Here is a 72,089-nt window from a genome sequence, read left to right as displayed (position 1 = left end):
TGGAAAAGCGCTGGATCAACTACTCATCTAGGTGGACCTATCATTTCATATTAGCCCTTTACACAGTGTATCTGGCAAGCTGAAGATCCAGGTGTTTAGTGATTTCCTAAACACCGATTCAGAGGTGATTTGGTGAAGGGGCAGGGGCAGTTTGTTCCAAGCCTTTGGACCCAAGACCGCCAGAGCCTTCCCTCCCCTAGTTTTTAATCTGAAGGTAGGGGTGGTCAGCAGGTTAGCGTTTGAGGATCTCCGATTACGTGAGGGTAGGTATCGCTTAAACATCCTCTGAAGGTATTTGGGCCCTCGTGAGTAATAGGCCCTAAAAGTGATCAGTAGGACTTTGAACAATACCCTCTAGTGGATCGGTAGCCAGTGGAGGGCGTCCATCGCCGCTGTGGCCGAAGTTCTCCTACGCCATCTCAGCACCAATCTGGCTGCGGCATGCTGAACCATCTGCAGCTTGTGCACAGCCACTTTATTGGTCGCTGCATATAGATTGTTACAATAGTCAAGCCAGGATGTTATAAGTGACACCGCCCCCATTTTTCGAGCTGAGAGTGGTAATAGATCGAAATATTTTCTCAGGCCTTTTATGATGCTAAAACAGGTCCCCGTCACGGCCAGGGCCTGTTGTTTAAAAGACAAAGTGGCATAAAACTTGATCCCTAGATTCCTGACTGCATTAATAGTATTTGGGGGGACGGTGGCATCTTCAGGCCACCACTGCTTGGGACTGAAGAGATTGTCTTTGCCAAAAGGCAGAATTTCAGTTTTCCCTGAATTACACCTCAGGTGATTATTGCTCATCCAGATGTTGTGCAGATGAATTAGGGACAGGCAATCGTGAGGCTGACATAACAGGTATCAAGGTGGATGCATTTACCTTCGTCTCTGGCAGATCGAACTGTGTTAATTAAAACGTTTGTCTTTCCTAAATTCCTATATCTGTTCACGAATATCCCTATAGTGTTGTCCAAAGTGTTTTTCAAGTCACTTCAGACATGCTTGACAATGCTGGTATGGGCAGGGAAAAATGCACGATGTAGTACGATTTAGTATATTGCAAAAAACTGTTGGATATCTATGCTGAATAACTACCGATTGCATCCAGGCCAGAAAATATTTGGAGCCCTGTTACAAACTATCTTCTGGGGAACCCTGAATTATTCTAACATGATAAAACCTGGGGATGAAGTTGCTACTTGGGAGTGGATTGTGACCTATGAGCATAGATGATAAGACTGCTGACTCCATGGGGATGGTTAGGAGATGTATCATATGTTGATTAAATTGAAGGACATGCACCAATATGTACTGCAAGTTGGTATTCAAGTTTTTCTTGTTGTGAGATGGAATTGTACTGAACTTGTATGTATGATTCTAGGATGTATTGACATAAATACAAAATAAACAAAAACTTTTATAAAAAATATCAGAGTTTTACTTCAGGAGGGTCCATTCTACTCTATGTTAGGGTGCGTCTGCTTTAAAGGTGAATAATGCCACTTCTGGGCCTTTCATTTTCATTTTGACAATCATTGAGATCACACCATGGAGAATGTGTATCACAAAATGTCTGGGCGCGGAGCTGTACCAAATTTGGCAGCACCGCGTTTTCACATTTCCAAAATGCAGGGATGTGCCTGCCTAAAAGGGTACCATATTTAACGCTACTTTGTAAATATGGAGCGGGGCATTGCGCCACTGAAACGTCATTAAAAGTGACGTTCCTGCAGCGCAATGCCCTTGTAAAGATGCCCCTCTGTGTGTACTTGCCTGACAAAAACATGTGCTGCCAGGGAGAAATAAGATAACCTGTAAACTTTGATAGTTAGTGAAAATGTAAACTTAAATATTAATGTGTGCATCTAGAGAGGAAATTAGTCGATGTAAAACTTCTAGCTGATTTCACCTACTTTGCATAAAGAACGGACATTTTTTTTCTCTTTCAGTCTAAACAGCAAACATTTTGGAACATTCTACCAGCTAAGTTCTACTGCATAGAATAATATTTAGAGTGTAATTACAAATCCTGCGATAATTATCACACTCAATTTTCGCTTAATAAATTCCCGCAGGTCAAACCTGCTGAAATTTCTTGGAAGAAAAGTCCATAAAACAAATCTGAATTTTGTAGCTAAATTCCAGTTCTGCATGTTATGCCTCATTTGAAAGTTTAAAACTCTGAGGTAATGGTATTTAACATGTGAAAATTACCTCGCCTTACTCTTCATAAGTAGAAATGAGGGCCATAAAATTCAGGGAAAAGGTAAAAACCTAGTTGTTCACAAGACAACCACTACCTTATATCCAACCCCAATGCCCTAGACTATTATAATCCAGTAGGTGTTAGTCACAGGTGGGTAGAGCTTTCAGCCAACCCTCTTTCAAAATTAAATGGCAACCTCAGACCCCTATACCTCTTCAAGTCTGTTTGTCTGTTAGACATCCAGGATGGTATAGCTGTTTGTAAAGAAGATAGGCTAAAGTATAAACCCCCATCCATTCGAATACAGATAAATATACTTGAGATGAAATTCCCTAATAAAGGCTCAATGAGCCAGTATCCTACCTCAGTCTTCTGCAACTAAACACCTTACAGTACCTGGACAAGTTGACTAAAAAGAAGGCATACTTCAGAAAGATTTCCCAAATAGTATTGGTCAATGGTTGACTCTAACTTAGACCAAACCACTGGGTCCTTTTAGCAACGTACTCTGATCTTCACGCATCACCCTACTTTGCTGATCACATTAGAAGATTACATCACAGTCCTTCATGGCAGATTTGACACACTCTTCCTTCCACTCAATACCCAGCCCAGTCCCACATTATAGTGCAGTCAACATAAAGCCAATAAATATATGAGGCTGAAATCTCTTTTATACTAAAAAAATTTGACTAAGAAATACTACCTAATGGTGCCTACATATCTCAAAATGTAAGTTGCAACACTATCCATCACACTTCATTCAATCACCATACTACTTTGAGTTGCATTTCATAAAATGAACACTGCACCTCAGTGGCTATTAGGCATAACATGGAAAAATGTAGCACATGAGATCAATACAGCACCTGTCATTATTCTTTGTGATGTAGTAATCGGCAGACACAAGGGCAGGACTGGTTTAGAAACTTCCTTATCTGGAATAGCAGAGACTGCATTCCCACCCTTTACCCCTACCCTGTACTACATGGCAGTACTCAGGAAGAACTTATCATCAGCCCTTTGCTAACAACAACAGGTGCTCTTTCCTGCCCCTGGTACAGAGGTTGTTTACCAGCTGATTTATCTTCTTTAATGTACAGATAATGGGTTTTGTAAAATATTTATATTGTAAGACTATGGTGATACTTACCCAAAAATGACAGCATACGTTATATTTAAAACCCTGCCAAAAACATGATGGCTAGGTACTCTGGGGCAATTGATCACTTCTTCGATCATCAAGGTTGAGGAGCCCGACTAGATTTCTTTAGGTAAATTCTATCTTCACAAACACACTATTTTCCTAAGTACAGAGAGGATGGAACACCCTAATGCCTTCTTTGGTAGAATTCCAACAACCCATGTGTAACATCTAGGTAATGGCATCCCTATGATAGCAGTGGTGGAATGTAGAACTTGGTGGTGTAAGAATCCTAATGTCAGTTGATCTGAGAGGTTGGCTGAGGTTATTATCCTCTACCCATTTTATATTGAAATAAGTCTCCTCTTAGAATCAAACCTACGAGTGTCACCTACTTCACACCAATTCTTAAGCATTATTGTTTGACATAGATTAATGTGTTGATAGGGTATACTTGGTATGTAACTAACCCATATATCTAATATGTTTTTCTGTAAACATCGTTGAGCTGGCAATCACTTTAACTTATAGCACCAATTACAGAATAAAAGACTATGGAACATATTTACAAGGAGCTACCGCCACCGCAGCATTATTTTATTTGACCCAGATGAGGCACAATCAGTGCTCCACACTAATCCATATTTACAAACTGATGCTTTGGGTCCAGTGCTTCAGTTTGTGGAGGCCTGCGTTACATTCTACGCACACCAGGTATAATGTATGCAGGGTAGGCATTCCCACATTGAAAGCCACATAGAACTGACGCAGTGAAATCCACTGCGTCACTCTACGACTTAACTGCCTTCTCAAACCAGGTGTAAGGATTGACGCAGGGCTTTTAACATGGGACTCACTTCTGTGTTCTGACGCATTGCTGGAGTTGCATCAGTCTTACGACCAACTTCAGCAATGTAACACTTTAGTGACAAAAGATGCGTCAGAATTTCTGATGGATCCATGAATCCTTGTACCATGGAGCACTGTATTGTAAATACAGCTTGTCCATGGTATGGTTAGGGCTTTGCAGCAGTCTCAAGAAATCTGATGCATCGGTGCTGATGAGTCAGTTCTTGTAAATATGCCCCTATAAGAATATTTTTCATTTCAATGCCAGCTGTTGTGAAAAATGGCAGAACATGTTTGCTATTACACCCTAAAATGACCATATTTTCCACTTCATCTAAGCTAATAAGTTATTGCTTGTGATAACGTTATTATGTTATGACTTTGTAATGTGTAATCTTTTCCAAGCAGAGTGGTGAGAAAATTGTTTGTTGCCATGTGGCAAGGATCCTAATAGGCCCATATTTCTGTGCTGGTTTCAGGAGATGAGACAAATCTGGTATTTTTAACAATGATGGGCCAGCTAGAGAGATAGCATTTCTTCAATTAGGCTTTGTTTTAGGCTTATGTTGGAAAATCTTTTTTTTATTTTTTTTATTCCTCATACACCAATATGGGCATTCTGGATAAAAAGTCCCAACTTCTCTCCTCTACTCGAGGTGTTCCGGCTCCGTTGTTTGCGGTACGAGGAGAGAAAGAAAGGGAAAGTCCCTCCAGTAGCTACTGTTTTCTCAATCCTCTCCATTTTCCTCTATCTGGATGACCATGTGGTAGTTTGGAGGCATAGAACCAACAGTGCCCAGGTGAAATCATTGGAATACCCTCATCTGTTCCACCATGCCACAAGGGCTGCCCAGATCTTATCATAGCTTGTACTATCACAGGCCATGTCAGACTCGCTTGTGTAGATGATGTATTTCAGACACTCTAAGAAAGTGGGGGCATTCTCATCCTTCCAGGCCCTACATATTTCTCGCCTTGCCAGTATGATAACATAAAAAATAAATTTGAACGCCATGTCATTAAGGTGGTAGTCTATGGCTAACCCAAACAGAATCAACCCCGGGGTAACCACAAGTTGTATACCTAGTACATCATCCAGAAAATCCTTTATTTTGGACCAGTAATTTTTTAACATTGGCAATTCTACAAACATATGGAGATCGTCCGCAGCCAACAGTTTACATCTTGGGCAATAATGTTCTAGACTCGTGATTTTAACAAATTTTTGGGTGATATATACACTCTCTGCATTTCTAAAAAGATGATTTCTTTTAAGGGGGGCTGGCTTGACCACTGCATTTAGCATAGTGAAGGAGTCCACCCAAGGGTCTTTCAACTTATTAAGGCTTAGACCCATAACGCTGCCCCACAATCTTTGGAGTTCGGGTTCAGTCACTCCCTCTGCCTCAATCAAGGCCCAGTACCAAAAGGATATCTCTTTTTTCCATCCGCCCTTTCTGCTTACTAGATCAAACTTTGGATTGGATGCGTTGAAATCCCATGACGTAGTTGCCCACCAACCTGACAGCTGATAGTACTTGAACCTAGTAAGAGTCCCGCTGTGAGTCCAGATAGAGATTCCCAATCCAAAAGCAATGAATCCTTTTGCAAGTCACGCCAGAGTGTTATTCCTGCTAATTTAAGAGGGCGTGATAGCTGATCATTGAGACAATCTGGCATCCCTGGAGAATCCCATATCGGGGCCTGAGGCGCATAGTAGGGAATTCCCAGCCTTTTCCTAATAAATATCCAATTTTTCAGGGCCGTACCCAGGATCTTCAACCTCACCTTCTTATAAAACCTTGGATCGCCATACTTAAACAAAAAGTATTCATGCCCTTGTGGGATACCATGGAGTAGTGCCTGGAACAGTAGACCTAAGGAGGATGCATCAGCTTTATTTGCCAAAAGTCTAATGTTCTTGAAGTGAAAAGAGTGACAATAGATAAGTAGGTCCGGCAATGCTAACCCTCAAGTTTTTAGATTTCTCCTCAATTTTTTCCAAGAAATTCTTGGTGTCTTCGTGTTCCATATGAAAGAACCAATTTTTCCCTGTACTTTGGTTATATCAGAGGGACTAAACATTAGTGGTATTGAATTAAAAATAAAGGTGATTTTGGGTAGAATGATCATTTTAATTAGATTCACTCTTCCAAAGATGCTCAGCCGAAGGCCTGACCAGCGTTGCAGAAGGCCGCAGACATCCTTATATACTCTATTTAGATTTATTTTCGATATCTCTGAGATATCCTGAGCCAGATGTATTCCAAGATATCTCATACTCGACTTTACACCGGGGCCACCACCTCCTGGTTCCATTGCATAGTCTCAGTTTTTTCTTTATTTATTTTGTAGCCCGCAATTTCCCCAAAGAACTCCGCCTGATCAAATAACCTGGGGATAGCCACTTCCGGGTTAGAGGTAAACATTAAAATATCGTCTGCGTATAGGGCAAATTTTAAAGCCAGATCTTCGATGTTAAAAGATTTAATTAAAGGGTCTGATCTTAGCTGACAGACAAAGGGTTCAATGTACAAGTTGAATAAAAGCGGAGAAAGGGGGCACCCCTGCCTGGTTCCACGCGATATACGGATCCTGTCTGTAAGGAATCCATTTATAAGAATTTTTGCCCTAGGGCTGGAATAGAGTGATCTAATTGATGTTATAAAATTCTCCGAAATTCCAAAGCCAGATAGTGCTGACAATAAATATGGCCAATTTACTTGATCGAAAGCCTTAGCGGCGTCGATAGCTACCATAGTCAAGGGGAGTTTTTTATCAGTAGCAAAATCTATGGCCGCAATAACTTGGTATGTTTATTCGTTCAGCTGTCTGCCCGGAATAAAGCCTCTCTGATCTTTATAAACTATGGATTTAATAACTTTAGCCAATCTTGCTGCCAAAATCCCCGCAAATATCTTGTAGTCGGTGTTTAGCAACAAGATTGGCCTATAGGACTCAATAGTTAGGGGGTCCTTATTAGGTTTTAAGATCAGAGTGACTGTAGCTTCTGTCGAGTATTGTGGAATTCCCTCACCTGACATATGTATCTTATTGAACAAGATCGTAAGGGCAGGGACGACTTTCTCGGAGCCTATTTTATAGATCTCTACCGGAAGCCCATCCGGCCCGGCTGCCTATCCCTTGGCCATTTTTTGTATTTGATTATGAACTTCACCCTCCTTGATGTTTGAACTCAGAAATGCTCTATCTGCCTCTGTTAACTGTGGTAGTTCGAGCTGATATAGCCAGTCTTCTGCTCTTTGAACTGGAGGGCCATTCTCTTCTGTATAGAGATTTTGCATGAACAGTTTAATCTCCTCAGAGATCACAACATTGTCATGGGAGATGACCCCAGTGCTACGCACGATCAGACCCTTAATCTGGTTTCTGACCCTGTCAGACCTTGCCTTCCAGGCAAGAAATCGCCCACATTTTTCCCCGTAGGAGCAATTTTGCAATTTATTTGCATCCCAGCTATCTTTAATTATTTTATCGAGATTGGCCTGATATACGGCCCATAGAGAATCTAGCTCACTCTGTATATCAGATAGATTAGTCTGCTGGTCTAACGAGGCCCTCTGCAACTGCTGTTATTTTTGTTTTATTTTAAAGAGAGAATCTTCTTTCGCTTTTTTCTGGATCTATTTCTCCTGATCATTAGAGTAGTTAAGAAACCTCTCATACAGGCCTTAAAGGCCTCCCATACAGTTTGATCAGCTGCGGTACCGCAGTTTATCCTAAAGTACTCGGCTACCTGTACCTCTAGATCAACTTTCACCTCCTCTTCCAAAAGTATTGATCTATCAACAGTCCATCTTCTGGGTTGATCTCCTTGCTTGAGCTTGATCGTTAATTCCACCTTAGAATGGTCCGATAAGAGGGCTGGAGTGTATGATACGGTGTCGACAGCAGGCAGTAGTGCTTGATCTAGGAGAAAAAAGTAAATTCTCGAGTGATGCCTGTATCTGCGACCATAAAAGGAATAATCTCTTCCATTGCCATTTTTAACCCTCCAAATATCCAGTAAACTAAAGTCTGTCATGATATTTTTAAGCTCAATTTGTGACTTGCGTGGAAGGGTAAACTTGGCCCTAGAAGTGCGATCCAAAGTTGCATCGAAGATCAGGTTAAAATCTCCTCCCATAATAATGGGTATTTCCAAATCCAAGAGGCTGGTTTTTAGACTTAACAGAGCCCCTGGGGAATCGAGATTGGGCCCATAATAGACTGTGCATGCCAACTGTGAACTATCCACAACTAGGGATGTAGTCCGCCATCTGCCTGAACGATCCATCTCAAACTTCTCTACCCTAATCCTGCAATTTGCACGGATTATAATTGCCTCTCCTCTAGTGTTTCCTTATATGACCATATTTTCCACTTCATCTAAGCTAATAAGTTATTGCTTGTGATAACGTTATTATGTTATGACTTTGTAATGTGTAATCTTTTCCAAGCAGAGTGGTGGGAAAATTGTTTGTTGCCATGTGGCAAGGATCCTAATAGGCCCATATTTCTGTGCTGGTTTCAGGAGATGAGACAAATCTGGTATTTTTAACAATGATGGGCCAGCTAAAGAGATAGCATTTCTTCAATTAGGCTTTGTTTTAGGCTTATGTTGGAAAATCTAACTGACCGCCATTCGTGGTCTCTACATTCAGTCCAGAGTCATATTGGCTAGTCATGTCTTTTTTGTAAAAGAATGTTTATTGTGGCATGATGCAGTTAAGGACATGTACATGACCTAGTTGAATCGGCCATTTTCTGTTTTGTTTCAGGTACTTCTCTCACCGTGATTTGCACTAAACTTCCTCATCTGATGCTAAAGAACATTTGTTGGTACAAATCATACGGTAATGTTACTGAGAACTACCACATTTTTTGGGCAACAACTCCATATTGATTGCCAACACATAGTTCAATATTAAAATATTCATCCTTTAACTGAAGGCAGCTGAGTATTGAAATATGCTTCCTTTAACCGCAAGAGAGAAAAGGTCCAATTATTCCTATAAACCACCACCTTCCCTGGAGCTAGATACTTTGTCAGATCAGAGATCGGCAAGCCCTGTACTGACCAGTTGTTGCCTTTTTTTCTTCATCAACTCTTTTACATTTAGCATAAGTGTTCAGAATTGCCTTTCCATAAGGATATTATTTGTTTCTTGAATACATCCAGTACTGACTACATTATAGACTTCAGACTTCAGTTCTGTTTGTTGTGAACCCTCTATTTAACAAGTTGGGCAATAAAACTAAGAGGGGACTTGTGGAATGTTGGAGAACCTGAACAAATACAAGGAGGAGTCTGTACCAACTGGGACCTTTGTCCTTAAAGTATATTCACTGAAAAAACCATAGGTTTAACACCAGTTATAGTTAGGTGGAAATGTTACTCGCATAAAACCATTGAAATTCCCACGTTATAGTTAGTTGGACTCACTATAACTTGCGCGTGCAATGCACTGCTGATGACGTCACATATTACATCACTCATGACATGGTCAGTGACATCACTCATGACATCACTGATGACATCTCAAATGACATCACTGATGACAACATCCTTGTGACAAAGTGGCAGACCTCCTATCAGCATAAAATAACCTTTGACACACACATTCAAAAATAGAAACTAACATTTTCTTAAAAAAGGAGAAACCAATAGCAATTACAACAACTTATTAGGTAATTCCAACATCTACATACACATCCACTCATTCACCAACAGTTCTATATAGTCACTCATGCATGTACTTACTCATCATATGTACTCATAAACCTATACATCCTGTTACACACTAATACTCATCCATATAGTTACTCACACACAAATTCACACATGCAAATAAACTATCAAAAAAACATTTACTTGATTATACTGCTATATACACACAACTACACATACTTCTACAGAAACGGAAACATATTTACTCTCTTAAACAATCAATTATAAAAACACATACTCACTAACCCACCCATACACACAATCATCCACCCATATAGTCTTGCACACATGCTGTCTTCAAAATACATACAAATAGTGAGTCACTCATTCATGCATCTGTGCTCTAAGTAATATCCCCCACCGAACCATACAGACACTGATACTGATACTCAAAAAAACAACTAATAACCCATATACACACTCATGTAGCTACTCACCAACCCATGCAGCCACTTATACACAAAGTGAGACACAGATACAGATATTTAAATATTTAAACATTACTCGCTAATATATGTATTCACTAAGATACATTTAATAAGTCAGTTAACCAATCAATTTTACACAAAAAAACATCCATTTAGACATTTATTTACCCATTTATTCTTCCATCAACCTTTAGATATACATATATAAAAAATATTTATTTTTCAGAAAGATACACATTCACTGGATGATGTCATCAGTGATGTCATTTGAGATGTCATCAGTGATGTCATGAGTGATGTCACTGACCATGTCATGAGTGATGTAATGTGTGACGTCATCAGCAGTGCATTGCACGCGCAAGTTATAGTGAGTCCAACTAACTATAACGTGGGAATTTCAATGGTTTTATGCGAGTAACATTTCCACCTAACTATAACTGGTGTGAAAGCTATGGTTTTTTCAGTGAATTTAATAGGTTTTTTTAAATGCTAATTCCTAACTATAACTGGTGTGAAACCTATGATTTTTCAGTGAATATATATATATATATATATATATATATTCACTGAAAAAACCATAGGTTATAGACCATATATAGTTAGGAATTAGCATTTAAAAAACCTTATTTTACTCACACAAAACCATTGAAATTCCATATATAGTTAGTTGTACTAACTATATATCGCGCACCCGCAATCCACTGCTGATGATGTCACATATTACATCATTCATGACATGGTCAGTGACATCACTGATGACATCACTGATGACATCTCAAATGACATCACTGATGACATCACTGATGACGTCATCCAGTGACTGTATAATTCTGTAAAGTTAAAATATGTCTTACATATTTAAGAATTAGTGGATGTATAAATGTCTGGATGAAGGATTTATTAGGTGCATGACTGACTGTATGAGTGAGTGGTTAAATGTGTCTCACTGAGTGCATGGGTTAGTGACTAAACTGTCTCAATTTGTGCATCATTATCTTTGTTGTTCTATAAACTGCTGCATGTGTTGATCATTAGCTATATGATTAACTATATGCGTTATTGATTGGTTGCCTACGTATTTGTATGGGAGACTGAGAGTGTGTATGGGTGGCTGGGAGGTGTATGACTCTGTGCATAGATGTGTGAGCAGTTGATTCACTAGATGTATGGGTTCAAAAGTGCATGTGGAAACAGCTGTATGGGCGGTTGACTGTGTGCATGAGTGTATGGGTGAGTGAATGGATATCTCAGTGCTGCATGTAAAAGTAAGTACATATGTAAAACACAGTACATGTGAGAGTTGACATATATAAATAACTGTGCATAAGAACTAGTGAATGTGTGAGTGGCTGTATGGATCATTGTGAACTTGTATCAGGGATTGCATAAGAGAGTAAATATGTGTTAGTATATCTTTGAATAAGTAAGGTGTGTATAACTGTATAGTTGAGAAAATGGATGTGTGATTGATTCTTTCCATGACTGACTAGGTGTGTGTGTAACTCTATGGATGAGTGACAGTCTGTGAGTGTCTGTTTACACTTACTGTATCTAAGGTTATATTAGAGTCTGAAGAGCTTCATCGTATTATCACATGAATGATGTCATCAGTGATGTCATCAGTAATGTCAAATGAGATGTCATCAGTGATGTCATCAGCGATGTCATTTGAGATGTCATCAGTGATGTCATCAGTGATGTCATTTGAGATGTCATCAGTGATGTCATCAGTGATGTCATTTGAGATGTCATCAGTGATGTCATCAGTGATGTCATTTGAGATGTCATCAGTGATGTCATCAGTGATGTCACTGACCATGTCATGAATGATGTAATATGTGACATCATCAGCAGTGGATTGCGGGTGCGCGATATATAGTTAGTACAACTAACTATATATGGAATTTCAATGGTTTTGTGTGAGTAAAATAAGGTTTTTTAAATGCTAATTCCTAACTATATATGGTCTATAACCTATGGTTTTTTCAGTGAATTTTCAAGGTTTTGTAAATGCTAATTCCTAACTATATATGGTCTATAACCTATGGTTTTTTCAGTGAATGTCATTGGTTTTTTAAAAGCTAATATCTACAGAAGTAAAATGTATTATTCTTTAAATCCAAAAATATATTTTATATGTTTATTAATAATTTTTTTTAAAATATTTTTTTTGTTTCGCTCCCGGTCCGCTAACCGGGAAGCTTCCAGTTAGCTCAATTCGATTCCGCGATCCCGTCCGCGAACCGGTAACAAATCAACATAGTGACGGTATTGCGTTGCCGCGTAATGCGTCTTATGACGTACTGCGTTAGCGCACCCGGAAGTGCCCCGGGGCGCGGACCGAGGCGCGAAACGCAAATCCCCGGAAGCGATCCGCGGCGCGAAAGCGCGACGTATCGCGTTGCCGCGAAATGCGTCTTGTGACGTACTGCGTTAGCGCACCCGGAAGTGTCCCGGGGCGCGGACCGAGGCGCGAAGCGCAGCGAACCGGAAGCTAACCGGGGAGCGTTCCGCAGCGCGTAACATGAAAGTTAGAGGTCATGTGACTTGTTAATAAAGCTTTTCATTGGTTCATTTCACTTTTAGTTTCATAATTATGGAAGGCTAGGTCAGGTGACCTAAAAATAACACTTTTCATTGGTTGAGAAGTATTGTTTTTTCCAAATGATGAAAACCACTCCTTCTTTCCTCACTCTGACTTTCATTATTGTGAGAGGAAGACCTATTTTGCTTCTTGGAAGACCTATTTTGATTGTATGAAAATGGCTTCACTGATTGCTTCAGCTGGTGCACCCCCACCACCACCTCCACCTCCTCATGGGAAGAGAGGACCACCTCCCCAGGTGGTTATCAACACTGAGGAGGAAGATGAAGAGATGGATGAGGAGGGAGAACAACCACAATTTCTTGAAGAGTTGCCCCGGGTTTCAAGAAAGAAACCCAGTTTCATCTGGCAGTTTTTTTCCATCCCTCGTGGCCAAAAAAAGGTCAATGCCAGGTATGCAACATGCCTCATATGCAAGGAACAATTGTCCAGAGGGACGGACAAAAAATACAGCTACGGTAATCATACCATGCATAGGCATATGACGAGGAAACATCCCTTAAATTACAGCCGGGCGGAATTAAGGGATATGATGGACAATCCTCGACCAACTCCTGTGACGAGACCAGCAACATCGGTTTCTTTATCACCAGAGGAGGCACGGGAAACTGTGCCAAATATCCAGCCCAATTTTGGGAACATGATACACTTATGTATGCGCTGTCGTGGATTATTAGCTTGTGGCAACATGAGCATCAATGCACTGAACCTGGCGTATGAACACCATGATTGCCCTAACCGCCCCCAGTAATTTTTTTTTGCTCCTGTTGAGCCCTTTTCAACGCCTGTTTTTTGTTGTTTCCCCCCCCCCAAAAAACCAAAAAAAATATAAAATCGTTCAAAAAATACAAAAAAAACAAAAAATGTTCAAAAAATACAAAAAAAATATAAAACAACAAAAATATAAAAAAAAAAGTTCTTTTCAGAACTACCTTCCCTTTCCAAAAAAATTGCTAGAATGTTTAGCACTCTGGCAAGCTCTATTTCTTTTGGTTCGCTTCCGGTTTAGCTTCCCGGTACGCGTACCGGGAGCTAACCAAAAAAAATTTTTTTTTAAAAAAAAAGAGTAAGTATAAGGAAAGTAAACAGAGAGTGATGTTTCAAGAAAGACAGCTATAGGGAGTAAAGAAGAGATACTATTTAATAGATCTATTTACCAAAGAACAGACAGAAGAGGGTATAATTGTGAAAAACAAAATAGATAACGAAGTGAAAGAAAAACAAGCATTGGCATAGCCAATAGGTATCGACTTTGGGACCTTCTAAGTCTTTAGTTATGCAGCATAATATCCTTGGTGCAGCAACATCAACTGTTGCATGGCTAAACACGTATAAAGTCCCAAAGGCGAGACCTATTGTCTATGCCAATGCTTGTTTCTTAAGTAGAATTGCAATACGTATGGCTCTTCCATGTAAAAAAATCTTATCTTGTGCTCTAAAGATTGCTAAAGTCTCGACAGAGAACAGGCTAGATTGTAAGTAGGGTAAATTGCGCTTGGTGATCTGTTTGAGGGAGCGTCTGCTTTGCCTGGTGTCTTTGGAGAGCTATTTTGATTGTTATACTGGACAATATAGCCCTAATGTAAATAACATAGGGGCATATTATCAACATAGGCAATAAAAGTTTTGCAGCTTTTATCGGCAGAAATGTGTCGCTAAAGCTGCTTTTGCGGCAGAAAACTGCCGCTAAAGCCGCTTTTGCACCAGTTTTCTGCCAATAAAAAGAGCAATAATTTTATTGGCTGCATTCATAATATGCCCCTTAGTGTGCTTCAACTACACAGAGAAAGCATTATGAACAAATAGTGATACAGTGATCAGTCAAAGACACTAAGAGTAATAGAGACGGAGTGAGTGAACAAGAGTGAGGAACTATGAGAAGAGAGGGACTGAGAAAAAGAGTGGAAGGAGTTGAGTAAGTAGTTAATAGATAAAGGAATGAGGGAAGTAGCAAAGGCAGGAAACTGAGGATTAAAGAAATGAAGCAGTGGAACTAATAGTAGTTCAATGTGATAGAAATGTAACGAAAAGAGTACAAAATACTTACCTTATAATTGTCGTTAAATTCCTCACTTTTTATTTTTATACTTTCAATCTGTGAAAGAGAGAACAAACATTTGAAAAATATAAAAACATGTATTAAAAAATTACAAAAGACAAGGGCAAAGATTGAAGGACAAACAGTTTTTCAATAACTTTGACACTTACAGAAGCTACACAGTCCTAAAGATATACATTTTAAACTAACACTATCTTGATGCAGATGAAGTGAGGCCTATCTTAAAACATGGTGCATCTTTTGCATTGCTGTTGTCTCAGAAAAGTGTCGCAAGACACTAAAATTTAAAATAATTGCTTCAGGATGCCAATAAGATGTCTACTATCCAGAGTTTTGTTTCAGGTGAGGCCTACTCAGGGTTGCAGATGAAATTTCGAGTTGTTGAAGAGAATAGAAGACATAATACATGTGAAGGTCTACCAATGAAGTGAGTCATGTCCACTGCAATCTTCAACAAAGTCCAAACCTCCTATGTTTCCCTGGACAGACCTAAACTTGATCTGCACAATGTGATTCGTAATGATAGGAAACACAGGTGATGTAATTGAAATACATGCAATTTATTTTGCTCATTTCACAATCACATCACTTGTGTTTCCTTTGCTTAGGTATCTCATTGTGCAGATGTAGTCTAGCATATCAAAGAATACGCAGAAGTGCAGCACTGCATGCAACAACTTTGACACTTACAGAAGCCTCACCTTCTCCATGCCTTCTACACAGTTCTACATATACATCATAAATGCAAACAGTACAGAATTAATTATACATGTTAAATGGTTTATTTTTGCTGTTCTCAGAATGTATCAAAATTCACTAAAAACAGTGACTTGAAGGTATTCATCATGTAACAGCGGGGAAAAAAAACACAATCAAAATGATTGTGTTTAAAAAACCCATACAACATCAGAAAACAAAAATCAGAACTCCTTAAAGTTAACTTACTTTCCATGACGTCCAAGGATGTCCTATGAATAGCTTACACTCTTTTGTGCTGTTATTACTTTCAGCCCACCACTTTCTGAAAGAAAATCTCCATCGTTTTTAAAAACATGTTACATACAATAAATGACTTCTTGCTCTCTACCACAAGATTCCACAAGGCCAAATCTTGTCAGAGCCATGTATAACTCTTGGATTTCTTGTTAGCCAATCCCATCATTTGGCATTCCCGCAACTTTCAGAATTAAAATGTTGAAGATCATTTTCACAATCCTGGAATAGTAATATCTTCCCCTTCTTGCTCAGTCATGTTCTACATTTCCTATGACACTGATACTGCTTAATATGAAGCAGACTTACACTACCTCTATGACTACAACAATTATTTAATTCTCTACATCACTTTTAATCACAAAGCAATGTAAAACAGTAGACAGCATTGCAGACTTACATTCCCTCTACTCCATGTTTTGATTGGCTGCTTCAATTAGCTTATAAAAAGAAACAGTTTTTCTGAACTCATTAAAAGTGCACATATATCTCCATGATGTCCAGTCCTATGATTAGAAGTTATGTCTCTGAACTACACTTATCCTCAAGGCCAAATTGTGTAGGAGCCATTAGAACTTCTTGAAATTCCACAGAGCACAACCCGAGATTATTTCCCTAAAATTTTGGTTTTAAAAACACCAGGTAAGAGTTTTTAAGGTCATACGGCAATTTTTTTTTGAAAATTAAAACAGAATCATTGCAGAATATCCAGCCATTTCTAGACTTTAAATAAGCTGTGTAATGTCCTGATGATATTGAAGGGCCGTCATGATATATAATTGCTATAGTTACAAAAGTCCTTCCTGATATTGACAACTGCGAAGCTACAAAAATTTTTATTAAAGTTGTCAATTTTGTTCCATCAGGCCTACATCGTTGGAACATTAAAATGACGTACTGGCCATATGTTCGTATAAATAATGTGGACATCATTTCAGATTTACATTGGCTACACTCCATGTTGTGATTAGCAGCTTTTACTAGCTTATTAAAGGAGACTGATTTACTGTCTGGCAAAGTTAAATATATAAATCTTTCTGAGTCTACACTAGTAGTACTTGATATCATACAGTTCTCGCAGTCATGCTGCCATTGATAAGAAAGCCCAAACAGCTGATCTACATCTACACCTTCAGCATGTAATACATCAAGCATATACATTAAAAACTCCTGACAATCTTGCTGAATATTTTGAGAGAATTGTGTTTGGCCTGAACATCTGTCTAACAGATTTCGAATTTCAGACACACTTTCTATGTTTCTTCTATCAGTGGTACATTTCTCTAACACAGAATTTAACAAACCGCAAAATCTTTGATCAGAATTGACCACAATCTCTTCTTTTACATTTTTTAGAGAAAACAAAACATTAATTACTACATTAGCATAGCAGTTGACACCAGAACTGTTTTCAAACTGAAAACCAACAACATCTTCAACAGAATCCTCTTTGTTTCTGCTTGTAATTTTAGGTTCATTCACTTTTTGTCTTTTTGCTACAACCTCCCCAGTATTGTTCTCATTTCTTCGTTTCCGGCCTACCAGACGTTTCTCAAACAAAGGAAACTGAGGCAAATGTGGCGCATACTCTCTTCTTAATCTATTGTATTCCTTAACACAATCTAGATCTGCACAAATGTTTCTGACATCACACTCAATCAAGTACAATCCCGATAAAGTTCTAACTCGTGACAATGCCACATATGCCATACCCTCCTTGAACACAGAACTGCCAATATTCACCAATGCACTGTCTACACTTAAACCTTGCGATTTATGGATTGTCACCGCATATGCCAAGCAAACAGGGAACTGTTTACGGCGAACATATAAGTCTTTTACAAGCAAAAATCTAGCAGAACAACGAGCAATTAGCTGTACTTCCTCAATGCCATCAAATTTAATTTTAAAAAATTCAATTCCATCTCTATTTCTGTATTTCACAAAATCAACAACATTACCCATTGATCCATTTACCAGACCTCTTTCAACATGTAAATTCCTTCTTAAAATTATACGGCAGTTCAAGCACACATTCAGAGTCTTTTCAAAACCTGCAGTTTTAGATATACTCTTCTCTAATGAATCCAATTTTGTTTTCAGATTCTCAGACAAAATAATTGTTGATCCCATATGCTCTACTCTATCAATAGCTTCCAGTTTCACAATCTCTTGCTTTTCTAAATGCAACATTTTGTTGTTAAATTTGGCACATTCTGCAAGAGTTGGCATCAAACATATTCCAGATTTCTTTTCAGTAATTTTCTGAAAAATATTCTCAGGCACAACATCTTGTTCTGGATATAAATTTGACAGTAATCGTGCATTTAAAACTTCTTTCCCATGCTCAGTCACTTTTCCAATTCTAACATCTTGTAGAATAGTCTTGTAAACTTCATCCTTCGCCTGACGCATATTTTCATGCAGTTCAGCATAATTGAAGTTTAACCATATATTGACGTTGCCAATGCTGCCTAGGCACTTCCTGGTATCTTCATGCGTGAGCATTTTGAACACAGGTTGCCCTTTCACTGGTGTCAGCTGCAGAAGATCTCCGAAAACAATGATGTGTTTGCCACCAAATAACACATCATACTCTGTTTTGAGAACTTCTTGCATCCTCAAATGCACAAAGGCAAGCATGACATTGGAAACCATGCTTACTTCGTCAATGATAAGAAGTTTCATTTTCCTCAAGATTCTTGAAACTTCAAAACAAGCATCTCCAGATAGCTTGTGATATTCTAATTTGTTGTCATGCTCCACTGGCAGCATCAGTAAACGATGTAAAGTAATCCCTTTAATATTATGTGCTGCCAGTCCAGTTGGAGCAGTGACAACACAAGACAGCGATGACTCTGTCCTTTCCTGCAAATAGCATGAAATTGCTTTAATGAGGAAACTTTTTCCAGTTCCCGCTTCTCCACTCACGTACAGTCGGACAGGCTTCAACGACGTACATGAGCACTCTTTCTTATCATGAATTAATCCATGATCAATTTGCATGGTAACTTCGTCATATATTTTCCTCTGCTCAACGTTGAGTTGCCTTTCCAACTCTTCTAAGTTAACCGCATCCTCTTGAGCATGTGCCATGGCTCTTTCCACTTCATTCATAGCAGTGGCAGCTTCATTTTCAATAAGAGGTCCTCCTAGTGGATCCTGACTCAATGAAGCAGAACTCTGACTGTCCTGAGAACTGTCTCTGGCAATCTCAGCTGCAATCGTTGCTTCCTGCTCAATTTCCGCATTCAACATTTCTACATATTTGGGAAAAGCAGGACATTCTATGGTCTCCTTGGCGGCATTGAAAGAGTCTTCGTAACAGAGGAAATCTCCAAGCAGTTCCTCTTCTGCACGCCAAGGCTTGAAAAGTTGCAAAAGTGCTAAATAGAAAAACTCCTTTTTTTCAGGAGATTCGCCACTCAATTTTCGATGGTTTATCAAGTGGCATTTTCTTTGCTTGACCAGACATCCCTCACTTCCTATTACAGCATACACTCCTTTCTCAGTATCTTCTTTGATGTTCCTCTTGAATATGTAATTTTGCAGAACCTCATACAGACAAACATTCTCTAGGTGACTGCTTCGATTTGGATAATATGTATCCAACATGTTTGTCTTCAAAATGTCGGTACTGTTTGGCTCCTTTTCCGCCAAATACTCAATTTCCCGCACAGGTTTGAGAACTCGATTACGCGTTGCAGCAAGACCAAGACTCGCCCAAACGATACTCCTGGACTTGGCATAGAGACTTGCTGAAGACAACCGGTCAGAACATTCGTACGCTCCGATTTCTCGATGCGACAACATCTTCAGACTGAAACTGTACAACTTCTTGCTGAGGCTCTTTTCATGGGAAATGTCCTCCCACATATCCTTCAATTCTGTCTTCTCTTTTTTGGTGATGTAAGACGTCACATACCGAGCCACAGCCATACAGTTATCAGCCACAAACTGTATATCCATGTTAGCATTCCACATGGACAAAATCACCGGGTTGTAGTCGTTGATGTACTTGGACTCTTCATTCCTCTTCAAATTGTATGTGTTTTTAGGTGATTTCTTCATCACATTATGTCGCAGCGAAGACATCAAACTGTTTACTCTTCCTTTAGAAATCACCGGTCGTGGAAAGCCGAAACGACATTTGGTGTAGAACTTGTCCTTGTTTCGGAATTTACGACGGCAGTACTTTCCACATCGATGGCTTTGGAAACGCAGAACTTTTTCTCTTAGGCTTTTCTTCTCCTTTGCGTTTGGAACAGCACACGTAGAATACTGTTGGATGAAACTCATCACTGAGTCTTCTGGATCCGTTCCAAATTTAGGTGCATCCTTGATCCACAACAACATATGTATATGAGGAGCACCTCTTGCTTGGTACTCCTTTCTCCAGAAGAAATCCAACACCTCTCCAAGAGGTGGATTCTTCTTATTCATGATGAAAGACATCATAGCTTCAAATCTATGATTGAAGTACCTACATACATTGACTGGATCCAAAGAGCACAGTTCTCCGGGTGTCTTGAATTCAATGTTATCTACGTTAGCATTTGCCTCTCGTAGAAATTGAAGTAAGTCTTCCCAGCCATACTCGGCACAACTCAGAGTGAGGAACCATGTGGGAGTACCTAAGTTCCTCAGCATACATTTTAAATCACCATGACGACGGTACCAGTACTCATTAGTACCACGCTGACACGCCATGAGATTAATCAGGTGAGAATCCAAAATACTATCTTGGACATTCACTTTATCCATAAAATCACTTGCCGAGATGTTTTGCATGTGTATACCACTTTTCAAGATGTGGTTCACTGCATATGACAGTCCAGACAGATCGCTTTCAAACAGGAGATGAAACAAATAAGGAATGCATTGTCGAAACCTAGCATCTCCTGCATACAATCGCAAAGTCCGGTATTCAGAAGCAGGAATTTGATGAGGTCGCTCATCATATCTTCCTCCCTGACCTGTTGGAAAAAGCTGTGGGAAACACCGAGCTTCCAAACTTTCCTCCCAAACACTAATGGGACTCCCTTTGGCTTGTTTCATTTGAAACAACTCAATAGCATTCCCCATGACTTCCTTGGAATGCAAAGGATGAACACTATAATGTTCATATATTTCCTCACTAGTAGAGGGTTCTACTTTCTCAATTTGACCAGCACACAAATCGCTATCCTCTTCCTCACTTACTTCCTCTTCTGCAACATATACATTCTTATAGTATTTTTTTTTTTTTTTCAAATACAATGTTGCCTTTTTAACTTTCCTAACATCTACTAAATCTTGCCATATTTTCTTATTCTTTGTCGGAAACCCATTAACTAAGATAACCAGAGGTTCCTCTTCCACTTTTTCTACTCCAATTGTGTTAATGTTTTTCTTCAAATCTAGAGGCAAATAAACAACTCTTCCCTTTAATCCTCTCTGTAAATCTGATGGAGGCAATTTCCCTGTCTTTGGCTCCATTCTTACAATAGCCTGAAAGGGATGGATACTTTGAATCAAAATAGATTCATAAGTATTTAAGTCCTTCAATTCAGAAGGAATCTCAACCAATTCCAGATTATTATGAACTGCTCTAGCAGGCATCTGGTTTTGTTTTAATTTGTTACAACAATAAGTACACACACGTTGATCCAATCCCAAATCAAAACAATTTTCTACCATCAAGTATGTTGCAAAATCCTTCCATTCACTATTATTTTCCCTTTCACTTTTTGCATATAAATCCACTAACTTAGTCTGATTCTTATAATAAGTGCGTCTACAACACACACAAGTGAAATTAGGCCTCTCACTTGATTTCATGTCAAACGTCGCAATTTCCCTCTGGAAATTATCTGTACTGGAAACATGTACACTATCTTCCAAATGACCCTCTACTTCTTGCTCAATTTCAACATTCTCCTCTTTACTTCCAAAGTAACAAAACTCAATTTCTTCACATATATTCTTCACATCTATTTCAGAACCATGCAAAAGAGCAGCGCATAATTGTTTCAGCATAATTGCTGGACTCTTAGCATAATACAACATTCTAACTAATTTCCTCACTTTGTTATGATGCACTGCTAGCATCCTGAAATGATGAAAAACACTCTGGCATACTCTCCTGGAAAGACAAGCCAGTGAATGACCATGCAAACCTGTCACTTCTCTTACTCTGCAAGGATCTAATTCTTGCAACAACCTCATTTTCTGCTTCAAACTTTTTTTGTTAAATGACCGTACAAAATCACAAAGCAAATTGATGGAATCCTGTCGCACACTGCAAATACTACTACACTTCCAGGTGTACACAGGACCCTTAGCACGTCTTCCTAAAACCTCATTACCTAACAACTCTTCTGCCTCTGTTGTCACAAGTTTTTCTTTTTCAACTGGACAACCATCTTTCACTTCATAAGCACGACCACTGATGTCAACTGCATGCACCAAATCATTATCCTGGAAATAACTCTCTTCATTAAAAAATGCCTCACAGCTTGAACTATGCATCCATTCTCCAGAAAAAACTTCACAAAAATTACTACGATTAACTATTCTCTTCCATCTACTATTTCTTTTGAAATCAAAAATTGCCTTGTTTAGTTTCCTAATTCTATTGATTATCAAAATAAATAACTTACGTTTAATTTCAAATGCCTGATCAATAACTTTCTCAACTTTTTTTTTCTCTTATAAAAAACTAGTTTCTGTTGACCTTTCTTAATATTTTTTAACAAATTGCCAATTATCCTGTTGCGGAACATTCGTTTACGAATCTCCCTAAACTGTTGTTTCCTTCTACTATCATGCACAGATTTATCTCTTGCTCTAGCAGTAACATTTTCCATTGTCCTTTTCTTTCCATTTGATTTACTCCTCGTGTTATGGACTGAAACATTTTCTGTAGTAATATTTTTTTTATTACAAATATTTCTTATGAAATATTTAGAGCTCTTACCCGGTGCTTTCTTCGTGGCTTGAGAAATCTTTTTGTTAGAGGACTGCTGCATTTTTTTTTTCTCCTGCTGTCTTTGACGTTTTGCAGCCTTTATCTGTCTTTGTGTTGTAGGCATATTAAAATCTTGAAATGATCTGCAGTTGAATCTGAGGAAAAATATAATAAAAAATGTTAATAAACATTATTATCAAACAGTAAATCAGTAATAGTGATCAAAAACATAACACACTACTTGACATTTTAATTTGAAGATTTTTTAGTCATTGCCATTTTTACAATACAGAAATACCAGAAAAGAAATGACATTTATATTTATGTTACCTATGCTATTTTATATGTGAATCTGATCTAATTTTATGAGCATATTTTAATATTTTATTGAAGACACTACACATAACCTGTTTTTGAAGGTGTCTTTATTTTTAAATTAAACGGTTTACCTTTTTACTTTTTATTGATTATAAATTTTAAAAATAAATGTTTATAATTCCAAAGGCTCAAGCAGGTCAGCTTCCCATCCTATATCATATAATTCGGACAAATCTGCATCCTCATCACGCTCTTCTTCATCCTCAGGATTTAAATCATCCAAGGGATCAACATCCACTGATGTTTCAATTACGAGTTCAATGATGAGGTCAAAATCAACTGATTGCTGATTGTCGCTCATGTTGATGTTGTCTTTATCTTTAAAGAAAGATAACAACAATGAGATGTTGCAGAGTAAGAAACAAATCTCAGAGATTATAATAGTAAAATTGTTTAACAAGATTAACATTTTGCAGCTATTATTTAGCCATGTCCAGCAATGCTGAGCAGGTGAAGCCTATGTCTAATTTTTCACTGAACAGGACTCATCTCTTCTTAACCTTGGATAAGCCTCAACGACTCTGTGTCCCCTGCACATACTCAAATGTTAAAGTGCAGATTTATATTAAATGGCACATCCCCAGGCATGCACCAGTTAATGTGCACCACTGCTTTACCACCCATGGTGTGCCGCATTTACAATCAGATAGGAGAAAGCTGCGTCAAAACCCTGCGCCTGATTGAAGCTGGCATAGGTCTTGACGCAGCATTGTGGAGATGGGGCACCCCTGAGCCTTGCTGGAGCTGCATCGCACTTGCGATACAACTCCAGCAATGCACCACCTTTACGGCACAGATGCGTCACGCATCTGTGCCGTTTTTGCCCCATGCTGCGCCACATTGTAAATGCAGCACAACATGGGTGGCGGAACAGTGGCGCAGGATGACTGTCACATCCCTGGTGATGCGCCAGTCATCATAAATCTATCCCTAAGCTTCTTATCTTGTTACAGATGAACTGCCATATGTATCATCAAAATATTTTACATTTTCTAAATAGCGAATTTTAAGGAATAAATAGCGATTCTTTACCATTCCTAATTTGCGATGAGCAAATTGCTAATTGCAAGTTACCCATTCATTTCCATGGCCTAGGAGGCTAATATGAATGAAGGTTTAATTTGCGATTAGCAATTTGCTCATCACAAAGTAGGAATTTTTCCAAGGGTGCAGGGGTGTCTCAAGAACACCTGCTGCACCCCTGAAAAACAAATTTGGGGGCATATGGCACACATACATGCCCTAAGGGCATGTGTTGGCGTCATATGGCACCTTTTGTTTTTTTGAAAAAAAGCTTTTTGGAAAGAATTCACAAATTACCACTAATTTACCACAATAGTTTCCAAATCCTTAATGTCATTTTTTACATAGTTTTTGTTTGATACATTGCATTTAAGTAGTCACAAAATTTACAAATGCTTCAGTGCAATCGCAAAATAAGGAATAGCAAATTTTGCTACTCCTTATTTTGCATCAAAGTAGTTTGATACATACCATTTGTCTAATTAACATTCGCAAAGGCCGAAATTCATAGAATTTTGATCTTTGCAAATGCTAATTAGCTTGATACATATGGCCCCAAGTGAGGCCTGTCTTGCGACATGGTGCATCTTTTGCATTACTGCTGATTGGGTTTTATGTGGTACGTTTTTTTTTTACACCATGACATATCTGCCTAAATGCATCAATTTTTAATGTTGTCACCTCATAGCAAATATTTTGCACCACCGCTGCATCATAAAAGTGACGCACAGTGGCAGAAAAAAGGCATACACCTATCATAAATCTATCCCTAGCATTTTAAATGATTAATCCAGGATGACAATAAAGTGTGTCCTATCCAGAGGTTTGTTTAAGGTGAGGCCTACTCAGGATTGCAGATCAAAGTTACGCTTGATGAAGAATACAGAGGAGATAATACATATAAAGGACTACCAATGAAGTAAGTAATGTGCACTTTATTGCACCAGTCATCATAAATGTATCCTTAAGCTTCTTATCTTGTTACAGATGAACCACCATATGTACCATCAAACTATTTTCCATTTCCTAAATAGCAAATTTTAAGGAATAAATAGCAATTCTTTACTATTCCTAATTTGCAATGAGCAAATTGCTAATTGCAAATTACCCATTCATTTCCATGGGCTAGGAGGCTCATAGGAATTAAGGTTGCAATTTGTGATTAGCAATTAGCTCATCACAAAATAGGATTTTTTTCAAGCGTGCAGGGGTATCTCAAGAACACCCTGCTGCACCCCTGAAAAAGAAATTTGAGAGCACATGGCACACCTACATGCCCTAATGGCATGTATGGGCGTCATATGGGACCTTTTTTTTTTTTGAAAAAAATGCTTTTTGAAAAGAATTCGCAAATTACCACAAACTAGAAGTTGGTGGTAGTTTCCAAATCCTTAATATCATTTTTTACATATTTTTTTTTTGATACATTGCATTTAAGGAATCGCAAATTTTGAATTATTGACATTTTAAGTAATTTCCACATGTGCAGTGTTTTCAAAATATAATTTGAAAATCGTTTTTGGGGAAAAGTAATGGTTTGCAAATTTATGACAAGGACATAATGGTGTATGCTTCTCTATAAGGCATTTCAGTGTCTCTAATGTCATTTTTCCCATATTACATTATAAGACCTTTCCCCATGAAGCACATTCCTTGTAAATATGCTCCCACCTGTGCATTGCAAATTTAGATTTTGACTGTTTCAGTCACATAGCCATGTTGAAAGTGACCCAAAAAAATTGCAAACGTTTTAAAATAACACATTCATGTGTCTTAAGGACATTTTAAGTCATTTCCCCATGGACAATGTTTTCTAAGTGGCACAAAAGAGGTATACACCTATCATAAATCTGTCCCTAGCATTTTAAATGATTAATTCAGGATGACAATAGGATGTGGCCTATCCAGAGGTTTGTTTAAGATGAGGCCTACTCAGGATTGCAGATTAAAGTTACGCTTGATGAAGAATACAGAGGAGATAATTCATGTAAAGGCCTACCAATGAAGTAAGTGATTTCTACTTCATTGCGGCAGTCATCATAAATGTATCCCTAAGCTTCTTATCTTGTTAGACATCAACCGCCATATGTATCATATAACTATTTTGCATTTCCAAAAAAGCGAATTTTAAGGAATAAATAGCGATTCTTTACCATTCCAAATTTGCGATGAGAAAATTGCTAATTGCAAATTACCCATTCATTTCCATGAGCTAGGAGGCTCATATAAATGAAGGTGCAATTTGCGATTAACAATTTGCTCATCACAAATTAGGAATTTATTCCAAAGGTGCAGGGGTGTCTCAAGAACACCCTGCTGCAACCCTAAAAAAGAAATTTGGGGGCATATGGCGCACATAAATTTTAACAACATTCCTTTACCTCAACAACGATTTTCAAATCATAACTTCAAAACACTACACATGGGAAAATTACTTAAATTGTCCTTAAGACACATAAAAGCGTTTTTTGATTGGCTTTCCTGCATGGTAGGGTCACTTTTAACATGGCTATGTAACACAAACATTCAAAATTAAAACTTTCCATGCACAGGTGGGAGCATATTTACAAGCAATTTGCGCCACAGAGAAAGGTCTTACATTAAAATGGGAAAAATAACATCAGGGACAGTTAATTGCCTTATAAAGAACCATACACCATTATGTCCTTCTCATGAATTTAAAAACAATTCCTTTTTCCCAAAAACGATTTTCAAATCATAATTTCTAAACACTGCACATGAGAAAATGACTTGAAATGTCATTGAAACACATGAAAGCGTTTTTTGATTGGCTTTCCTGCATGGTTGGGTCACTTTTAACATGGCTATGTAACACAAACATTCAAAATTAAAACTTTCCATGCACATGTGAGAGCATATTTACACACAATTTGCGCCACAGAGAAAGGTCTTACACTAAAATGAGAAAAATAACATCAGGGACAGTCAATTGCCTTATAAAGAACCATACACCATTATGTCCTTGTCATGATTTTATAAACAATTCCTTTTCCCCAAAAACGATTTTCAAATCATAATTTCTAAACACTGCACATGGGAAAATGACTTAAAATGTCATTAAAACACATGAAACCGTTTTTTGATTGCCTTCCCAGCATGGTTGGGTCACTTTTAACATGGCTATTTAACACAAACATTCAAAATCTAAATTTTCCATGCACATGTGAGAGCATATTTACAAGCAATTTGCGCCACAGAGAAAGGTCTTACACTAAAATGAGAAAAATAACATCAGGGACAGTCAATTGCCTTATAAAGAACCATACACCATTATATCCTTGTCATGAATTTAAAAACAATTCCTTTTCCACAAAAACGATTTTCAAATCATAATTTCTAAACACTGCACATGAGAAAATGACTTAAAATGTCATTAAAACACATGAAATCATTTTTTGATTGACTTTCCAGCATGGTTGAGTCACTTTTAACATGGCTATATAACACTAACATTCAAAATCAAATTTTTCCATGCACATGTGAGAGCATATTTACAAGCAATTTGCGCCACATAAATCATAATTTTCTCCTTAAAGCACACTATTCTCTATCTAAAATAAATAAATATTTTCTCACCTTAGCAAATACTTTGAGTTTGAAAACAGTCTAAGAAACACACCAATTTGTCTTCAGCAGAGCAAAAGGTATGCACTCCAGAGTCTGCAGCTATCAAAAGCACAGAAATGCTGTAATTCTTGACACATATTTCTCATGTCACCCAATCAAAACTCTTCCCTCACTTTTTTTCAAATGAAAACCCTTCCCCCCTCTGCCATTTCTGGCTATTTTCCATAGCAACCACCTCTTGGAGAAACTCTGGTGTTTGCAAGTTCACACAACAATGTTGCAATTGAACTCTGAACTCTCAGTGCACCTGCATATCCAGTGCTTTCTTTCATTTAATGATTTTTTATTGACCACTCAAAATACATCTCTCAAACAACACATCTGTACACCCTAACTTTCTGTTTTCATCAATCAAAATCCACCAATCACTGTTACTGCTTCATGAACACAGAAACTCCATAGTTTTTTTCATTTCAAACTCTCATTTTTTCAACTGCCATTTCATTGCCACACTTCATCTGACTGCAGGAGAACCTTCTCTCACCATGTTTTCTGTCTGGATTGTTGGTCATAGTTATATTCACTGGGCTCAAAGGTACGTTGAAAGCAGGAATTTACCTAACCTCAATTTACAAGATGTGGAAATTAAGTGGTTTGGCCACAGAGGATTAAAATGTCACCAATTGATACCATTGGTGAAAACCTTTATGCATTTGCCCAAACCTGACCTGTTAATTGTGCACTGTGGAGGTAATGACTTGGGCACTTTGACTGGGGTAGGTCTGGAAATGCTTTTAAAGGACACCTTTGAGCAATTGATGGCACTTTTTCCTCAGACTGCCTTGGTATATTCAAATATATGCCAAAGACAGAAATGGAGGTGGTCCAACCAATTTTGTCCACAAATTGAGAAATCGAGGAAGCATGTAAACAAATCTGTTTCAGCTTACATGAGAGACCATGGAATGGGCTCCCTGTACAACAATAACTTGCGTTACTACATGCAAGATATCTACAGAGGAGATGGAGTTCACTTCTCAGATGAGGGCAACAGAATTTTCACTCTGAATTTAAGAATGTGCATTGGTACCTACTTATAAGTACCTAAATGTACCATAAACCCAAAAGCTCTTCTCAGAGCTACCCTACATCTGATCACTCACAATTATTATTTAACTCTAACATTTTTCACTAATTTTCAACAAAATACGCTACCGGGGCCGCTACCCGGACGCGAACCGGGAGCTAACCTCGCGAAAATTTTTTTGAATTTTTTTTTTTTCGCACATATAAGCCTCCTCAGCCACCCTCAGAAAACCTAGGGGGTCAAGATAACTCTACCGTGCCCCCTTCTACCCATTCTGAACATTATTTGCCCTCCATCTTGTATCTTAATTCGACCGAAACACAAAATGGTGGACTCCTGGAACGCTTAAGGTCCGCGAACCGGGGCGCTCAACGGTTCGCGTACCGGGTCGCTCCCTGGGAAGCGCACCATCAAAAAAGGTGGGAAAGTAGTTCACACAAAAGCCACTTGAGATAATTTCACCAAATATAGATTAGCTCATACTACATACCAATCCCTACCATTTTCACAAATTTGATTGGAATTCCATTTAGCCATTTAGCCTGTAGACCTCTCTAAATACCGTGAGGTAAATTACTTCACAAAACACATCTGAAGTGTTGGAATTCACAACCAATTAAAATGTTACTTTCATTTTTTACTTTTTTTACCTGACATTTGATTGGTTATGTACCCGAATATATATAAAGGAAGAGAAGGAAACACAGCCATTTTGACTACTACTTCCTGGTGTACATTTCAATAGGATTTTCATTAATAACTTCAACTTATTTTTAAAGGTAAGTTGTTATTTTTAAAACTGAAGTATATTGTGCACTTTAAGTTAATATGGCAAACTTTTTCTGTTAGTTATATACTATCCCTCTGTAGTACTTATACATTTAGATACAATCACTCTGATACTATACACTGCCCAAAGATAAATTCACTGTTAAAAACTGCCTATCTAAAATTAATCCCAACATTGCCCTACCTCTACTAATATATATTTTTTTTATGCAAATTTCAGGGAAAATGGAAAGCGAACAAAAAATTTCATTTGAAATTGTCCTTCCAGAGTCCAACACAGAAATCATTGATCCAAATGAGATTGAATTTATGGATGAAACTTGGGACCAAGAACTACTGCAATGTGTACAAGCAGTAGATAACCTCCTTGCAAATGAGGACATTTTACAACCTCAGAGACTACAATGTATATTCCATGATAATTTTGAAATTTCTGACAATGAAATGTTAGAAAGTTTAATAAAATATGAAACACAATAAAAAATGCTTAAAAAATAAAAAAAATAAAAAAAATAATCAACAAAAACAACAATCAATTAACATACAGCATTTGAAAAGTCTATCATTCATTTTTCATTGCAGTACGCTGCCCAGAACGCTTCCCGGTTCGCGTACCGGGCGCTACCCACGCAAAAAAACAAAAATTTTTTTTTTTTTTTTTTGCCCCGCGGGGCCCTTTTAAAGCCTCCACATTAAACCTAAGGGGTCAGGGAGGATCTACTATGCCCCCTTATGGTTATTTCCCCTTTTGTTTTGGCCTCCTCTTGTCTCTCAATCCTACCGAGAGACAAGATGGCGGCCGCTCCGGACTGTTTGGAATGTTTACAGACGCCGGAGAGCCAATCAGCTTCGCTACGCGAAGTTTTGGTACGCTCCCCGGTCCGCGAACCGGGAGCTGCCCAGTCCGCTGTTACAGATATATATCTTTTTTTAAATGTTAATTTCTCAAAATCCACTGGAGCACATATATTGAGACCTACAAAAGGCACATCGGGCTACCAGTCTCTACAATTTTGCCAAGTTTCGTGCAAATCCATTCAGCCGTTCGGGCTAAAAGTGCGACAGACCGCCCTATGGAAAACTCAATGTTAAAAACACGTTTTGGGACCCCCCTTTTTTCTCGGCCCCCCCTGGACGAACCCCCCCCAAATTTCCAGGGGCTGCTCAGAAACAAAATGTTCCATTTTCCAGAAAATTTCAGCCAATTCCGTCCACAAACGCCAAAGTTATTAGACATAGAATTTTCAAAAAACCCATAGGGAAAAAATCCTAACTATATATACCTACTGGCGACCGCTAGTAGGTATATATATATATATATATATATATATATATATATATATATATATATATATATATATATATATATATATATATATATCAAAATCCAGCACTCCCCAGCTCCGGAAGAAACACCACGGACACCTTGCAAGGATTGCAGGTAATTTATTCAAAATGTAGAACTGCACCGCAACGTGTTTCACCTTTCGGCTTGATCACGCTAAAGAAGCCTAGCAGTATACACATTTAAATATTAGTGATAGACATAAACAAAGGACTCAAAAACACCGTGAAATGAATGTCAGTGAACCACTTACTAACTAGTTCCGCCATTTTGACCTAGTCACAATTAATGGCCAATGTATGCAAGGAAACCCTATTTCCAGTTCATAAAGTGGATTTATGCACGCTGTCACAGTGATAATTAAACATAGTATAAAACAGTATTGGTCACACTGTTTGTAGTCAAAGATAACTGCCCAAGTGGGCCATCATTGTTCTAAAGTAAATACAACACTGCGCTGCCTGCAAATCAAATTGTCTACATGGACATAGAACGTGGAAAGTCTCGCCCTAGTGGGCATGAACAACAAAACAAGGGTATACTAAGCAGTCTGGCTGTGCTGGTCAAGATCCACTTGGCGTGTCCCACCATCACCAAAAATGTGCCATCACCTAAAAATAATGAAATATCATACAGTCAAAAAACATATATACAAATTTCTAAAAAACAGTTCAGAAAACGGCAGCAACTGAAAAGAGCACACTTCAATAATAAAAAGTGTAATACACATGTGTGGATAACCAATCTGAGGACAGATCAGTTATACCTGGAGTAGCACTAGCCAGTGATACTAATTGTTGACACTATATACATATATTACAATTAAGTCAGATCAAGGAGGGCACTGATCTGATACTGATTTTTGACACTATATACATATATTACGATTAAGTCAGATCAAGGAGGGCACTGGGAAGTTACTATATGTGCAGTTCTTAGTGCAAATGAATTGACAGTTCTTCACTCGAGTTCAAATCCTGTGGCATCATCGTTTCCATGTCAATGATGTATTTGGACTCCAGTTTACGAAGTGCCAGTCTACGGTTGCCACCACGAATGTTAGGTGGAATTTCGTCGATAACAACCATTCTCAGTAATTTTTCATTCTGAAAATGTTGTTCGAAGAAATGGCGTGCAACCGGGTACTGTCTGTTGTTGTGTCTTATAGCTCTCATGTGTTCAAGCACACGATGTTTAGCACATTTAATGGTACTTCCTATGTATGCTCTATTGCATGGACACAATAGTGCATACACACAATACATGGTGTTGCAATTCAGTTTCTTTCTGATCGTTAGCTTTCTCTCAGTGCCTGCAATGGATAGAATTTTACAATCAGCACTGTTACTGCAGGCCTTACACTTCCTGCACCTGGTGAAACCTATAGATACAGACCTGTATTTTCTGAGCTTGCCAGTTATCAGGTTAGGACTTAGCTCATCTCGTAGAGAATTGCTTTTTTGAAAAGTTATCTGAGGTTTGACACTTAGGTGTTTCTCCAAGTGTGTGTCAGTCAACAACACATGCCAATGCTTGTGCAATATTTTGCGAACTTGTGAGGCTCTACCCGAGTATTTGGTAATGAACCGTAGGGTGTTCTTCTCAGTGGCCTCAACTTCAGGATGAAGTAGTTTAGTTCTTTGCATGGTGTCAACCTTCGCACATGCTTCCTGGATATTTTTGGGACTGTATCCCCGTTCCAAAAACCGACCAATCATGGTCTGTTTTTCGGACTGGTAGTTTTCCTCAGAGCTACAGTTACGTCTTGCCCGTAACAATTCGCCATAGGGGATACTGTGTATTAGCTGTCTAGGATGTGAACTGGCAGCATTCAGGATACTGTTGCCCGCCGTGCTCTTGCGGAACAATTTTGTCTGCATAGTACTGTCAACGATTTCCACTAGCACATCCAGAAATTCAATTCTGGTTTTGCTCATGTGTTCAGTGAATTTAAGATTGTGATCGTTGTCATTCAGACGCTCCACAAAGGCACGTGCTGATTCCATATCCCCATCCCAAATTAAAAAAAATGTCATCTATGTACCTCAGCCACAGGACACAGCGATCATGATTTTCCAAGTGGGCGGCCACCCGCTCCTCCCACCAGCCCATCGCCAAGTTGGCGTAGCTGGGGGCAAAGCAGGTGCCCATCGCTGTGCCCTGTGACTGATGATACACAACCTCATCAAAAAGAAAAAAATTGTTTCGCAAGCAAAATTCCATCATGTGAAGAATCATTTTAGAGTGGGAGAGGAAAGCGATAGAGCGTCGCCTCAGATAGTATTCCACAGCTTTTAATCCAAAGTCATGTCTTATGGATTTGTACAAACTGCACACATCCAGCGTGACCATGATGTAATTGGGTTCCCAATGGATTCCTTCAATGATTGTAAGAAAGTGGGTGGTATCTTTAAGGTATGAGGGCAGGCTGACAACATAAGGTCTTAAATAATGATCAATGAATCTAGATGTCATTTCAAGAAGAGACCCAATAGATGACACAATGGGTCTCCCTGGTGGATTAGTGGGGTCTTTATGGACTTTTGGCAGCAAATATAGAACGGGAATGCGAGGATATGGGCATTTCAAATAATTGTACTCCTCCTATTCTATGAGACCACGCGCTTGCCAATCACTAAGCATTTCACCATAAGTTTTGTTAGATTCAGTCACTTGGGACATATCAGATATCTCATAGCACGTGGTATCTGATAGTTGTCTGAGCCCTTCCTTTAAATATGCATCCTTATCAAGAACCACAACATTACCTCCCTTATCAGAAGGCCGAATCACAATTGAGATATCATCTTTCAATCTATCCAAGGCTTGCCACTGTCCTAGCGTTAAGTTTTTGTCAGACCCAGGTGTTCTACAATATCGCATTCTCTTAAGATCCTTGAGTACACCCCTCTCAAAGACATCAATAGCATCACACTCCACCAATGGGAGAAAAATCGATTTCGGTTTGAAACCACTACAGGGATTCTTATCACCGCTCAGATTGTATTGCAACAGGTCAACATCATCACTATTTACATCTCCCTGTGATGTCAATACATTTAACAGATCAACATCATTCCTATTAAGATTGCTATATGTTTCAAGATCTCGCACGTTGTCATTACCAGAGTGGTGTTTGGTATCAAACCATTTCTTTAGCTTTAGTTTGCGAGAGAAATAAAACAAGTCAATACGAGTTTGGGGAAAGTTAAAATTGGAGGTAGGGCAAAAAGACAAACCTAGTCCAAGGAGCTCAGTCTCTTCCACCGTAAGTATCCGTTTTGACAAGTTCATCACCGTCATACTTGAGCCTTCTTGCCCCTTGTTACCATTCCCACTGGGGTTGCATCTTTTCTTACGTCTTGTTTTGGCTTGTTTGTTCCTCTGCTTTTGCCTCTGCCTCCTCTTCCACCTCCCCTCTGGAAGTTTAGACCTTGTTGCTGTATATGTTGTTCTGTCCTTCCCTGATATATTGCCTGGAATTGGTCTAAAAAATTCGGCATCTTCGTCTGTTTACTTGTAGCAGGTGTGGCTTTAGATGAGCTGTCTGAGATATTTCCATCCGAAACATCACTCTCCGAAATGGTGATGCTTACGTCACTCACAGCGGATTTTTTCAGCCCCCCTCCATTTTTCTCAAAGAGATGATCATACTTTTTGTGAAAGGTAAGCGTGCGTCCAGATTCATAGTCCTTATAGTCCCTCATGAACTTTCTTTGCTTTTTGGCGGTAATTTCAGCCTCTAAGATCTCCAAGCGCTTGGTCAAAGTTACCATAAAGCCATCAATCGCCTCTTTGGTCGTTAGCTTTTCCAATTCTAGGCTTACTTCTTCAATTGCCGCAAGCAGCTTCTTCCGATCTTTCAGGGCAAATTTCACGAGGATTTGCATCATCACCATCGAGCATGCGTTGGAATTTTTGGACCAGTCCTCCAACATCTCGGGGTCTGGGTCCTCGTATGTAGGGATTGTGAAAATTCTAAGCCCGCGTGGTACTCGTGCTGCCTCTATATACCGCTGGAGGGACTCCGCTTCCCACCATTTAGCCAATTCCTTGCGGTAAAGTTTTTCAAGTTTCATGAATAGTTCCTGTATTTTGATTTCTTCGGAAATGTTCCTGTTAATGTTATCCCCAGCTGTATTATCAAGGATTATATCCGATTGTTGTGCAAAGAACAGTTTGTCTGCCGCCGTTTTCCTCTTTGCTTCCAAAGCTGCAGCCATATTCAATCAAGTTTCCTGCCAATTCCGTGCAACACCACCAACTGGACTACGTAGTCCAGAATGCAACAGTGGCTCCCTTCGCGCAAATGCCCAGCCGGACTGTGCTCCAGTGAAACGGACTCTCGAGTACAACGAACACCGCGCTCCTTCGCCCAAGGCGAGAATACCGCAGTGTCAGGAAACTCAGGAGTCATGTCAGCCGGATCCAGTAGCGGCTATTAGTGACAAAGTCTAATCGGTAAGCCCGCCAGTTTGCTATTTACCATCCAGCGGTCCCGTCAAGGAGCAAGGGAAAGTTCCGCTTCCTCGGATACCGATGACACGGGCAATGTGCGGTCAGCTTCTTCTTCCAGTTAAATGCGAGCCAACAAACTCCGGTTCCGAAAGAAGCCGACAAGCAGGGCGGTCCGTGAGCAGGGCACCGGCAGCCCTGTATACTATCAAAATCCAGCACTCCCCAGCTCCGGAAGAAACACCACGGACACCTTGCAAGGATTGCAGGTAATTTATTCAAAATGTAGAACTGCACCGCAACGCGTTTCACCTTTCGGCTTGATCACGCTAAAGAAGCCTAGCAGTATACACATTTAAATATTAGTGATAGACATAAACAAAGGACTCAAAAACACCGTGAAATGAATGTCAGTGAACCACTTACTAACTAGTTCCGCCATTTTGACCTAGTCACAATTAATGGCCAATGTATGCAAGGAAACCCTATTTCCAGTTCATAAAGTGGATTTATGCACGCTGTCACAGTGATAATTAAACGTAGTATACATGTATATAGTGTCAACAATTAGTATCACTGGCTAGTGCTACTCCAGGTATAACTGATCTGTCCTCAGATTGGTTATCCACACATGTGTATTACACTTTTTATTATTGAAGTGTGCTCTTTTCAGTTGCTGCCGTTTTCTGAACTGTTTTTTAGAAATTTGTATATATGTTTTTTGACTGTATGATATTTCATTATTTTTAGGTGATGGCACATTTTTGGTGATGGTGGGACACGCCAAGTGGATCTTGACCAGCACAGCCAGACTGCTTAGTATACCCTTGTTTTGTTGTTCATGCCCACTAGGGCGAGACTTTCCACGTTCTATGTCCATGTAGACAATTTGATTTGCAGGCAGCGCAGTGTTGTATTTACTTTAGAACAATGATGGCCCACTTGGGCAGTTATCTTTGACTACAAACAGTGTGACCAATACTGTTTTATACTACGTTTAATTATCACTGTGACAGCGTGCATAAATCCACTTTATGAACTGGAAATAGGGTTTCCTTGCATACATTGGCCATTAATTGTGACTAGGTCAAAATGGCGGAACTAGTTAGTAAGTGGTTCACTGACATTCATTTCACGGTGTTTTTGAGTCCTTTGTTTATGTCTATCACTAATATTTAAATGTGTATACTGCTAGGCTTCTTTAGCGTGATCAAGCCGAAAGGTGAAACGCGTTGCGGTGCAGTTCTACATTTTGAATAAATTACCTGCAATCCTTGCAAGGTGTCCGTGGTGTTTCTTCCGGAGCTGGGGAGTGCTGGATTTTGATAGTATACAGGGCTGCCGGTGCCCTGCTCACGGACCGCCCTGCTTGTCGGCTTCTTTCGGAACCGGAGTTTGTTGGCTCGCATATATATATATATATATATATATATATATATATATATATATTCACTGAAAAAACCATAGGTTATAGACCATATATAGTTAGGAATTAGCATTTAAAAAACCTTATTTTACTCACACAAAACCATTGAAATTCCATATATAGTTAGTTGCACTAACTATATATCGCGCACCCGCAATCCACTGCTGATGATGTCACATATTACATCATTCATGACATGGTCAGTGACATCACTGATGACATCACTGATGACATCTCAAATGACATCACTGATGACATCACTGATGACAACATCCAGTGACTGTATGTTTCTGTAAAGTTAAAATATGTCTTACATATTGAAGAATGAGTGGAAGTATAAGTGTCTGGACGAAGGATTTAGTAGGTGCATGACTGAATGTATGAGTGAGTGATTAAATGTGTCTCACTGAGTGCATGGGTTAGTGACTAAACTGTCTTAATTTGTGCATCATTATGTCTGTTGTCCTGTAAACTGCTGCATGTGTTGATCAGTAGCTATATGAGTAACTATATGGGTTATTGATTGATTGTCCAAGTATTTGTATGGGAGACTGAGCGTGTGTGTGGCTGGCTGGGAGGTGTGCGACTCTGTGCAGATCAATGTGTACTTGTATCAATGATTGTATAAGAGAGTAAGTATGTGTTAGTATATGTTTGAAAATGTAAGGTGCTCTATGTTTAACTGTATAGATTAGAAAATGGAAGTGTGATTGATTCTTTACAGGACTAACTAGGTGTGTGAGTAACTCCATGGATGAGTGGCAGAGTGTGAGTGTCTGTATAGGTGTATGAGTGCATATGATAGTGTTGTAAAGATGAGTGATTGTATGTATGAATGATTATATGGGTGAATGAGTGAATGTGTGTGTAGACGTAGGAATCAGTGAGTGCGTATGTAGTAACTAGTATTGGTGTGTCAATGGTTTCAAAAATTATACTCTGTGTTTAACACTGGGTGTAACAGAGGTTATATTAAAATGTGAGGAGATGCATTGTATTGTCACATGAATGATATCATCAGTGATGTGGTCATTGATGTCAAATGAGATGTCATCAGTGATGTCATTTGAGATGTCTTCAGTGATGTCATCAGTGATGTCACTGACCATGTCATGAATGATGTAATATGTGACATCATCAGCAGTGGATTGCGGGTGCGCGATATATAGTTAGTGCAACTAACTATATATGGAATTTCAATGGTTTTGTGTGAGTAAAATAAGGTTTTTTAAATGCTAATTCCTAACTATATATGGTCTATAACCTATGGTTTTTTCAGTGAATTTTCAAGGTTTAGTAAATGCTAATTCCTAACTATATATGGTCTATAACTTATGGTTTTTTCAGTGAATTTCAATGGTTTTTTAATAGCAAATATCCAAAGCTTTTTTGTGGAAAATGACTAAAATTAGGTATACATAAGCGGCGTTCATTTATGTTCACCACAGCCACTGTTGAAAGTAAAGTGAAAGTCGCGAAACAGTGGCCACGCCATCTAGTCCCTTTTAGGCCCCATCATGCACGTAAGTGACAGCCATTTTGTATGTCATGGCCTCTCTGCCCACTGCCAATAGCCTATGATCGTTCGGAATTGGTTCTCTTTGGGTTATTCTCTATTCACAAATAAGCACAGAGTCGCAATACTCTGTTTAGTCTTTGCGGATAGTGAAGGATAGGTAGTGCAGACTTTTGTCCCCTTTGTAACCCGTCATGCCTATCTCTGCCCCATTTGTTGGTAGTTGGTTCAACCCGGACCGTTTATTAGAGGTAGATCATCCGACTCCACCGGAGGACACCCCTAATAAAAAGGACATATATATAAAATGCGGACTAGCCGCTGTATCGTGCTAGCAAACTATAACATAAAAATCGTTAGAAAAAACAAAAGGAATCGAGCAAAATCAGTAGGCCACTGATGGGATCACTTTTTGACCTCGCTAAAATAGAAACATTAGGAACAACCCCTCATGAGAAATATGAAACTAGTGAGAGGAACCGAGCTCAACGTCATGATGTCTGCAAGACAGCTCGGCTCCGCCGCCCACCCCGCCCAAAATAACGACAAACCCTATGCAAATATTATAAATATATACAACACACCAGCAAAGTAACAGGGTAAAACATTTTATTAAATAACTATTTAAATGGCAGCCTGCTGCAACATCGATCCAAATGCATGACGCTGTTCCTGTCCCTCCTTGTGCAGCAGGTCCACGGCTATGCCCATCCGGAAGACGAGGCCCCCGGCACGTATAGGGCGGGGTCTTGCTGGCAGCCAGCGGCCGAAGAGGTCGTTGGGTGGATGGCCCGGAAGCACCACGGCCACGACGTTGTTGTACTGGCCTTCCCATTCGTCCACCCTGAGGTGGCATCCAGCGAGCCACGGGTGGGGGGGGTGAATGCCTTGCTGATGACCCCCCCCTCTTATTGCCTGGTCCGACCATCACATATACCTGCGCCAGGAGACGGCGTGGGGTGCACTGGGAGGGAGAGGCGGCGCGAACAAGCCTCCCCCACCTCCCCAGGTGGAGGTTCCTCAGCTGCACCCCAGCGCTTCACTCCGCCAGCTGAGTTGCGCCCGCTCTTGCGGCACAGTGCCTCGCTCGGCCAGCTGAGTCTCACCCGCTCTTGCGGCACAGTGCCTCATTTGGCCGGTTGAGTTTCGCCTGCTCTTGCCGCTACAGCGTCTCACCCGCCATCCGGCTGAATTGCACCCACTCTTGCGGTACAGCGACAGGTGGCTGCCACGGAGCTCACGAAATGGCGGTCGGCTCCACGTATGTGGGCCTGGCCTGCAAGGATGGCTCTGGGCAACCCTGGAACTCGGACGCTTGACTGCTAGGGCATGGGCCCCATTCCCGAAAGCGTCCCCTCAGCCTTGAAGATTCTACAAGAGTCACCGGGGCCCCCGACTCCCGCAGGCTTCCGGTGGGGAGCGACTGCCATGATTGCTCGCGGAATGCCCACGACGTAGCCACGGGATGGTGGTGCTCTCATGCTGACGCCAGCTTCAATCTGAAACATCCAGAAACACTGTAGACTACCAATTCGATCAGTTCCGGTGGAGCCCCAACGTGACCCGGTAGGGAAGAACTTGCCCTCCCCTCTTTGACTGATGGTTCTTGTTGCCTGTCCCTTCTGTTGTCATTTAACGGAACTTTTTGGACTGCTGAAAGGGGTTCTGGTCCGACCGCTGCTTGGTGGGGACATTTTGACTATATTCTGGACCTGCCCGGCCTCGCCCAAAATGGCGCCGGTATAAATGAGACTCGCAACTCCTTGATGTGTACTGGTTGCTCAGCCTTGATATCACGAGATATGTATGCAGTTTTGGAGCACATGGCGGGCGGGGACGGGTACTGATTGAACATTTGGACATCCCTATTGATATTAAGTTCTGATGTATTATTGATTACTGTACTATTGAAAGTTCGAATTAACGTTACTCATGGTACTTGCCCGCAAATGTATATCTAGATAATTTCATTGTAACTGGTCCTGTCGTACTTTGATTATAAAATTAACGTCCACCGATTCCGCAACTGTTAGACACCTTAATTCCTGCAACCTAATGGCCCGCCCGTTACGTTTTTCTACAGTGTAAATGTCCCCTCATCATATACGATTCCAGTTTGCTCCGTGGCCGGCACACGTGGTTGTAGGCCCGTATTTGTATACTGACATTTTTGCAATAAAGAGTTTTCGAAGGAAGTATGGAATCAGCGTCATAACAATCGTCTAGGTTGGTAGGGTTTTTGAATAGTGGCTGTTATTCCCAAACAATAGAAGACAGATAATGCAGACCCTTTGCCTGAATTTTGGATTGATTGAAATTTGTATCCGTCACACCTGGCCTTTTTCCAGAATTGTTAGAAAATGGTCGACCGTAGCTTAAGGTATCTGCCGAAAGTAAGGTGTGGTATTTTGTCCCATAAAATACGACTAATTGAGAAACAAATACACGAAGAGGGAAATCGAATTTAGAGACAAACAAAATGAAACATTTTTTGGCATCATAAGAAGGGGAGGATATGTTACACAGAAAAATAATGCGAAAGGGATAGCCAAGATCTGTTGTATCACACGTTCCTGCAGCTAGTCTGATACATGGTAAGTAGAAGCTTTTTCGTGTTTACGCGCGCTGACATGCTCTGAATGCTGTATCCCCCCCTTTCTTTTCTCCTCTGTAGGTTACATCGGAGTTCCGACTGAAGAATGGAGTGGACATGGACCGCACCGTGCTCCATGTAGGGAAAGACATAGACAAGCGCTGTGAGATATTGCATGGAGTGCAGACCATCACTGGGAACGTGAAAAATTGTATGGTGTGACTGTGCGTACGTGCCCTGATTGTATGGTATGAATGTGTATGTATTCCATATGCCCGGGTCGTTGGAGAGAACGTCTTTTGTATGACTGAAATGCTGGTCTACCGATCAAGGGGATTGGGAAATAAGCCCGACTATGGTAACTCCTCGTCTGAAGAAACAACTCTCCCTCAGTCCAGGAGTTGGGGATATTGGTATGTTTTAGATTCACCACATAAAAAAAATAAGAGGTGTACCACTGAACGCCCGACCGATACCGCTCCTCTGTCCCGGTTTTTGATCACCGCCTGCCCAGAGGTTGGAAGGCTCCACCGTGAGTATACGCACGACTGGACTAATGTCCGACCGGAAAAAGAGGAGTAAGTATTTTTTTGAAATGAGGCCTCCAACAAAATTGCCCAGAAAGGGAGGGGAGTGAAAAGTCCGACCCCCCCCAAAAGAATTACGGACAATACTGAAAATACGCAGCACGCATAGAAAAAGGAAAGGAAAAGAAAGGTCCCCTTACCCAAAATAGCTCTGTGTCTTCGTCTTAGATTTCTGCGTTTGATGTATGTACTGTCACACCCTATCCGGTATTTGTGTGTACGTGAACGTTGAATTTATGTTTTCCCTCAGCTTGTGTTCTTGTACGTAAACCTGACCCGTGTTGCTCTATGTTGTGTGTGCACCAAGTAGCCTATTATCGTACACGTTTGTCTCGCTCTCTCCCTCGTTTAATGTTGTACGTGTACCAAATAGCCTACTTGATGCGCACGTCTCTCTCTCTCTCTCTCTCTCTCTCTCTCTCTCTCTTTCTTTCTTTCTTCCTCGCTGAAGGCCCCTTGCCCTCTTTTAAATAAGTAACGACACTGTACCTCCTCGGTATATGTATAATTGGCTTAAACTCGACAGGGTTCGAACAAATTATCAGAAGCAAAATGACCGTATTTTGCCACACTACTACCTCTCCTTTCTGTAAAATGATGGAACTTAATTGGCTGAGAAAGAAAGGACAGGTAAGACGACTGATGTCCCCCAATCTGGCCCTTTTTACGGGAACTATACGTCAGTGGTTCTGCATGTGTTGATCAGTAGCTATATGAGTAACTATATGGGTTATTGATTGATTGCCCAAGTATTTGTATGGGAGACTGAGCGTGTGTGTGGCTGGCTGGGAGATGTGTGACTCTGTGCAGATCAATGTGTACTTGTATCAATGAGTGTATAAGAGAGTAAGTATGTGTTAGTATATGTTTGAAAATGTAAGGTGCTCTATGTTTAACTGTATAGATTAGAAAATGGAAGTGTAATTGATTCTTTACAGGACTGACTAGGTGTGTGAGTAACTCCATGGATGAGTGGCAGAGTGTGAGTGTCTGTATAGGTGTATGAGTGCAGATGATAGTGTTGTAAAGATGAGTGATTGTATGTATGAATGATTGTATGGGTGAATGAGTGAATGTGTGTGCAGACGTAGGAATCAGTGAGTGCGTATGTAGTAACTAGTATTGGTGTGTCAATGGTTTCAAAAATTATACTCTGTATTTAACACTGGGTGTAACAGAGGTTATATTAAATTGTGAGGAGATGCATTGTATTGTCACATGAATGATATCATTAGTGATGTGGTCATTGATGTCAAATGAGATGTCATCAGTGATGTCATCAGTGATGTCATTTGAGATGTCATCAGTGATGTCACTGACCATGTCATCAGTGATGTCACTGACCATGTCATCAGCAGAGGATTGCGGGTGCGCGATATATAGTTAGTGCAACTGACTATATATGGAATTTCAATGGTTTTGTGTGAGTAAAATAAGGTTTTTTAAATGCTAATTCCTAACTATATATGGTCTATAACCTATGTTTTTTTCAGTGAATTTTCAAGGTTTTGTAAATGCTAATTCCTAACTATATATGGTCTATAACCTATGGTTTTTTCAGTGAATTTCAATGGTTTTTTAATAGCAAATATCAAAAGCTTTAAAATGTCAAAAACGTGGTAGGTAAAAACATTTTCGTGTTTATGCACGCTGATGTGCTTTGAACGCTGCCCCCCCCTCTTTTCTTTTAGGAGTATTCTCTCTTTGCAGATAGTGAAGGGTAGGTAACGCAGGCCTTTGCCCCCGTTGTAATCCGTCGTGCCTGCTTCCCTCTCCATTTGATTGATTGTTATCCAAGCATTTACTGTTTTGGAATTGGTTCTCTTTGGTTCATTCTCTATTTACAAATTTGATATTTTGATATTTATTGTTTTTTTGTAAAGCGCTTCTTTCGCTCCGGAGGGAGCATCTTGGCGCTAGGCCCACAGCAGATCTACTTAGATAGCATGGATCAGATAGCTGCGAGAACTGAGGAGTCAGATTGAGAGTAAATCCATGTCTTCAGGTATTTCCTGAAAAGGCTTTCTGAGGGGGCATGCCTAAGATTAGGGGGGAGGCGATTCCATGCCCTAACAGCAAGGAATGAAAAGGTCTTTCCACCCTTTGTTTTTAATTTGATTCGGGGTTCAGAGATGAAATTAGCGCCTGATGACCTCAAGCAGCGAGTTGGAGTATAACGCTGAAAGCGCTTGATTAGGTAAGCTGGACCCGTACACTTGTTAGCTTTGAAGACGGTGACTAAAAGCTTAAACAAGATTCTCTTGTGGAGGGGCAGCCAATGGAGTGCGTTAAGGGCTGCAGTAGCCGAAGACCTACGGGGGAGTTTCAGGACGAGCCTGGCCGCTGCGTGTTGAACAGTTTGTAATTTTTTTAGTGAGGACTTCTTAATGCCTGCTAGGAGGCCATTACAATAATCCAGCCGGGAAAGGATGAGCGCAGAGTCGCAATACTCTGTTTAGTCTTTGCAGATAGTGAAGGATAGGTAAAGCAGGCTTTAGCCCCCGTTGTAATCCGTTGTGCCTATTTTTATCCCTCATTTGATTGATTGTTTGGCCGAACATTGATCGTTCAGAATTGGTTCTCTTTGGGTGATTCTCTATTCACAAATAAGCACAGAGTCGCAATACTCTGTTTAGTCTTTGCGGATAGTGAAGGATAGGTAGTGCAGACTTTTGTCCCCTTTGTAATCCGTCATGCCTATCTCTGCCCCGTTTGTTGGTTGTTGGTTCAGCCCGGACCGTTTATTAGAGGTAGATCATCCGACTCCACCGGAAGACACCCCTAATAAAAAGGACATATATATAAAATGCGGACTAGCCGCTGTATCGTGCAAGCAAACTATAACATAAAAATCATTAGAAAAAACTAAAGGAATCAAGCAAAATCAGTAGGCCACTGATGGGATCTCTTTTTGACCTCGCTAAAATAGAAACTTTAGGAACAACCCCTCATGAGAAATATGAAACTAGTGAGAGGAACCGAGCTCGACGCCATGATGGCTGCAAGACAGCTCGGCTCCGCCGCCCACACCGCCCAAAATAACGACAAACCCTATGCAAATATTATAAATATATACAACACACCAGCAAAGTAACAGGGTAAAACGTTTTATTAAATAACTATTTACATGGCAGCCTGCTGCAACATCGATCCAAATGCATGACGCTGTTCCTGTCCCTCCTTCCTTAAAGTAGCAATGCTGGGCTACTTTGGGCTACTTTTTAGTAGGAGGTTGGCTTTAGAATGTCTACAAAGGCCATCACCCGGCGAGGTAGCGGCCTAGGGGTGGAGGACCGTTGTGTAAATAGCCCGGGGGCGACACCACGCGCCAAGGCTCGTCCCCAATACACCCAGAGATGATGTCCAGCAAGTTGTGTGGGGGGATGCCTTGCTGATGCCGCCACCCCCCCCACCTTCTTGTTGCCTGATCCGGCCAGCTCAATCGATCGAGCATGAGACTCTTAAACCCAGGGTCGTAGGCCCGGCCATCTTAGTGATGTGTAATGCATGCCGCCGTTCCCGGGATTTCTCCCAGACTACTCTGCGGCCTACGAGATGGAGAGGCCGGGGCGTTGACTAGGCGGGGCCTCCGGCCGCAACCACAGCGCCAACGATCGCTGCTGACGGAGGGGAGCCTTGCCGGTGAGAGCCACTGATCTGAAGAACCGCTGCCTGCGGTGCCTCCCTGAGCTGCTTGACGGAGGCCCCCGTGGGGCGGTGTGGTGGCGCGGACTCGGAGGGGGCGCTTGGCTCCTGCCCCCTCCCCAAGTCTTGTTGCCCTGGTGTGGCCTGAGATCGCCCCCGACATAGGCGGCCGGCTCCCGGGGTCCGGCGGGACTTTTAGCCTTTTGGTGACTCTTCCATTCTGGACCTTGTCCCACAATCCGTTTGACCTGAAGACACGTCCTGCGGTGCCCTCGCAATGCGGCCTGGTCCCTGAATGTGTGCGGGGGGACAGTATTGATTGGATCAAGATGGCGGCTACACACAAAGCTGACTAAAGTGTTGCTGCTGATGCTATGCAGACAAAAACTGGTTTTCAGTTTGTACATTCTTCAGGATTTTTCCATCCAAGGCTGGTTGAGAGTTTGTAGACGATTGCTTCAGATTTTCAACATACTACTCTTCAACATTCTTCATAAATGTAAGAATGTGAGACTCACTAGGAGAACGGCCGTTTATCTTTCCTTTCAAAATGCTGCCAACAATATTTTCTGTATGGAAGACACCATCTTGTAGCATAAAGGGCTGCGTCAAGGGTGGTATTGCCCAGAATGTCTTGTTTTCAAGTGCTCGTAATGACGAAGCCAGGACTGTGGCAGAGCGTCCAAAATCTACAAAAAACACCACTGCCAACTCTTCAATAACTTCCATCACCCAGCACCGCATTTCCAAAGAAACAGCATAGCAAGCTTTCGTGGCCTTTAGAGTTTTCGGAAGCAGTTTCCCAAGACCATCACTGCAGCCATTGCAATCCAACAGAGGAACTTTTTCCAAGATCGGCATATTAACAGGGCTGCTGGTGTAATCGGGGCTCTTGCAGCCATTCAACTTAATTGAAGCTTTCACAATGACAGACCGCCCACTGAACTTCGTGCCATGACATTTACTTATAACATTCTGCTGGGTCTTCGCCGAACTGAAGTCTACAAATGCAAAGCATTTCATTCCGCTTTGACATTTCTTGACATGTAGTGGGTTGAAGTCTTTAAAGAGGTCCACAATTTGCTCCTCAGTCACATCACTTGAAAGATTCCCCAAGCCAGGCAGGTCCCACACCACTTGAAAGGACCTGCCTGGCCTCGACCAAAATGGCGCCAGTATGGGAGCGACTTGCAACTCCTTATGACGTTCTAGTTACTTAGGCTTGACGTTATGGGAGATGTATGCGGTCTTTGTGCACATGGCGGGCGGGGAAGGGTACTGACTGGGCATACGGACAACCCTATTGATGTCGGTTTTTCATTATTGATTATTGTATTATTAAAGCTTCGAAGTAATGTTACCCATGATACTCACCCTTGGTGTGCGTATGGACGATTTTATTGTAACTGATCCTGTTATACTTTCGAATAAAAAATCAACCTTCACTGATCCTGCAACCGTTTGTCACGTTTATTTTTTTCAATTAAATGGCTCGCTTGTTACATACTCCTATACCCTTGGCTTTTGACCCTTTCCTACGCGCGGTCTGTACTACCGCCCTCGGGCGATCTATGTAATGAACAGACTACCATTGCCGAGACACAAGGGAATGCATCTCAGAGAGATAAGTCAAGTACGTGGTAGATAAAAACATTTTCGTGTTTATGCACGCTGATGTGCTTTGAACGCTGCCCCCCCTCTTTTCTTTTTCTGCAGGTTACATTGGAATTTCAGCTAAAGTATGGAGAAGACCTAAACCGCACCGTGTTCCACGCGAGGAAAAATAGGCTAGCTCTGTGAGACGGTACATTATATGTACGAGCTATCTCTGGGAGCGTGAAAGATTGTATGGTATGAATGTGCGCATGGGCCCTGATTTGTAACGGTATGAATGCGTATGTGTGGCGCACGACTGGGTCAATAAAAGAATGCTTTTTGTATGACTGAGGCGTTGATCGAACGGTCAATGGAATGAGAAAAATAAGCCCGAACATGGTATCCGCATGTGAAGGACGAAAAAGAATATAGCACTTTCCTTACTTAGGAACGACTCTCTCTGGAGCTAGTGAATGGGAGAGTAGCCTACACCAGAAACTTGAAGGGTTATTTCAGTACGACAAACCCGACCCCAACCGATATTCCAAATGTACACCCAAAATAATGCGCACCAGTAAGTCAATTTATGTGCTGACTAAATAAGAGAAGTTAGCTCGGCTCCGCCGCCCACCCCGCCCAAAATAACGACAAACCCTATGCAAATATTATAAATATATACAACACACCAGCAAAGTAACAGGGTAAAACGTTTTATTAAATAACTATTTACATGGCAGCCTGCTGCAACATCGATCCAAATGCATGACGCTGTTCCTGTCGAGGTAGCATAGGTGGCGGCCTAGGGGTGGAGGACCGTTGTGCAAATAGCCCGGGGGCGACACCACGCGCCAAGGCCCGTCCCCGCGGTCAGCTGCAGCAGGGCGGCCCTTAGCGTTTCACTCCCCGGTCAGCTGCACCATGACTGCCATTGGCGTTCCACTCGGTTGGATGGCCAGGGACCCGCTCCGGTGGCCGGGGTGAAGAGCGGCTGTTGCTGCGGAACGCTCAAAATGGCGGCCGACTCCCCGGATTTGGGCCTGGTCCACTAGAACGACTCTGGACTACCCTGGAACTCAAATGCTTGCCTGCTCGGGCATGAGCCCCACTCTTGAAGACGTCCTCTCAGTTTTAAAGGTTCTACGAGAGTCGTTGGCCCTCGACTCCCGCGGGCTTCCGATGGGGGCAACCGCCACTGTTGCTCGACTATCCCCCATGGATATACCGCTGCCACGGGTGTCCGCCGCCTTATCCACATCTGGTGCCGTGAGGGAGGCTGATTCAGTGCATCGGCGGAGGGATACGCCTGCTGTCCCGCTCTCCGGAAGTGGCCACAACATTGTCACAGGATGATAGTGCTCTCATGCTGACGCCAGTTTTTGTCCGAATTACTAAGAGACACTGTAGACTGCCAACTTGATCAGCTCCGGTGGGACCTCAGCGTGACCCGGCAGGGAAGATTTTGCCTCCCTCGCCTTTGAGTCATGGTTCATGCTGCCTGTTCTTTCTGTTGGCGCTAACGAACTTTTTGAACTGCCGAAAGGGATTCTGGTCCTGCCGCTACCTATTGGAGACATTGAACTATACTCTGAACCTGCCTGGCCTCGACCAAAATGGCGCCAGTATGGGAGCGACTTACAACTCCTTATGACGTTCTAGTTACTTAGCCTTGACGTTATGGGGGATGTATGCGGTCTTTGTGCACATGGCGGGCGGGGAAGGGTACTGACTGGGCATACGGACAACCCTATTGATGTCGATTTTTCATTATTGATTATTGTATTAATAAAACTTCGAAGTAATGTTACCCATGATACTCGCCCATGGTGTGCGTATGGACGATTTTATTGTAACTGATCCTGTTATACTTTCAATTATAAAATCAACCTTCACTGATCCTGCAACCGTTTGTCACGTTTAGTTTTTTTCAATTAAATGGCTCGCTTGTTACATACTCCTATAACTCTGGCTTTTGACCCTTTCCTACACGTGGTCTGTACTACCGCCCTCGGGCGATCTATGTAATGAACAGACTACCATTGCCGAAACACAAGGGAATGCATCTCAGAGAGATAAGTCGAGTACGTGGTAGATAAAAACATTTTCGTGTTTATGCACACTGATGTGCTTTGAACGCTGCCCCCCCTCATCATTTAGATTACCACCGCCCATTGCACAAAAGCGTACCGGGCGCTCCCCACGCAAAAAAACCGTTTTTTTTTTGTTTGTTTGTTTTTTTGCCCCGCGGGACCCTTTTAAAGCCTCCACATCAAACCTAGGGGGTCAGGGAGGATCTACTATGCCCCCTTATGGTCATTTCCCCCTTTGTTTTGGCCTCCTCTTGTCTCTCGATCCTACCAAGAGACAAGATGGCGGCCGTTCCGGACTGTTTAGAATGTTGACAGACACCGGAGAGCCAATCAGCTTCGCTTCGCGAAGTTCCGTTACGCGTCAAGTACGCGAACCGGACCGCTACCCGGAGCGCTGTTACAGATATATATATTTTTTTGAACGTTAATTTATCAAAATCCACTGGAGCACATATATTGAGACCTAGCAAAGGCACATCGGGCTAACAGTCCCTACAATTTTGCCAAGTTTCATGCAAATCCATTCAGCCGTTAGGGCTAAAAGTGAGGCCAACCGCCCTATGGAAATTAACATGGGAAAAACGCGTTTTGGGACCCCCCTTTTTTCTCGGCCCCTCCTTGACGAACCCCCCCCCAAAATTTCAGGGGCTGCCCAGAACCAAAATGTTCCATTTTCCTGAAACTTTCAGGCAATTCCGTCCACAAACGCCAAAGTTATTAGACATAGAATTTTCAAAAATCCCATAGAGAAAAAATCCTAACTATATATACCTACTGGCGACCGCCAGTAGGTAATATATATATATATATATATATATATATATATATATATATATATATATATATATATATATATATATATATATATATATATATATAAAATTTCAATGGCAAAATGAAACCCCTCATTCTGTTCCTTTTCAAATTAAATGTATTAAGTGTTACCACTTTATTCCAATCAAGATGACTTCAGGTGTGCCATACTTTTGTCATAAGTAAGACTGTTAGCGTTCTAGTTGTTCTTTAGAACACTCTGGGACATTCTGTCATTGGGCTATAGTTGGGCTACATCTGGCTGATATTTGGGCTACATTTGGGCTCTTTTGTCTCTGGTGGCCATCTTGGGAGACTGCATATCAGAATTTTTTTAATGAAATATAAGAGGATTAGAGAAGTCACTCAAAATGTGCCCTAATTTTTCTTTCTTCAGCACTATTCATAATTTCTATGGCAAAAGGAACCCCCTCATTTTGTTCCTTTGCAAATTAAATGTTTTAAGTGTTAACACTTTATTCCAATCAAGATGACTTCAGGTGTGCCATAATTTTGTCATAAGTAAGACTGTTAGCGCTCTAGTTGTTCTTTAGAACACTCTGGGACATTCTGTCATTGGGCTATAGTTGGGCTACATCTGGCTGATATTTGGGCTACATTTGTTTTTTTTGTCTCTGGTGGCCATCTTTGGGCTACATTGGGCTACATTGGGCTACATTGGTCTACATTTGGGCTCTAACATATATATAGCCCAATGTAGCCCATATATATTTTTTCAAAGTTAATTTTTGTAAAAACCACTGGAGCATATATATTGAGACATAGCAAAGGCACATCAGTGTACCAGTCCCTACAATTTCGCCAAGTTTGGTGGAAATCCATTCAGCCGTTCGGGCTAAAAGTGAGTCCAACGGCCCTATGGAAATTAACATGGGGAAAACACGTTTTGGGACCCCCCCTTTTATCTCGGCCCCTGCTTGACGGATCCCCCCAGGGAAGGAGCGGAGCGCAGCGAGGCAAAGTTAAGGAAAATTACAGGCAGATCCCTCATTCGGCGCCAAAGTTATTCCCAATAGAATGTTGCGGATTTCCTATGGAAAACGATCCTAACTATAACTACCTACTGGCGACCGCCAGTAGGTAATAATGTACATATCCTGTTTATTTGTTTAACTTGTTTTTCCATCTTTTAAGAAAACTACATAACGGATTGGGTGGGATCTACAACTCAACCCACGGATCAAGAATACTGTCACATATGGATACTAAGCCTTGGCCATATTTATATCTCATCCGTAATCGCCATATAGTTAATGTTTTATGTTAATTTGTGCCTTTTTTTATATATATTACTGCTTGCTAGCTTTTGAAAAATTGCAAACTTCATCAAGTTCTTCCAGAACGGAAGCTGTTAGTAAATGCTTAAGTGAGGCATTTTGTTTGTGAACTGAGGGGCATATTACCAAGGGGGCGATAGACAATTATCGCCGATTTAGCGGCCGTTTTCGGCCGCTAAGCTGCGATAATTCTATCACCCTGTTAGCAAGCTGTCGCTAACTGATGTTAGCGTCAGCTTTTAGGCGATAGCGAGCGGTTTGGGGCCCGCTTTGCATGTCAGCGATGTTTATCGCTAATGACATGCAAAGTGGGCATTCCCAAACCGTTAGCGACTGCAAGCAGTCGATAACGTCGCTATCGCCTATTAACAAGGCAGGCGTAGCGTTGGAAATATTCGCACTAAGCGCGAATATCTCCAAAAACTAACGCCTGCTCAGACCAGTTCTTTGCCATGTTATCCAATGGGAGGTGGATAACAAGGCTAAGAGCATTTTGTCGCTAATGCGTGAATATCGCTGTATTCTCAGCGATATTCACGCATTTCGCCGCTATCGCTGGATATTTTAGCCCAATAGAGAAAAACGTTGCTAATAGCAGGTTTTCTCCGCTAACATATCCAGCGATAGGCAGCGATAAAAAAAATGCGCTAAGTGCATTTAGCGATAAATATCGCTATTCCTTGGTAACATGCCCCTGAGTTTTATGTTTTTCAAACTACCTGTATTTTTGATCAGTAGAAATAAAGCAGCAGTTGGTGAACTGGCTCAAGTGGATTGGTATTAAAGTGTGCTGAGCTTGCCCCTACACGAGCGATTTCAGAGATTTTGTACAGCATGATTTGTGAACTATGGGTCGTGGTTTTGAAACCCATAATGGAGGATAGTGTGAAAAACATTCACTCCTTGTCCAGATGAGATGTTTTTTCAGAATTCCCAATGTCAATGAAACAGAAGTCCTTTAAACAGCGGAGGTCCGCGCAGGTAGGCTTGGTGCGAATGACATTAGTCATTTGAGTCTTAATGCAACTGCACCTAACTTATCCGGTTTCTCACAGGCGGACGGTCAAAAAATTTAAATGTATCCTTGGGGTTAAGTGCAGTTATGCTAACTATAAGAAGGCTGTCTGTACCGGCAATCTGATTCGATGTGCAACAAAACTATGAGTATTAAGGTTCAATTGAACCCCATCATGTTGTTTTGCAGCCCTTGGAAACAGCAAAAAGTAGTTGCATGTGCTGTGTGAAAATGAGAAAGGAGTTTTGAACTTCTGTACATTTCTGCAAACATTTAAGACTGCTTGAAAGTACATTTCCTACTCAGGTCTGAATACTAGTCTGGCTGTCCATGGACCACCAGATTCACGGGGGCGCAGTGGTTGTGCCGCGGTCCAGCCAAGCAGATTACAAGTTTCCTCTCTACCGGTGGTGTCATGGAGATTCCTTCTCCTTAAACACCGTGGCGGAGAGGAAACAGAGGGAGCCCTGCAGGGCAACCAATGCCTCCTCCGCATGGGGTTGATGGCATGGACTTTTCAGTCCATGCCGTGCAGGAGCTATTTTTGGCATTCCCATTGCAGTGCCTATTTTTAGAACCACCGCTAGGGGAACACAAAAAACAGTCCGCCAGACAGGAGGAAACTCCTAATCTGTCAGGCAGTCTGAAGACAGCTTTGGCAGTGCTGCGGTGGGGGGCACCCCACACCACAGTGCAAAAGTCATATTTGTGCCCTAGGTAAGTGTCTGAGAAATCGTTTTAGTACTTAGACATATGCCAGACACAACCGAGCACAAACTTCGCCATCAATAAATGTAGATTTTGATGTGGCTTTAAGGAATAATAACATAAGGTATGTTACATTTCATTTCACAGTACAAAGGTAAAAAGCTTTTTAAAAATGCTAAAATTATAGGGATACCATTTCATTGTGAGAGTACATGATACAACGGTGAGCGTTTCCCGCTGTACGTATGTCAAATTTGAGAGAAATCACTTTCAGAAATTGATGTTGCGTACAGTATAGAATAGTGTGAATAAAAATTACATGCTCCAAACCGTGCTCACCATTATTGCATCTTTAAGGGGAAGTTTTTCTATGCATCCAAAGTCACTCTCAAACGGAGAGGATTTATTCTTAGAACTAGGTGAATCTGGCTGACCCCATGATTTAAAATCAAAGCTATGGCTGTATTTTTTGGCAGCAGGTGAATAGATTATACATTTATAGTTATCCATTTTTGTACAATACTCTGTATCCATGCTCCAGCTGACCGTAGGGTAGAGTTTCTTTCATAGGGATTTGAGCTGAGCCAAAGTTGAAGAGGGACTATAATAAACCGAATCGGTCCAGAGCAAATGCATGATTTTCCCAGAATATCTGTCTGTTCACTTTCATTCAAAGATTTCTACACGTAACAGTTCCCTCATTGAGGTTTTTCATTGTGGATCAGCTAGAAACTAAGCAACTGCCTATTGCCAATATTGCCACATAGGCACTATAAATGCTGTTTTCCAGTGCACTACTAAGGAATTCAGGGGCATATTATCAAGGGATTTATCTCCGCTCTTTTGGCTTTAAAAGCAAGCCAAGAAAGCGGAGATAAAATTATCTCCCTATCAGCAACAGGGTGCTAACACGCAAATTTGCATGTTAGCACCCTTTTTCTCTACGCTTCACCTTGCATCTCATGTGGAGAAGTGTGGCTCACTGGTTAGAAGAGGCAGACCTGGAAGCAGAGGTCAGCCCGGGACCAGGGTTCAATTCCTGGCTCGGCAGGGTCTTGAGTCCTAAAATGTCCATGGACTCGACAATTCTCGCTCCGGTGCCTACTCGATTCACGGGTTCACACTCTGCGACTCTGGGCAATAGCTTGCTTAATCTCCACAACGGCCCCTCGCAGCGGGATGCCTGGCTTTCACCTTGCGGATACCCTGCCGGGGTTATCTCACAGGGGAATACCAGGACGGGTTCCCTAAGCAAGCGCTTAGAAACCGCTTGGTGATTTGCGCTATATAAATTCCTGTACATTTACATTTACATTTACATCTCTAATGAGATGCAAAGGGGGCGTTCCAGAGAAAAATAATAGGAGAAATGTTGTTAAGCGACATTTCTCCTATTATCAAGGATTTCGCTAACCCTGTTAGTGATAAAAAAAAGCAGCGCTAACCACGGTTAGCGCTGCTTTTTTTACACCTGGTATTTACCTGACTTAGCCATGATATCCTATGGAAGGTGGATATCATGGCTAAGTTTGTGAGCCCCTATCATCAAGCTAACGCCAAACTTCGAGAGATTATCATTGGTTTCCCAGCGATAATCTCTCATTTGGCAGTTAGCGTGAGGATTTTTATCACTTCTGTGATAAACCTTGCTAATAGCAAGTTATCTCCGCGATAATTTCCGGCGATGCTTAGCGTTAAAAAAATTGCTGCTAAGCCTTGTTAGCGATAAATATTGCTAATCGTTGGTAATATGCCCCTCAATGAGCTCAATTTAGGCAGGATTTTCCCTTTAATTGAATTAATAAAGGACCAATTATTAATACTAACGGTTTCCATCACATAAATAAGACTGGCTGGAATTTTCAAACGTTCCAATGCTTGTAAAAATGTGTACAGCTTAGCACATGTTAAAATGATCAGAGTCCACTTGACTGTGATATATAAACAAGTGAAATGTGTGATGTTTCTTATTTATATTTGATGCAAAGATGTTCCCTACATAAGGGTAGTTTTTAACAATTTCCAAAGGTTAGTTTCCTAAAGATCATGTCGATTTCACTTTCTTTTGCTTCTTCTTTTCCTTAAATACAAGAATTTCGCTATTAATCTGTAAAGATTTCTCAGTGGCCTACAGGTGCAGTTCAGCAAGGCATTTTTGTAGACCCTTTGGGGTAAGATCAAGCATTTTTACATCATATGTATACAGTAATCAGGATGAGTTTCAACTACCAATTGTTGGGGGATGACCAGAACATGCTGAGATCACTTAAGGTAGATCCTACCTATCAAGAGAAACCAAAGAGGGTGCAAGTACACAACCCTGTTTTAGTCCAGTTTCCATTATGATTTCAAGGAAAGACCTTGATCCTCTCCCAACAGCAGCTGGCACTAGGTACACGTGCGGACCTTATGACTAATCATAACAAGTTTGAAGTTATTCCCAAAGTTATTCATTTACTCCATAAATTGGGTGGGTCTATAGGCTCCAATCCAGTAGACAAACAAATGAATTCAGAATAAATCAATTAACGTCTAGTAATAACATATGTTTCAATAAGTGCTTGCACTATGGAAATATCATCTAAAGTGAAGCTATTAATTCCCAAAGACCTTGATCGGTGTGTATTATACTATTCCCTGTAACCCAGCATTGACGATTTTCTAAAATGCTTCATGCAAATATATTTCCTTCTGCATTGATAAGAGCTATTTATCTATATTTAATCGGTAAACTCTATGGCCCCTTTTTGCATAGTGAAACTATGCAGCTATAACTCAAGGAGTTTGGAACTCCTCCTGTAGGGTAGCAGTGGGAGAATAACAGGAAAGGAATTTAAACCAGAGAGTTGTTTCCTTTTTAGGTCGAGCTGGTGTAAGCAGTGTGAAGCACTGCGTCCAGCGAAGCATCTTTTGTTACTCACTTCCTGGGAATGTGAGACAGGGGATGGGCATGCACAGGAGAATCCCCCATGTGAGCACGCACGTTCACCAACACGCCGTGCACAGCTCCTGTCCTACATTGGCAGCAAGTGGATAACACACAGACACACACGCGTGCATGCACACACGCACACTCACAGACACACACGCATGCACACACACGCAGGCACACATACGCACACACACACGCATGCACACACACACAGGCACACACGCACACACACACACACACACACCCAACAACTAAGCCCCACCCACCCCACTCATCGGGCTACAGGCTCCGTCACGCTGGGCTTCCCTCACTTGCATCGGCGGCCTCTGCTCCTCCTACGTGCCTACAGCGTTTCACAGCCTCCCCTGGGGCGGGACTTCCGCCTTCTGCCCTTCTCGTCCAGTCACTCTGTGGGCGCGGGCTTCCCGCAGAAGGCGGAAGTCCCGCCCCAGGGGAGGCTGTGAAATGCTATCGGAGGCATACATCCCCCGTGTCCCAAGTCCTCTTGTAAAAAATACACTGGAAACAGGAACCGGCAGAATTGCAATATTGGTGGGTCCCCTGAAGACTCTCGTCAGTGCCAGGTGTACTGGTAGCGCAATGGCAGTCTGCGTTGTCTTCCAGATCTATCCCGCTCTGATCCCGTAAGGCATGCTCCAGACTTGTAGCTCCCCGCAATCCTTGGCTGCAGGATGACAACAAAGGTTCGCGGATCCGACGTGCAAAGTGCGTCAGGTCAGCCAGAAAGAAAGAAAGGCAGGGAAGACATGCACAGCCACCTCTGACTTGCGCGGCAGCTGCTGCCCGGCCCCTCCCGACACCGTAAAAAACGCACCCTAAAAAGTGGTAAATATTTCTAAAATTTCATGGGGGAAATCCAGTTACAAAATAGAAAAGAATGTCATTGAATCAGCAGTGCGGGTTTGAGCGCTAGTATGCAGCATGTTGGGGGAAGTAGTTTTACTTGCCCACGAGAGCCGATGTGCAGAATTGCCCGATATCCATTTCTCTCGCTGCAGCTTTTCAGAATTCCAGAGGCAAAAGCAGGATAGAGGCGCTACTTCTGCGCTATGGCGACTGGGTAAGCGCAGAGTTAAACAGCTGTGACAATCATTCAGCGCACTCCGAGAAGACAAGATAGGAATGAATTAGACCACGGAGGCCAGAAGAGGAGCTGCAGATCACGGAACAGCCTGTGATTCATGCCAGCCTGCCTCCCAGCCCCAATGTCCCACGTTTACTGTGATTTCACGATGCCTAACGACCCGAGCTGCTGATTGTGGAAGTAGAGAATCGTAGTACACAGCCCAACACCCCGCGAGCACCGGGCAATCTCTTATTCTCCCAGTGTTTAGCAAAACCTTCACAATAATCTAGCTCTTCCAAAAAGCGCTCCAATGTTGTTGGGGATATTTGCACAAAAAAAAAATCACACAACTTACCGCTTTGGCAAAACCAATATGTCTGGCTTGCCTTTGTCCTGAGGAGAATATTTTAAATGCCTTTTGCTTTTGAAAAAAAAAACGATTGAATGAGTTAGTGTATTTTTGAGATGTAAAATAGTCCAACATGCATTACAATGCAAGTACTGTATAGGAGATAGAAGTATACATCACATGGCCCAGACCATGAGGTCAGAGAGTAATGGTTCAGTTACTTACTGGATATCTCCATTCGCCAGAATTGTAGTCCTCTTTGTCCCACTGCTTATAGTTTGAGGTGACACACCTCTGCCAGAGAGATTCATGCTAATTAGGAGCAAAGTTACCTTTTTTCTTTCATTTCTTCATTGTTTACATATCTCTCTAAAAGTCTCGTCCCATGCACCACTTGCTCTACCCCTCAAGTACTTTTATTGGAGGTGCAAATAATGGGGAAAGGAGGGTCTTGGACTGGGACGAGAAGGACTACAAATCGGGGTAATGAAGATTACTGGTAAGTAATTGAATCACTACTCCACCATCTCCACCCTCCTTGTCCCATACCTTACAGTTTAATGATTTATCAGGTAAAAGAGAAAATTGCCCCAATAATATATGCCTCCAAAAAGAATTTAATAACATTAACAGTTACTTCATTGCTGACTTTCAGATAGTAGACCCAAACTTATCATCAGTTGAATCCGATAAATCAAGCTTGCAGTATTTACCACATTTGTGGTGTGATGTCCAGGTCGCCGCCCAACATATTTCCTGAAAAGAGGAATGCCCTGCCTCTGCCCAGAATTCCTAAACTCTTCTGTTTGAACAGTCTTGGAGGTGAACAGGAACCATCGCCCTTACTGATTTATAAGCTTGAGTTATTGCCTGCCAGACCATCTGCTTATAGTCTGTGTTGTTGCTCTCTTGCCGTTATTGGCTGGCCCATAATTGCTGAAGAGTGAATCTTTAATGAGGTATAAATAGGTGGGCAAAACTCTTTTAATATCCCAAGTGGACGGGCCCCTGAACTAGAGAGTGAAAAAACAGGCAAAATAATGTCTTGTGCCAACTGAAAACGTAATATGACTTTTGGGACAAACTTCGGGTTACATTCAGAATGACACTGTATGGAAACAAACAAGAAAATAGGTTCTCATGGCTCCCAACTCCCCTAATCTCTTTGCAAAGGTAATAGTAACAAGAAATGCTGTTTTAGAGGAAAGCTTTGCTAAACTTGCGTTCTCTAAATGTTCAAAGGCTGACGTTGCAAATCTTTCAAAACAATAAAAAGATCCCATGTAGGAACAGGGTTGTGAACAGGTGGATGTTTCAATCTGAATCTTTTTAGGAGTGTTAGACCTGGCATCCTTGGTGTGGTTTCCCCAGTCTTTTTGCCTCTACTGCCTGTGATTTGGACTGAATGCTGGACTTCTTTGTGCTGGTTTGTGTACTCTGGGCACTTTACCACTGCTGTTTAGTGCTAAAGTGCAAGTGCTCCTTATGTAAATTGTGAGTATGATTGGTTATCCATGATTGGCATATTTTATTTACTGGCAAGTCCCAAGTAAAGTGCACTGTGTGTGCCTGAAAACCAAATGCTATTAGTGGGCCTGCAGCACTGATTGTGCCAACCACATGAGTAGCCCTGTAAGCTTTTCTCTGACCTGCCATTGCAGTGTCTGTGGAGATATGGAGGACTTTTTTCTTTTCTTCTCCCTGTTGCAGTTCCACTTTGTTCTGCTTTGAAATCGCCTTTCTGCCATCCTTTTTCGTAAACAGGGAAAAGACGTACTAGAGCGGTGTCCTTCCTGTTTCATAGTAGCTTAGCAAGTGGATCACGCACTTTGCAAAATCATGCTACTAAACAAACAATGCTGTCACATATCATAGATGTATGCTTTCATTCAGCAGCAATGGTCCAGGATACTGCCATCTGGGTCTCAAGCAGCCTTATCACTCTGAATGAATGACTCCCCGTCCCAGACCAGCACATGGCCGGGAAGCATGTGGGCAATCAGTGACCTACGCGCCCAGCAACTGCGGCTACAATGTAAGCAAACAGAAACCTCTTCCCACAGTCAGTCACAATGGAATATAACATTAATACAAGTACCTCTAGCCACAACAGTAAAAAAATAAGGATACACAATAAGCATGGCTTACTTTGTTTGTCGAGGACAGAGAGATAAATACAGGAAGTGGCTTGGGGGAGGAGATTTTATGGGAGAGTAGTAAACAGAGAACAATCAATGGCATAGCCAATAAGTCTCGCCTTTGGCACCTTGTAAGTTAAAAACAAGCAGTTGCAATGCAATAGGTCTCGCAATATTAAAGTTTGAGCTATTGGCATTGCTAAATAATGCAACACCAATAGCTCAAACTTTAATAATGCGAGACCTATTGCATTGCAAATGCTTGTTATAACTGTTCCAGAAATTTCATCAGGCCCCATTGCTCCAGAAGATATAGCTTTCATAATGAACCTACATCTTTGTTTTACTGAGTTCCACCATATACATCTTAGACAGCGAGATTGTTAATATTGTTTATAAAGTATCTGAAAGATTATACGTCCACTTCTGCTCACTAATAGGGATTGGTATAGCAGCTACCCCATTTCTGCATTTTTGTGCAATGGTATTCCAGTATCTTTGTGTGTTTATCAAGACAGCAACATCATAAACACCAACACAAAGCTAGCTTGCCTAAAGTCTTTACTAGGATATTCAATATCTAGCTCTCCTTCTTTTTAGGGTACTGATTAATTTCCTTCTAATAGAGGGATAAATTAACTTTGTACTAGTGTATTAATTTCTTCAGTCAAAGTGCATTCAGACTGATTGCCCCCCAGGGGTGCATTTGGCTTACTTGTTTCACATTTATGCAATTTACCTCCAAGCAAATAGGTTGTCTAAAATTCATAGATTTCTGTAAGATTTAATTGTACCTTAAAGGCTTTTGGTAACATTTTGGAGCAGGTTCAGTATTTGATTTCTGTTCCCCATAAATCTGTCCATTGGATTTCTGGAGAAATATTGTACCGTCCTTCTCGTTCCATGAGTGTGTGTTTTCTAATGAGACCATCACTTTGAATGAAAGTATCCTGCACGTGCAATATGTCTTGTCCACCATATTCACACCAGATAGAGAATCAAATGCAGAATTGGAAAAGATTTTATTGTCTAGTATAGATGTCCCCTGATTTCTAAAATGAGTGCAAGTTGCTGTTATAGCTTGTTCAAGTCTACCATTTTTTATGATTCTTTTATGTTCTTTGAGAAATTCCAAAATCATGAATCACCACTTGTTGGCCCTTATGTATGGAGGGAATTTACAAGAGGGAATGTTGAGAGAGACTTCTCTTTTTTATCAGAAATGTTTTCATTGGCATTAAGGTCATCTACTTTGAGTATAAAGTTACATTTCTAAGTTTCAGTTTCAATGATTTTAGATATAAAAGCATGTATAGATTTTACCACCAGAAGATTTTCTGGGACCAGGTAAGTATATGTCAATCAAGGGCCAAGTATGTTTTGTGAGATATCTTAAATATGTGATGTTATTTTTGCAGATTGAACTAGATCATATGGGTAAAGAGGTGGAAAAACAAAAGCTAGTTTGTGGAAAATAGATTTGCAATTTCACTGAAGGCTTGACTCCTCCTGGAATTTTGGTTATGCAATGAAGTAGACGATAGTCGTCTAATTGGACCTAATCTATGTGCCAAATTTCTTGCAAACAGATTATGTAAGCCTGCAAAGAGTCTACGAAAGCTATTTTTGTGGGTGAAGAATAACGTGCCATACTCCAGGAGAGGACCTTTATGGCTGTGCTAAACTCTGCACTGTACAACCTGTCTTCAATTGGACTTTGCTTAGGTTTTCCAGTAAATTATACCCAATATGTAAAAGTGTTACTTCAAAAAGTGCAATTACACTACTCCTTCATGAATAGGACTAAAGCTACCCTCCCTAATGTTCTCAAGGAAAGTATCACTACTCATTTTTATAAAAAAAAAACTCCTCTGCAATGACCTGGCCTCCTGCAGACAAGTCCGAATTCACAATTTAATTCAGTGCTACATTTTTCAGATTAAGATTATCTGCTGCATTTGATTTACTAATAAGAGTATATGAAATTGAAGAGGAAATAGTAGGTAGTGGGCAAAGATTTTCTGGGGGGACCATTTTATTAGTGATTTTACATTTTTTGCTGTTCACTTTTCTCTTTTTTCATCTTTGGATTAGTACAACTTTTAAAGTCAACTGTTGGTGCTTTCTCATCTTTCTTTTGAAACATGGACTAATATACAGCAGGGGAGTTGGAAGTTATATTGGAGGGAGGTTTGCTATCATTGATACAAAGTTTTCCAAGCGAATACATTTGGCCATATTTCTTCCTCTTTTTTAGTTTTCATCTCATTTATTATTTGACTTCCAGCTTGTACCCCAATATTGTGAGATGATATTTGTATAGAGTGTTTTGCGAAGTTATCAACACAGGATATCTCTGGAGGTGACCGTTCAATCGCTCACATTTTGGTACAAGTCTGAATTAGTGGGTAAATTGCTCTGGGTTTTCTTTGGTGAACCCTCTTTTGCCCTCGGTAAAAGACTTTGAAGAATTGTAGATAAAACATCTAAAATATGACCTGATTTATTTGTAGATCTTTCTACAAGAGATATGACTGAAGATAAAATACTTTAAAGTGTATGTAATACTTCAGAGTACTGAACATGTCAGTCGGGTAAATTGCAGGAATTTTGAAAATTAAATCCTCGAGTTACTGACATCTCTACAATTGACAAGGACAATTTGCTTGGTGTACTGCTGAATACATTTATTGCAGCTTTTTGAGTTTTTGTAGTAGTAGCACAGGACAAAATAGGCCCAGAAGGTTTAATAGAAACATTAGGTAATGTAAAGTCTTTGATTAATGGCTCAAGTTAATTATTATTATTATTTGTATTTATAGGGTGCATACGAATCATCCCCAATGGGATCTCTTGGCGCCTCAATAACAGACAGAGCAGAACTGAGATCGCTGGTTAATGACAGAACAACCAGATTTTGAGGAATTTCTTAAACTGCCTGCGATTGGGGCATGCACAAATGTTGTCCGCAAGAGCCTGGGCGAGAGCTGAGATAGTAAAAGGCAGAGCCAGGTCTAGAGGGGAGCCCGATTTTGTATACGCTAGTAAGGACTGTACTTGCTCAGAAGTGATGGCTGTAAAGGTCTCCAAAAGTGGGGCTATGGGATCTTTAGTATTGTATGATTGCACACTAAAATCCCCCTCTGTGCCAACAGAGCTGTAGATTTTATTGATCTTTAGCTTAAAGTGATTAGCAATATCATCGCGTAACTTTTGAGTTGACGGGAGGGAAGGATTATTTGCGCTTGGGTTGGTGAACTCCTTAAGGATATTAAATAGCTAGTTGGAAGACCTTTTAGATTCGCTAATTCTGGTATCTAGATGCGATCTTATGACTATGTTACAGTTTTTTAAATATGCTCTATGAGCTATTCTGTAGCCTAGTTTGTCCCCCTCCTGTTTTGATTGTCTTTATTTTCTCTCCCTTCTTCTACATGCAGCTTTTTGTTTCTTGAGGCTCTCGGTATACCATGGGACTGGAGCTAATTTTTCCCAGATCTTGCCCACTTTGGACGGGGCGATGATGTCAAGAGACTTAGCCACCGAGGCTTGGAGGATGCGCATTCACTGCTGCGGTGCCTACAAAGACCCCCCGCCAGATTAGGATGGCGGTAGGATCAGCGGCGGACGGCAGGTCCGTCCGCCGCTGACCCGCAGGGTGTAGCCTGCTATTTGGTGGCGGTGTCTGCAAGACACCGCCAGCCAAATTAGGAAGCATGTGTAAACATGCTTTTCCGCGGCGGTTTTTCCACCGTGGAAAAGCATGTGGACCTTTGCTTCTGGGGGGCCCTTGCGGTCCCCCGGGGTGAAGGGGGGTGCACATGGGGGGTACCTATGGTACCCCCCTGCATTTGCATGCACAAAGCGGCAGGCACTGCGCGGTGCCTGCCGCTTTGTGCATGCAAATGCAATGCATGCAGTTTTAACATTGCGGCGGGTGCTGCTACAAGCAGCACCCGCCGCAATGTTAAAGAGCAGGATGTGACCGCCAGGGTGGCGGTCACATCCTAATTCGCACGGAGGGACCGCTGCTGCCCCTGCGGAGGGTCCCTCCACCTCTGGGGTGGTGGACGGACGCAGGTCCGTCCACCATCCTAATAGCCCCTAAGTGAGAGCAGTAAAGTCAGAGCCTTTGAAGCAGGCTGTGTTCCACTAGCTGCATTTTCTGCATACCTGGCTTCTATGGCTTCAACGGTCTTCCCTTTGCTGGAAGTATTTACAGGGCTGCTATGTGAGCAGGGTTCCAGGCTGACAGGCAAACTGGGAGGCAGGTGAGGCAAACAGACTGGCAGTCAGACTGACAGGCATGTAAGCTGTAGATGTTGCAGTTGATACAGTTGCAGAGCCATGTCAGTTAATCTCTGTAGCCCATCTTTGTTACTTTGGCTGTAATTCCCCCTTGAGCTATTTTTTCCCTTTTGTTGGGAGGGAAGCGGACTGAAAAGGACCGAGGTGAAGGCCAAAACAAGGTGTGATCTACAGATGTATTCTGTTGTGGCACTTCTCTGTTGCTCCCTTAGACGTGGGGTCAGAAATCAAGGGGCGGGAGGTGAACAGCAGAAACTCTACTTACCAGGCTACAAAGAGTCTGGGTATTTCTATTGTGTCCCACTATCTGCCGCCGTGAGTGGGCAGCATGCACACATATAGGTGCAGGCTGACACAGTGAGGTGCTGGTGGACATGCTGAAGGGAGCACCAGTAAGGGCACTGAGGATATGCCAGTGGAGCAAGGCGCATCAGCAGCTAAGCTGACTGCCTCTGTCTACACTCTGGTGATCCTTGAAAATTCAGATTATCCAGCATGCTGTGTGTTCTGTCTACCCTGCTCACCTGTTCAGAAATCAGTTGCTGCCACTAGTATTCGAATGAGCTGTATCTGTTCAGTATGTGACAAATGCTTTTATCACTGCTGTATATGTTGTGCTTATGTAAGATTGTGAAGCTTGCACAGTATGTGCTGTACATGTTCTGAGTGAGATGTGTAAACGTTATACGTTGTCGTCTGTGCACTAGGTGTTCTGTGTGTGGTGAAACTTGTTCTCTTGCCTGTGCCATATATGTTCTGTATTTCATACAATGAATCATGTTCTGCTGCTGTCTTTGCTGTATGTGGTGTTTGTTTGGCACAGCTTGCACTGTTACGTGTGCTTTGTATTTGGTATGGGGAGGAGTTTGCAATGGTGCAGCCTGTGCTCTCATAATCTGTAGATTTGGGAATGATCTAATGCCTGAACAAGAGTCTGTCCACCCACTCACAGAGATTTTCTCTACATATTGCTCACAGTCACAGAAGCACACTCATTCTTGACCTAGCCATAGCATTCAGAAAGCACTGCACGTTTCCGTATTGAGGCAATGATAACTAGGTTGTAAATTTGGTGTTGCCCTCTTCCAATCAATGTATGACTGTTCAGGCTGTTTTCAGTACTCATCACATCGTAAATATTGACATTAACATCTCTTTAGGTTGTCAAGGTGTTAGAAATGGGGTTTCTGGTTGGCTAGGGTATGCACCTAGGCCAGACAGTAGCCATCATTGTAGTCAGGGTAAGGGAGAAACATACCCAAGATAATGGCTGCTAACCCTCTTGGTAGCTTGGTAGATCAGTCAGGCTTATCCCAGAGGCAATGTGTAAAGCGTTTGCGCAACATACACACACATACACACCAGTGATACACTAGACACACCAATCATGGATAACCAAACATATTCACAATTTATACAGAGTACATGCTCTTTAACATTGATCAGCAGTGGTAAAGTGCCCAGAATCCTATAGACAACAAAAACAGTTCAGAAAAATAGGAGGTAAAAGGCAAAAGGTTTGGGGATAAACCTGTCAAAAGTGCCAGGTTTAACACAAAGCCATCACATTTACATGGCCAAAACTGTGGCTACTGTGACCATTATATAGCTTCAGTTTCCACTTTGTAGCACTGGAGTGCGTTTAGTACATTAGCAAGTTTGGGTCTTGGCACGGTTGGTGTAAGGATTTAGACAATGTAAAGGTATGACTATGTGATGGTAGTGTACCCTGTTTTCAATGGCATGCTCAGTCATCTGTGAATATTCTAAAAGATCCTGCACTTAATTGCTTGTTAAGCCACCGGCTGTTAGCTAATGACTTTAGGTAAATTAGCCATCAAATGAATTGGTATCTTCATTTCCCCGAACATTTTCTCTGGATCACTCACCCTGACTGATCAACTTTAATGAGGTTGGACTTGCTTCCATCAGTGTGGGGTAGGCATTTATGTGTCATCGATTTCAAAGTTTACTAGCCACCACTGGGCATAACCGGTCTTTATCAGAAAGCATAATATTGAAAACCTTAGTTTAACTTTAACCAATGATGTCAAAGGATTTAGCAATCCCAAAGATCAATTTCCCGTGGACTAATCAAGTCAATCTTACCTACAGTCTATGTCAGCGGTTCTTAAACTGTGGTCCGCAGAACCGTCTGGGTCCACGAAACCTACTTGAGCGGTCTGAAACATTTTAAATAATGAAATAGCATTAGCAGATTATTAAAGTATATGTGAAATTGAAAATATTAGAATGTTCTGTAAATATGAAGGAATTTAAATTTGGAGACTAAAATTTAAGCTGGCATCCTTAGCTTAATTTGTGGAAGCAGCGCAACTACTCAAACAATAGTAATACTTTATTTGGAGCTCTAGTATGTGCTGACAAAAAGAGAAAATGCATTAGAAGCAAAAAAGAGAGCAATGTGTTAGATTCTTATTTATTACTTTGTCTTTTAGAAATAAAACCACATTTTAAAAAGCTCCAACTTCCTATTAAAATGTTTGAATATTTTTGTTTGTGAATAACAAAAATATTCAACATGTGTGTATTTGTTTGATGTTCACTTATTTCAGTAGTTGTGTGTATTTGTTTGAGGTTCAAAACATAGAAATTGATTATACGGCGTTCCCTGGATTTCAATAGTGATATAATGGCAGTCCGCAGTGAAAAAGTAAAGAACCGCTGGTCAATGGAGCTAATATAATGCAGCTTTGAGAGTATCTAAAACCCAGCAAAATGTCCTTTTTAAATGTACCCTTCCGTGCTCTCACTCTGAGGATATCAGCTATCAAAGTATATTATTGCCTTTGTACTTTGACTTTGTTTTACAAACACCATTTGATCACTCATGTTTGACAAATACAATATTACCCTCGTGGTTTCCAAATAGGATATGCATTTTTAGATCTCTTTCAAAGAATTCATGTGAAGAATGTGCTGTTTAGTGGAGTGACTGGTGTGTGGTTAGCAGGGGTCAAATGCCTCCATTGGTAGCAGTTAACTCAGAAGCGTTAGGAGGGGGTTTCAGGTCCAAGGGATGGTTCTTTGTGAGGCGGGCGGACTAGGGGTGTATTCCTGACCTGTAGATTGATGACAAACCGTATTCAATAATAGGAAACGGTAATCACCAGTATAATTTTGCCGCAGATCAAACCAGCTGCTTTTACTGTGTTTAAATCCCCCCCAGCGCATTTTAGGAAAACCACTTTCCTAATTCGTGCACAAACTCAACGCAGGTTATTTTTTGTAGAACAAAAGGGATGGCGTATTAAAATTCCTATCTGTCACATTGATCTTCAAAGCTTCAGCCTGATGTAAACAGACTGGCCCTTAAGTGGAGAACCGCTGCCATCCCATCTGAGACGGCGTTAAAAGCTTCTGAAGAAAATCCAGCAATATGTTAAATGCTCATTAACAGGGGTTTTTACTCCTCTAAATCACCACGTTACAGATGTTATTTAAGCTTCTCCCGCTTGCTGCTGCTCCCTGCACCTTTCCACTCGCAAGCATTTCTTTCAGAAGACGCTACAATTATTTCGCCTTAATAATTCATTAGTGTCCCAGGCGCTGGCGTGGTTCCAAGTCTCTGTTTTGCTTTTGCATTATTGGCAAAAGAAAGAAAAGAAAGAGGAAAGGAAAAAAAAATCGCTGGAACTCAGCCAGCCTTTTCCCATTTAATCAAAAGTGGTTCTTGGTGTGCAGCCTATTACTAACTGATATTCTCATATTACCCAAGCAATTAACTTGTAATTAAGTTATTCAATATTGCAAGAATGTCCTTGAGTTGCTCACAAGGCTGAATGTTTTTTTTATCAATTTCAAGCTAAGTGAAATGCAGCTGGTCAAATCAACATATGGAAAAGCAACATTGTAGTCCTGAATTAGAACCAAATATTGAGGATAGTTTAGTAAATTGCACTGGTGCTGGGTCACTGCACCAATTGTCTGGCAATTGTTTACCCGTTCAAGGAGTGAGGAGTGAGACGTTATTCCCCCTCCCCCCAAGGTACCAACACTTGACACCTGCCTACCATTTTGGCTGAACAAGCCCTTTTGTTGTATTTTGAAATGTAATTTTCTTGTTTCCTTTTGATGTCGTGTGTCCCTTTTGGATTTCCTTGGTAAATAAATAGAATTAGAGTTGTATGACGTGTTTTGGAATGTGGGGACAAGCATCCGTACAGAAGCTGGTGGCTGTACTGGTTCATGTATGATTCTACTCCCGTTGCGGGGGTATTATTACATGTAATGAACCCTAATTTAAATGTAATACTGGACTCTGGATTTTACAACACCCATCATATATCAGTATCGCCCCCCTGATTATTATATATCCTGGAGACAGAAGGAGAATGATGATGGGAAGTTAGGGGGCCCTGCCTGCTCATAGCTGCAGGTGACCGCCCCTCCCCATTGGCTCAGTAAGACCCCAGTTATGGCCGGAGCCTTGAGGAAAGGGAGATGGGTCTCATCCCCCTGCACAGAAGTAACAGTGGCAACCCGTAGGCAGCACATCAGAGCGGGAGATTTGAAACTCTTGACAGATACCAAACCTTCAGGCCCCGCCTGTGATGCAAGATTGGGGCCTTAGTAATATGGAACCTTCCCTTGAGAAGTGATGTGGCAGCAGAAGTGAGGGGTACATCTTAGGAATCCTGCCCCCACATGCTGTGCATTCAAAGCAGTACAGAGAATCCTGAGGGATAATCATGCCAAGTAAACCTGCATGACTACCAGGTAGAATAGGGAACTAGCAAGGTTGGGTGCTTTGTCATGTTGGAAACCTATTTTTGTATATTACCTAAGCCACCCCAAAGTGTTCTTCATAATAATATATAATATTTAGTAGAAAAACTTAGGATATGAAACATAATAAGGAACAGTTGCAGGAATATTTTCCATTTATGGTCTTGATTTATGAATTAAAAAACAAATAAGTCAGCCATAAGCCAGCAGAGAAAATAGGTCAGAAATTATTAAAAATGAATTCATGAAATTAGATATTGGATGTGTGCTCTGTTAATTGCTTGCATTTATTTGGTCTTGTTAGTGTCTGTTCTGTCCCTGTTGTGTTAAAAAAATGTTGTTTGTGTATTTAAATTGTAGTTTGTATTGTTTTGTCCTCTGTATTGTTGGGTGCATGTCTATTTAGGGGTTTGTAGTTTTAGGGTTTAGGGGAAAGGGTTTGTTTTCATTTAGTTGTAGTTAAGGGTGGGTGGCTTTGCCAGGGATATGTCGGGGAGGGGCACAGCAAAGAATCAGTTGAAGGAGAAGTTTGGGGTCCTGCTGTGGCTGTTGATCCACTATCTCCTCAACATGATCTCAAGAGGGGGTAGGGTGAGCAACGGTTAATCTACCCAAGAGAGAAAGGAGTGGTGGAAGAAGGCTTGGTTCTACATGAGCCATGTCTTTGGCATCAAGCCTGCATAAGATGGTAGTTACGACTCTCATCTCTTCCAAAGTAGACTACTGTAACACACTTTTTATCAATATCCCAAAATGTTTTTTACATAAGTTATAAACACTGCAGAATGCTGCAGCACAGTTACGGCTAGGCATTGCGAAATATAAATCCAAGCCAAGATTCTCCTTGGAGTGATAGCTGCGCTATATAAATACACCTAGAGATTACATGACATTACCCAATGCGCTGTCCACCAATTCAAACACAGATATCGGCAGATGTGGGGAGCCAGGAGGCAGAACTTATCAATCATCTTCGAATGGAAGTTGACGGCCCTGTTGGTAAGTACCTATATTCAATAAGCTTGTAGCTGTCTGTCTGTAGCAAAAATCTGTAATTGCATTTTCGACTGAAGGGTCAGATATGTTTTTAGGGCAGGATGCCATAATGAAGGCTAACGCTGCTAAAAGAAAAAGCAGAATGCCACAGATGCCTGGTCACAGTGACATACCAATAAACCAAACAGACTTTACAGTGCAGGGGAGGAACAGGGGTCCAGGGAGAGCCATCCAGCACTGTGAAGGGAGTGTTGTCACCTGGCCTGCTTGGACAATCACCAAGGTGCACTAAGCTGACAAGGACAGGTAAGAAATTTCTAGGAGATGCCAAAATTATTTGCTAAAAAGCTAAGTTTTTAGATTCTTTCTGAATTCCAATAGATTTGTCTTACATTTTAGTTCTGTCAGAAGTGAGTTTCACAGCCTCGATGTACATGAAATAAATCCTCTCCCACCCCAGTTACATCTGGGGGTTACAAGATTTCTACTGGTGGATGAGCACAGGAAGCGTGCTGGGATATAGAGTTGAAAGCACTGTATCAAATATTCAAGCCAACACCATGTTGTGCACTGAAGGCAATGTAGAATGCCTTAAATGCATTTACCTATAGGGAACCATTGTTTTTGGATCAGGGCTTGAGATGTGGATTTATATGTTGTAATGCCTAGCAGTAACTGTGCTGCAGCATTCTGCAGTGTTTATAACACATTTTGGAATATTAATAAAAAGCGTGTTACAATAGTCTACTTTGGATGAGATGAGAGTCGTAACTACCATATTATGCAGGCTTGGTGGAATAAAAAGCAACATTTTGCTTGGAGATTTTAAAATAAAAAAAATCCGATGAAGTGATGTGATTTATTTGTCCTTCAAAAGATAACTTGGTATCAATAATTACTCCAAGGTTTTTTGCTTTACCACTAGGGATAGGTAGAGTACCCAGTTCCTGTAGCCACCATTCATTCAACCAAAAAGAAGGATTACTGCCTAACAACAGGACCACAGCCTTTGAGGAGGTTAATTTTTAGGGAGCTGCTGCTCATCCACTTCCCGATATGAAGCATACAGTAATGAAACTGAGCTGCTGTGGCTCCCGTATTATCAGTGACAGATACAACAATCTGCGTGTCGTCTATGTACAAAACCAGAGAGAAGCCAAATTATATGGTTAAAGCCACAAATGGGTTAACATAGAGATTGAATAAAGTGGAGCTCAAGGATGAGCCCTGAGGACCACCACAGTGCAGAGACAAGGCTGGTGTGGTAAATTCAACAAGAGAGACCGTCTGGATTCGGTCAACCAGAAAGGAGGTGATAAACTTGAGTGCATTATCTTTGATCCCAATGGATTCAAGGTGATCAATTAGAAGAGCGTGATTAACTATATCAAATGTGGCTACAAGATCCAGAAGGATCAAAGCCGCATTTCTTCCACTGTCTATCGTCTGCTTGATTTCTTCCATAGCTGTGAGCAATGCCATCTCAGTACTATGATGACTACGAAATCCTAAATTTGTAGAATAAAAACACTTTGTGTTGTCTAAAAAGATGGTCAGGTCCTAGTTCAGGATTTTTTTGCCCTATTTGGCAGGAAATGGTAGTCAAGTGATTGACCGATAAAGTTAAGGTCCACAGTATCAAAGTTGATTTTTTTAATAATGGAAGAATAGACCCTATCTTTCAATTCAATTCAATTTCATTTATGATTACGGAACTCCATGGAGGTCCACATAAACTGGGAAAACCAACAACACAATAATAAGGATTCTGTTTTGATAATAAAATGTACACAGAAAAAGTTCCTGCCCGACAAGACAACAGTGAGTCCTAAGCGGAATCCAACAATATAAAAAATCTTCAGATTAAAACATAGCAATATATAATATATATGGTACAAAATGATAAAAAATATCCTTCATGCCCTTAGTGCAAAAATACAGGAGGTAAATAAAATAGAATAAAAAACAAGTATTAGCAGCAGCTCCCTATATACCTAGTAAGCCTTGGTAAATGTTTAGAAAACACTTAAAAAGTTAAAAATTCTATGACAGAACATTTCATTTGGCGACTCATGAAGAGAATCATCATCATCAATTTTATTTTGATCATAGAAGATCATGAAAGTACACAGCACAATATATATAAAATACAAAATGTAAAAAAAGGTAATCTTAAATAACATTGTTACCATAAAAGTATGTTAAAATCATATGGGCTAAAAATGTGATGCATCATAAAGTGCATTTAGGGCGCCTAATCCAAAGTGCATGCCAGTATCTAGAAAGGCCAAAAACCACTACTTTGCGAGTATCAGTCATCAGGATTCTTAGCACCTCAAGGTAGTGGCTTGTATAGACTAGTTTACACAGTGGAATTATCAATTTTTTCCTCGAATATTTGTAGTATATGCAAAAAAGTAACAGATGTACAATAGTTTCTAAACTGGCATTACACGCTGGACAAAGTTCATCATTAAGAACGTCGTTACACCACTTTAAACAGAACTGCTTTGTAGGGAGGGTCTTGTAACAGAACTGGAGAAATAATTTACATGCCATTCATTGGGGGGACAATTTCATCTATTGTGTACTCAAAATTGTAAACTGATTTGAA

The sequence above is a fragment of the Lissotriton helveticus genome, chromosome 1_1 (genome assembly GCF_964261635.1).
Source record: "Lissotriton helveticus chromosome 1_1, aLisHel1.1, whole genome shotgun sequence".
NCBI classification, from domain to species: domain Eukaryota; kingdom Metazoa; phylum Chordata; class Amphibia; order Caudata; family Salamandridae; genus Lissotriton; species Lissotriton helveticus.
The sequence above is the reverse complement of the archived record's forward strand: the minus strand, read 5'-3'. Positions refer to the sequence as shown.